The sequence below is a fragment of the Homalodisca vitripennis genome, chromosome 2 (genome assembly GCF_021130785.1).
Source record: "Homalodisca vitripennis isolate AUS2020 chromosome 2, UT_GWSS_2.1, whole genome shotgun sequence".
In the NCBI taxonomy this organism is placed as follows: domain Eukaryota; kingdom Metazoa; phylum Arthropoda; class Insecta; order Hemiptera; family Cicadellidae; genus Homalodisca; species Homalodisca vitripennis.
Window position 1 is genome coordinate 1,605,658 of NC_060208.1, and position 72,089 is coordinate 1,677,746.

General features: G+C 34.0%; 2 protein-coding genes across 2 annotated transcripts in view; both read left to right on the top strand.

Annotated features, from left to right (window-relative positions):
• Nucleotides 1-13,668: 13,668 nt before the first annotated feature.
• On the top strand, nt 13,669-59,058 carry LOC124353471 (hepatic lectin-like). The gene is made up of 4 exons (XM_046803314.1): nt 13,669-13,748; nt 50,091-50,173; nt 54,233-54,341; nt 58,708-59,058. The coding sequence occupies exons 1-4, from the start codon at nt 13,676-13,678 to the stop codon at nt 58,824-58,826; spliced, it is 384 nt and encodes a 127-aa protein (XP_046659270.1). The 5' UTR covers nt 13,669-13,675; the 3' UTR covers nt 58,827-59,058.
• Nucleotides 59,059-67,268: 8,210 nt separating this feature from the next.
• LOC124353472 (39S ribosomal protein L52, mitochondrial-like) overlaps nt 67,269-72,089 on the top strand; it is a 19,331-nt gene continuing 14,510 nt past the window's right edge. Inside the window, exons 1-2 of the mRNA XM_046803315.1 lie at nt 67,269-67,427; nt 69,893-69,977. Coding sequence (XP_046659271.1) covers nt 67,382-67,427; nt 69,893-69,977 — 131 coding nt within the window. The 5' untranslated portion in view covers nt 67,269-67,381. The remainder of the gene's footprint in view (nt 67,428-69,892; nt 69,978-72,089) is intronic.

Here is a 72,089-nt window from a genome sequence, read left to right on the forward strand (position 1 = left end):
GGTAGACTTTGTAATAAGATTGAGACAGAGTTGATTCCTGTTTGTAACTATAGCGAATCCAAATATGAAAAGTTGTGTCTGTCTTTTGTAGTGTATGTCAAAATATTGAAGTTTGAATTTTGGGGATATATTTTGAAGTGTTAAAATTCATCGTTGATGTAAGATGGTATAGGATTGTTGTATGTAAATATGTTATAAGTGTGATATGAGTAGTAATAAGAAATGTGTGACTTAGCTTCTAGTGAGGGGACGTTTCTTTCAAAAGTATTCGATCCATATGGTAACTTGTCCGCAGTTCCTCAGGGTATGTTAATGGAAAAATCATATACACAAAACACTGGTATGAATGCAAAAAAGAAGTATGAATGTGGCGCACTATATAACAAAATCACTACACTACACTTGTTCACGATTTATTCGCCTTATTAATGTCCTTATTCTTGCATCGTCCCCGCAAATTCTAAAACGCTGACAACTTGCACTGCATGGAAAATAGTTTGCTAAATTGATTTTCTATTTTTGGTCCCTAAGCGAGCAGTCATAGAAACTGCATTGGCATGCGATCTAGCGGATTTGATAGGAAACTTTTGAAAACCCGCCGCTATCGTATATGTTCATGGTGAATTTGAATTTATGTTATTATAAAGGTTGAATTTAAGTTTGTTTATTTAGAATATGTTTAAGTAAAGCGACTAATTAGGTTGCGAAATCAAAACAGGGGGGATATTCTGTACCGTAAATTTAGGTAATTAATTCATACCAATGTAATTTTGAACCTAATCAGCCAGGATAATATAAATTATTTTTACATCCAATGTTCCGGAACTAAATTATTGGGCGGAGTAACTTCCTAATTGGCCACGCGTTATGAATTTTTTCTTCTAAACCTTTGTAGCAGCCCAACTACGTAACCGATCTGACCTCGCGGCTTTGTCCGTCTAAGTAAAATTTTATCTTTTCGTATTATTAAATTAGCCCTTTGCGCCTACGTATAAAATGATTTGAAAACGTAAAAGTAAAGATGTGAATAGTAAAGTAACTTACCCTTTGAAGATCTTTCATGTGCTTGATTGAGATAGATAATGATTGTGGCGTCGTCCTTATGGCGACGAGCACGTTGTTATAAATAGAAAATTTGTATCATTAATAATGGCTAATACCGTTCGCGAATTTGTTTTAGGCGAGTTTACGTAGCTGATGTATCTCACGTGTTGTTTGAATAGATGGCTACCACATCCCTAACTTCTACCTCCTCTTCTAGGAAATAACCGTTCTTAGACTACAGCATTCAATGTCTCATTGCCAAGACGCGAGTTATCCGTGGTTGTGTAGTCTACTATTGTGAAGGTAGTGAAATATTATTTTTGGTAATAGTATAACGTCGTACGCATTTATTCAATAGAACTTTGGATATTTTAGGCCCACTAGAAGATCTACTTTTGTTATTACATTCTAATTGGCAGCAAACTGTCGGCTGTACATAACTTTCATTTTACCATCTAATGTGGTGCTTTAGTTTTCGTATTTTAACTGAACTTTTAAGTTAAAACTTTGTTTTTCTACTATTTATTACTACGACCTCAGAAAGTCACCACCCCCTGTGTTATCGTTCATACGGTATCATATTATCTGTATGTTCGTATCGACTACAGCGAACTTGTAGGATTACATAAAACTCATGAATGCAAACAAACACGCAATAAGCCGTCTATTCGGTGTTAATTACAGCGAATTGTCGTTTATGGAAAAAATTCATGACATGCAATACAAAACATAGTATTAGTCCGTTCGGAGCGACTACAGCAAACTTGTAGTATTACAAAAACTCATGACATGCAACAACACGCAATAGCGTCTATTCTGGTGTTAATACAGCGAACTTGTCGTAATGGAAACCATTCATGACATTGCAACAAAAACATATTATCTGTCTGTTCGGAGAGGACTTACTACAGCGTATTATATTGGAAATCAAAACTCATTGTCATGCAACAACATGGCAAATAGCCGTCTATTTGGTGTTTATACAGGAACTTGTCGTAATGGACTACATTCATGACATACAACAAAACCAGTATTATCTGTCTGTTCGGAGCGACTACAGCATACTTTGTAGGGATACAAAAAACTCATGACTTGCAACAATAGCAATAGCCGTCATATTTGTGTTCGTTTATACAGCGATCTTGTCGTAATGGAAAAAACATTCATGACATGCAACAAAAACATATTATCTGTCTGTTCGGAGCGACTACAGCAAACTTGTAGGATACAAAAACTCATGACATGCAACAACACGCAATAGCCGTCTATTTGGTGTTAATACAGCGAACTTGTCGTAATGGAAAACATTCATGACATGCAACAAAACATATTATCTGTCTGTTCGGAGCGACTACAGCAAACTTGTAGGATACAAAAACTCATGACATGCATCAACACGCAATAGCCGTCTATTTGGTGTTAATACAGCGAACTTGTCGTAATGGAAAACATTCATGACATGCAACAAAACATATTATCTGTCTGTTCGGAGCGACTACAGCAAACTTGTAGGATACAAAAACTCATGACATGCAACAACACGCAATAGCCGTCTATTTGGTGTTAATACAGCGAACTTGTCGTAATGGAAAACATTCATGACATGCAACAAAACATATTATCTGTCTGTTCGGAGCGACTACAGCAAACTTGTAGGATACAAAAACTCATGACATGCAACAACACGCAATAGCCGTCTATTTGGTGTTAATACAGCGAACTTGTCGTAATGGAAAACATTCATGACATGCAACAAAACATATTATCTGTCTGTTCGGAGCGACTACAGCAAACTTGTAGGATACAAAAACTCATGACATGCAACAACACGCAATAGCCGTCTATTTGGTGTTAATACAGCGAACTTGTCGTAATGGAAAACATTCATGACATGCAACAAAACATATTATCTGTCTGTTCGGAGCGACTACAGCAAACTTGTAGGATACAAAAACTCATGACATGCAACAACACGCAATAGCCGTCTATTTGGTGTTAATACAGCGAACTTGTCGTAATGGAAAACATTCATGACATGCAACAAAACATATTATCTGTCTGTTCGGAGCGACTACAGCAAACTTGTAGGATACAAAAACTCATGACATGCAACAACACGCAATAGCCGTCTATTTGGTGTTAATACAGCGAACTTGTCGTAATGGAAAACATTAATGACATGCAACAAAACATATTATCAGTCTGTTCGGAGCGACTACAGCAAACTTGTAGGATACAAAAACTCATGACATGCAACAACACGCAATAGCCGTCTATTTGGTGTTAATACAGCGAACTTGTCGTAATGGAAAACATTCATGACATGCAACAAAACATATTATCTGTCTGTTCGGAGCGACTACAGCAAACTTGTAGGATACAAAAACTCATGACATGCAACAACACGCAATAGCCGTCTATTTGGTGTTAATACAGCGAACTTGTCGTAATGGAAAACATTCATGACATGCAACAAAACATATTATCTGTCTGTTCGGAGCGACTACAGCAAACTTGTAGGATACATAAACTCATGACATGCAACAACACGCAATAGCCGTCTATTTGGTGTTAATACAGCGAACTTGTCGTAATGGAAAACATTCATGACATGCAACAAAACATATTATCTGTCTGTTCGGAGCGACTACAGCAAACTTGTAGGATACAAAAACTCATGACATGCAATAACACGCAATAGCCGTCTATTTGGTGTTAATACAGCGAACTTGTCGTAATGGAAAACATTCATGACATGCAACAAAACATATTATCTGTCTGTTCGGAGCGACTACAGCAAACTTGTAGGATACAAAAACTCATGACATGCAACAACACGCAATAGCCGTCTATTTGGTGTTAATACAGCGAACTTGTCGTAATGGAAAACATTCATGACATGCAACAAAACATATTATCTGTCTGTTCGGAGCGACTACAGCAAACTTGTAGGATACAAAAACTCATGACATGCAACAACACGCAATAGCCGTCTATTTGGTGTTAATACAGCGAACTTGTCGTAATGGAAAACATTCATGACATGCAACAAAACATATTATCTGTCTGTTCGGAGCGACTACAGCAAACTTGTAGGATACAAAAACTCATGACATGCAACAACACGCAATAGCCGTCTATTTGGTGTTAATACAGCGAACTTGTCGTAATGGAAAACATTCATGACATGCAACAAAACATATTATCTGTCTGTTCGGAGCGACTACAGCAAACTTGTAGGATACAAAAACTCATGACATGCAACAACACGCAATAGCCGTCTATTTGGTGTTAATACAGCGAACTTGTCGTAATGGAAAACATTCATGACATGCAACAAAACATATTATCTGTCTGTTCGGAGCGACTACAGCAAACTTGTAGGATACAAAAACTCATGACATGCAACAACACGCAATAGCCGTCTATTTGGTGTTAATACAGCGAACTTGTCGTAATGGAAAACATTCATGACATGCAACAAAACATATTATCTGTCTGTTCGGAGCGACTACAGCAAACTTGTAGGATACAAAAACTCATGACATGCAATAACACGCAATAGCCGTCTATTTGGTGTTAATACAGCGAACTTGTCGTAATGGAAAACATTCATGACATGCAACAAAACATATTATCTGTCTGTTCGGAGCGACTACAGCAAACTTGTAGGATACAAAAACTCATGACATGCAACAACACGCAATAGCCGTCTATTTGGTGTTAATACAGCGAACTTGTCGTAATGGAAAACATTCATGACATGCAACAAAACATATTATCTGTCTGTTCGGAGCGACTACAGCAAACTTGTAGGATACAAAAACTCATGACATGCAACAACACGCAATAGCCGTCTATTTGGTGTTAATACAGCGAACTTGTCGTAATGGAAAACATTCATGACATGCAACAAAACATATTATCTGTCTGTTCGGAGCGACTACAGCAAACTTGTAGGATACAAAAACTCATGACATGCAACAACACGCAATAGCCGTCTATTTGGTGTTAATACAGCGAACTTGTCGTAATGGAAAACATTCATGACATGCAACAAAACATATTATCTGTCTGTTCGGAGCGACTACAGCAAACTTGTAGGATACAAAAACTCATGACATGCAACAACACGCAATAGCCGTCTATTTGGTGTTAATACAGCGAACTTGTCGTAATGGAAAACATTCATGACATGCAACAAAACATATTATCTGTCTGTTCGGAGCGACTACAGCAAACTTGTAGGATACAAAAACTCATGACATGCAACAACACGCAATAGCCGTCTATTTGGTGTTAATACAGCGAACTTGTCGTAATGGAAAACATTCATGACATGCAACAAAACATATTATCTGTCTGTTCGGAGCGACTACAGCAAACTTGTAGGATACAAAAACTCATGACATGCAATAACACGCAATAGCCGTCTATTTGGTGTTAATACAGCGAACTTGTCGTAATGGAAAACATTAATGACATGCAACAAAACATATTATCTGTCTGTTCGGAGCGACTACAGCAAACTTGTAGGATACAAAAACTCATGACATGCAACAACACGCAATAGCCGTCTATTTGGTGTTAATACAGCGAACTTGTCGTAATGGAAAACATTCATGACATGCAACAAAACATATTATCTGTCTGTTCGGAGCGACTACAGCAAACTTGTAGGATACAAAAACTCATGACATGCAACAACACGCAATAGCCGTCTATTTGGTGTTAATACAGCGAACTTGTCGTAATGGAAAACATTCATGACATGCAACAAAACATATTATCTGTCTGTTCGGAGCGACTACAGCAAACTTGTAGGATACAAAAACTCATGACATGCAACAACACGCAATAGCCGTCTATTTGGTGTTAATACAGCGAACTTGTCGTAATGGAAAACATTCATGACATGCAACAAAACATATTATCTGTCTGTTCGGAGCGACTACAGCAAACTTGTAGGATACAAAAACTCATGACATGCAACAACACGCAATAGCCGTCTATTTGGTGTTAATACAGCGAACTTGTCGTAATGGAAAACATTCATGACATGCAACAAAACATATTATCTGTCTGTTCGGAGCGACTACAGCAAACTTGTAGGATACAAAAACTCATGACATGCAATAACACGCAATAGCCGTCTATTTGGTGTTAATACAGCGAACTTGTCGTAATGGAAAACATTCATGACATGCAACAAAACATATTATCTGTCTGTTCGGAGCGACTACAGCAAACTTGTAGGATACAAAAACTCATGACATGCAACAACACGCAATAGCCGTCTATTTGGTGTTAATACAGCGAACTTGTCGTAATGGAAAACATTCATGACATGCAACAAAACATATTATCTGTCTGTTCGGAGCGACTACAGCAAACTTGTAGGATACAAAAACTCATGACATGCAACAACACGCAATAGCCGTCTATTTGGTGTTAATACAGCGAACTTGTCGTAATGGAAAACATTCATGACATGCAACAAAACATATTATCTGTCTGTTCGGAGCGACTACAGCAAACTTGTAGGATACAAAAACTCATGACATGCAACAACACGCAATAGCCGTCTATTTGGTGTTAATACAGCGAACTTGTCGTAATGGAAAACATTCATGACATGCAACAAAACATATTATCTGTCTGTTCGGAGCGACTACAGCAAACTTGTAGGATACAAAAACTCATGACATGCAACAACACGCAATAGCCGTCTATTTGGTGTTAATACAGCGAACTTGTCGTAATGGAAAACATTCATGACATGCAACAAAACATATTATCTGTCTGTTCGGAGCGACTACAGCAAACTTGTAGGATACAAAAACTCATGACATGCAATAACACGCAATAGCCGTCTATTTGGTGTTAATACAGCGAACTTGTCGTAATGGAAAACATTCATGACATGCAACAAAACATATTATCTGTCTGTTCGGAGCGACTACAGCAAACTTGTAGGATACAAAAACTCATGACATGCAACAACACGCAATAGCCGTCTATTTGGTGTTAATACAGCGAACTTGTCGTAATGGAAAACATTCATGACATGCAACAAAACATATTATCTGTCTGTTCGGAGCGACTACAGCAAACTTGTAGGATACAAAAACTCATGACATGCATCAACACGCAATAGCCGTCTATTTGGTGTTAATACAGCGAACTTGTCGTAATGGAAAACATTCATGACATGCAACAAAACATATTATCTGTCTGTTCGGAGCGACTACAGCAAACTTGTAGGATACAAAAACTCATGACATGCAACAACACGCAATAGCCGTCTATTTGGTGTTAATACAGCGAACTTGTCGTAATGGAAAACATTCATGACATGCAACAAAACATATTATCTGTCTGTTCGGAGCGACTACAGCAAACTTGTAGGATACAAAAACTCATGACATGCAACAACACGCAATAGCCGTCTATTTGGTGTTAATACAGCGAACTTGTCGTAATGGAAAACATTCATGACATGCAACAAAACATATTATCTGTCTGTTCGGAGCGACTACAGCAAACTTGTAGGATACAAAAACTCATGACATGCAACAACACGCAATAGCCGTCTATTTGGTGTTAATACAGCGAACTTGTCGTAATGGAAAACATTCATGACATGCAACAAAACATATTATCTGTCTGTTCGGAGCGACTACAGCAAACTTGTAGGATACAAAAACTCATGACATGCAACAACACGCAATAGCCGTCTATTTGGTGTTAATACAGCGAACTTGTCGTAATGGAAAACATTCATGACATGCAACAAAACATATTATCTGTCTGTTCGGAGCGACTACAGCAAACTTGTAGGATACAAAAACTCATGACATGCAACAACACGCAATAGCCGTCTATTTGGTGTTAATACAGCGAACTTGTCGTAATGGAAAACATTAATGACATGCAACAAAACATATTATCTGTCTGTTCGGAGCGACTACAGCAAACTTGTAGGATACAAAAACTCATGACATGCAACAACACGCAATAGCCGTCTATTTGGTGTTAATACAGCGAACTTGTCGTAATGGAAAACATTCATGACATGCAACAAAACATATTATCTGTCTGTTCGGAGCGACTACAGCAAACTTGTAGGATACAAAAACTCATGACATGCAATAACACGCAATAGCCGTCTATTTGGTGTTAATACAGCGAACTTGTCGTAATGGAAAACATTAATGACATGCAACAAAACATATTATCAGTCTGTTCGGAGCGACTACAGCAAACTTGTAGGATACAAAAACTCATGACATGCAACAACACGCAATAGCCGTCTATTTGGTGTTAATACAGCGAACTTGTCGTAATGGAAAACATTCATGACATGCAACAAAACATATTATCTGTCTGTTCGGAGCGACTACAGCAAACTTGTAGGATACAAAAACTCATGACATGCAACAACACGCAATAGCCGTCTATTTGGTGTTAATACAGCGAACTTGTCGTAATGGAAAACATTCATGACATGCAACAAAACATATTATCTGTCTGTTCGGAGCGACTACAGCAAACTTGTAGGATACAAAAACTCATGACATGCAACAACACGCAATAGCCGTCTATTTGGTGTTAATACAGCGAACTTGTCGTAATGGAAAACATTCATGACATGCAACAAAACATATTATCTGTCTGTTCGGAGCGACTACAGCAAACTTGTAGGATACAAAAACTCATGACATGCAACAACACGCAATAGCCGTCTATTTGGTGTTAATACAGCGAACTTGTCGTAATGGAAAACATTCATGACATGCAACAAAACATATTATCTGTCTGTTCGGAGCGACTACAGCAAACTTGTAGGATACAAAAACTCATGACATGCAACAACACGCAATAGCCGTCTATTTGGTGTTAATACAGCGAACTTGTCGTAATGGAAAACATTCATGACATGCAACAAAACATATTATCTGTCTGTTCGGAGCGACTACAGCAAACTTGTAGGATACAAAAACTCATGACATGCAACAACACGCAATAGCCGTCTATTTGGTGTTAATACAGCGAACTTGTCGTAATGGAAAACATTCATGACATGCAACAAAACATATTATCTGTCTGTTCGGAGCGACTACAGCAAACTTGTAGGATACAAAAACTCATGACATGCAATAACACGCAATAGCCGTCTATTTGGTGTTAATACAGCGAACTTGTCGTAATGGAAAACATTAATGACATGCAACAAAACATATTATCTGTCTGTTCGGAGCGACTACAGCAAACTTGTAGGATACAAAAACTCATGACATGCAACAACACGCAATAGCCGTCTATTTGGTGTTAATACAGCGAACTTGTCGTAATGGAAAACATTCATGACATGCAACAAAACATATTATCTGTCTGTTCGGAGCGACTACAGCAAACTTGTAGGATACAAAAACTCATGACATGCAACAACACGCAATAGCCGTCTATTTGGTGTTAATACAGCGAACTTGTCGTAATGGAAAACATTCATGACATGCAACAAAACATATTATCTGTCTGTTCGGAGCGACTACAGCAAACTTGTAGGATACAAAAACTCATGACATGCAACAACACGCAATAGCCGTCTATTTGGTGTTAATACAGCGAACTTGTCGTAATGGAAAACATTCATGACATGCAACAAAACATATTATCTGTCTGTTCGGAGCGACTACAGCAAACTTGTAGGATACAAAAACTCATGACATGCAACAACACGCAATAGCCGTCTATTTGGTGTTAATACAGCGAACTTGTCGTAATGGAAAACATTCATGACATGCAACAAAACATATTATCTGTCTGTTCGGAGCGACTACAGCAAACTTGTAGGATACAAAAACTCATGACATGCAATAACACGCAATAGCCGTCTATTTGGTGTTAATACAGCGAACTTGTCGTAATGGAAAACATTAAGAGGAGGCGGTACCCCAGAAAAATATTTTTTTCACATTTTTTTTTTATTTTTTTAAAATGTTAAGCGGCTTTTTCTGCACACAATGATATATAATACATGTATATTTGAAAAATTGTAAACCTACAGAAAAAAAGTTTTAAAATATGCTTACATCATGTTTCAGGAAGAAATTTGTGACAGCGCTTGCGTTTATTCACACATGTACTATTATACATATGACCTTTTATTTTTGTGTGCTATAATTTGCTTTTGTTGTGTTGGCAGGCCTGAACTAACTTCTATTTCATCAGCTTTGAGTTCTGCTTCTGACTTTATACTGTTTGTTTATTGTTTTGCTTAGTGTTTTGGTGCTTTGTGAAGTGATATAGTGAGTGTTAGTTAGTAATTTATATTTATTATTGCTAACAAGATTGTTTATGTATAAATATGCCTCGTGTTAAAAGTAGTTATGCTAAACCCCGTAAAGGAGTTGGTGGTAGGAAAAGAAAACCAGCCAGTCCTAACCCTAATGAGATGTCAAAAGATGAGTCTACCCCTAGGCCTGAAATGTCAACACAATCTCAGTCAAGCTCTTCAAAGAAAATAAACATAGATAAGTATGAGATGTTTTAATTGTGATGAAAACTATGACAATGAAATTATTAACATGCAAATTTTATCAGATCAACTTTTTAGTTCATCACTTTGTAAAAATTGCAAGAAAAGTGGTTTACAAGTGCGTGCTGCTCAACATTTTGGCCTGGCTTTTGAGATGGAGATTTATTGTTGCCATTGTAAATATGTACATAAATTTTAATAGTTCTAGGAATATTAATTTAGAAAAAAAGACTCTATTTGATGTAAATATTAGACTAGTGTATGGACTGAGGTCTATCGGGAAAGGTATGGCTGCAGGCAAAATGTTATGTGGCGTAATGAATCTTCCGCAACCTCCAACAAAACCGTTTCGATATAATAATTTTTAAAAGACAAGGCTAAACAGGTAATGGATGAATCCATGAAAACTGCTGTGGATGAGGCTGTTGAGGAAAATAAAACCTTAGGTAAGAACGAACGCGACTTAAAAGTAGGTATTGATGGCACTTGGCAACGGCGTGGCTTTAGCTCTCTAAACGGAATTGTTACTTGTACAAGTGTTGACACAGGAAAAGTTATGGACATAGAAGTGTTATCTAAATTTTGTAATTGTTTGGACAAACAACAACATGAGGCTATTTGTTCGGCAAATTATCAAGGCTCGAGCGGAGGTATGGAGTCAGCTGGAGCCTTAGCTATTTTTCACCGATCAGTAAATAAGTATAATGTTAGGTACTTAGAGTATTTAGGTGATGGAGATACAAATAGTTTCAAAACTATTGCAGACAGTAAACCTTATGGTGAAGTGGAAATACAGAAACTGGAGTGTATAGGCCATATTCAAAAGAGAATGGGGTCTAGGCTAAGGAAACTAAAAAGAGACTCAAAAGGCGTAACACTTTCTGATGGCGGCAAACTAGGTGGAAAGAATAGACTAACAGATGGCATAATTGATCAATTGCAAACCTATTATGGAAATGCTATTAGGAAAAATACTGATAACCTACAGAACATGAAGGCAGCGGTTTGGGCCATATATTTTCATAAACTTTCGACGGACGACAATCCTCAGCATGGCCTTTGCCCGTCAGGAGAAAATACATGGTGTAAATACAACAAGGCAAAGCACACTAAAGAGCCATATTCTCATAAGAACAGCATTCCTTCAGCTATAATGTTAGCCTTGAAACCAATCTTTCAGGCTTTAGCAAATCCTGACCTTCTTCGAAAATGTTTACACGGTAAGACGCAGAATGTCAATGAAAGCATCAATAATGTCATCTGGTCTAGAGTGCCAAAAAAAGATTTTGTGACATTGAAACACACTTGAGTTTGGTGCTTATGATGCTATTTCTACTTTTAATGATGGCAACATAGCAAAATGCAAAATGCTTAGAGCAGTAGGCATTGAACCTTGCAAGAGGACAATTGACGCAATGAAAAGTTTTGACTACGAGCGAGTGCGACGAGCAAATTGTGCGATAAGTGACTTTCAAAGACAAGCAAGGAGACAAACCAGGAATTTAAAAAGAAGGATTGAGGAGGATTTTGAAGAGGAGCCTGCATATGATCCAGGAATGCACTAATGCTACGGTAAATAAATTGCATGTTTTTTTCTATAATTTTGTTATTGTTTACTCTATTTGTGGCTGGGTATAAGTTCTATTTCATAATTTTCTCTGTTATTTCTCTTATAAATGTATTCTAAACTCAAAAATGTTTGAAATAATATAGCCTAATTTAATTTTTTTTTGTATTATCTTTCACTCCGTTATGACTATAGGCCTAACCCGCATCGCGTTACTTTTGATATACAAATTTTCCAATATAGATTAATTCTAAATATTAAAAGCATATATAGCCTATTCTATTAATATAAAGATCACATTTAATTATAAAAACCAATTACATTATCATATATAGGTTAAAAAATATTATATATAACATAGCTAAATAGGTCATTATATTCGTTTTTTTTTGCGATTTTCCCCGCAAAATTTACTTTTTTACAGTTTTTGCACACAAAGGTACACGTTTCTCAGAAACTACTTGGACAATCAACTTGAAACTTTTACACACATTTATATAGGTATTTTGGCACCTACTGAGTTTTTTTGAGATGCCTCCTATTATAATTAGGTACCTAAAAAAAAATATTCTAAATTCCAAGTTTGATATTTCAATATGGGTTTGAAAAAAAAATCATTAAAAAATTTATTTTTTAAGATACAAGCACCAAAAAAACTCAGTAGTTGCTTAAATACCTATATATGTTGTATAAAAAAATTTCCACCCCCCCCCCCCCCCACCCCCCCCCCCCCCCACCCCCCCCCCCCCCCACCCCCCCCCCCCCCCACCCCCCCCCCCCCCCACCCCCCCCCCCCCCCAACGCCATATTGCAACCATAAATGAGATGTTGACATTTTTCACGATTGTACCTAATGATGCCCACATTATGTGGACCAAAATTAAAGCCTTGTAGCCTAAACTGTATTTTTAAATAAACAAGCATGCATAGTCAGACGGATAAAAAAGCATTTCTGAAATATTGATCATACGGCCGTCATGGATACCTGAATAAGTTGAGTAATTGTTTTGTTATTATTTGATACTTTGGTGTTTACCATCCACGTAAGAAAGTAACATATTTGCTGGTGTTTTTTTTTTGTAAGCACAATATAAAACCAATTATACTTTTTTATCATCTTTGTACATATGCTAAAACTTGATTTCTCTTACCCATTTGTGATCAGACCCTCTAGAATTTGATTATGTTGCTTGAATAGCGTGAAGGCACATCACTTGGCACTTTCTTCGGTGTTAACCGAAGGTGCTGCAAAAAAATACATATTTGAAAATACTTTCTGACCAAAACCACTGATCTACAAAAGTAATTTTCTCTCAAGGAAGGAACTTGGCAAATTCAAATAATCAATAATATAGAATGATTCATATTTACTTTACAAAGTGTAAACCATTTCTTTCTTGCAGATGATGTTGAAGGATGCACCTACAACTATGAGTGTCCTGAGGACTCCGCCTGTATCAACAGGGTATGTGAAGATTCCTTGTTTTGGGCATTTTGTCCAGGATTAACGCGCCACTTGCCAGATGTTCAACCATATCCCGTACTGTTCCTGCAAGCCTGGCTTCTCAGGCAACCCCTTCACTGGCTGTCAGAGAGGTTCGTGATATCATCTATTTGTACATTGCAATAAGTGGAAATTATGAGAGAAAGGGATGTAGGAAAGTAATTATAAGAGGGGCACTAGTATCCACAGTAGTGATAATTTTCAATTCACCCGAACTGAATCACCTTACGAACCACTAGACTGCGCACATCCTCTGCAGATTTGAAGCCCATAATCTCTCCAAATACTGGCTACCTTTTAAAGCCTAATCGTGATTTCTCCAAGAAGCCGAAATGTAAAACTCAAGTTTGCCATTAACTGTTATCATTTTACGATTGGAATTGTGCCTTTAGAATGGTGATCGAGCTTTGAGGCAAATTAATCGTGCCCCCAGCAAATTAGCCGTTCTTTTAAGGCAAGTAATTGTGCTAAGAGCCAATTAATTGTGCCCCGAACCAATTGATCGTGCTCTGAGCTAATTAAATAATAAATTAAATCAATAGAAATGTCTTTATTGGTCGAGGGTTCATCTAAGTACAAACTCTGCTTTTCATGACAACCTCCTGTCAAAGTGTACAAAATGCATTATACGTAGATCACACAATAATAAAATAACGAGTAACATTTATCAATTAAATATGCCTGGTAACACTGTTCTTAAATTTTTAAGAGGCTGAGGTTTTTTATTGCAGTGGGCAGAGCATTATATTTTTTTTGTTTTTTGTTTAAAGTGTCTAAATGCCTTTTTCCCTGTCTCCTGAACTTGTCCTTGGTAGGTTTGATAGACCATCATTCGAGTACAGCGATCGTTACTAGAATCAAGTAATCGTGTAGGTAGGAGATGTTACTGGCCCGAAGTTGTATTATTTAGACAGAACCTTAATTACCGGATATCACGATTTTGTATTTATCAGCACGCAAACCAACGACACCGGAATTCCATTGACCCTCCTGAGTTTCAATAACATGTAGTATTAACTACTTTTTAAAATTATATTTACTAACCATTTCATTTTAATATATAATTTTAATTTCAAAACCACTTATTGTCATTTACTGATAGCAGCAGCTTGGTGTCAACAACCACAATCAAATAACGTACTATCTATGTTACCCAAGTGTAATCTTGTTATTGTAACCATGTTATCGTAATAATAACAACTAATAAGTGCACTTCTTGCGAATTTTACCAATTTAGTCCGTCATCAGATGTATATATGTATGTCCTGAGCCAAGTGATCGTGCCCGGACACAAATGACCGTGTCCTGAGCCATGTGATCGTGTCCGGAGCCAAATGGCCGTTTTCTTGAGCCAAGTGATCGTGCCCGGACACAAATGACCGTGTCCTGAGCCATGTGATCGTGCCGGGAGCCAAATGGCCGTGTCCTGAGCCAAGTGATCGTGTCCGGACACAAATAAACGTGTCTTGAGCCAAGTGATCATATCCCCGAGAAAAGTACTATCAGTAGTTATAAAGTGTAGGTTCTGGGACAGGACCTTTGACCCCTGTTATCTCTCTGCGGGGGGTCCTTATCAGTGATAACCTTTGACATTTCCGCATATTTTAAGATAAGCACGTGCCAGATAACCTTGACCCCAATTAAAAAGCAATTGACCTCAATTAAATAACAATTAGATAAGCCCGCGAGATCGCTACTATTGTTTTACGTTTCGTTATCGGCACGCGCCGGTTCGTATCGCGAATTCTTCACCTCTAGGTCATTGAAGTTGATATTATTGTTTACTTTCATCCCACTTTGGCGGAGAAAAAAACATTAAAATGTCAGAAGAACAAAGAAAAGCTTACAATTTAAGAGTTTTGAGAAATAGGTATCAAATATTCTACGAGAGACGTGAAGGTGAACGAATTCAGAGCTCTTTCGTTTCATCTTCGACTTGGACGTGGGGTGATTCAAAATATTACAAAGCACAGGTTTCACGTCCAACGGATACAAACAACTGCGTACAAGACTCTCAAGTTTCAAGTAGTGGCAGCTAGCTCTAAGGATGAAGATTTGAGACCGGTTACAACTTTTCATAAAACTTATAATTGAGAGTAATAAAAATTTTGTGAAAGATTTACTAGTAAAAAAAAAAAATAATTTTATAATTTTTGTGTTAATGCCTTAATAAAGTTAGAAGAGAGTTTCAGAAGATGATTGGTACAATTCATTCGTAAACTTCAAATTGCAGAGAAAGAAAAAAAGATTGTTGAAGATTTACTAGTAAAACAATTTTATGTATATATATATATATATATATATATATATATATATATATATATATATATATATAAGTAGATAGTAATATGGGGTTCCTGGCGCACTTTCGGAGCCGACCGAAAAGCAATGTAAAATACTGTTCAATGTACCATAAAGGAAGCTGAGAAATAACACAGCAAATCTCAATGAAAAATTAACCGAATCTACAGTCGTTCGTCTCCAAAAGCGATCGGTACATTACTATCTACTCTGTGGAATGAAAAATTAACCAAATCTACAGCTGTTTGCTTCTACTTTCTTAAGCTGTGCTTTGTAAAATGTTGTCAAATCTGCTACGAATAAAGGATTTATCTTAATAAAATTTAATCAATTTAAAACATTTTTACTAAAAACATACTGTAACTTTAATAAAAAACTTTTCTACTAAATAAACAACATGAACTCACCAAGCTCTCTTCAGTTTCTAGCATTTCAAAAACTTACAAAGAAAGACAATTTTAACGAGTTCAACGAATTACCAAAACATTTTAAAGAACAGTTGATACTTTCCTTAAATGATACAGAATTCAAAGAACTTGTAAAGTCTTTTGCAGAAAAAACGTCTAATGGAGTGTTTTACTATCGGCAAAAAACTAAAAAAGTAAGGGAATTACATATTTAATATAATTACGAAAGATATTGAAAAGAAAGTAAAAAATAAACAAACAGAGAGTTTTCATCGTTTTTTTATGACATTTTTCCCATATTATACGTTCTTTCAAGATAATCAAGACTTAATTGATGAATTTCTTAGGAATTTTTGTGAGTATCAAGATTTATCAACACAATTCATTAAAGAGCATTATAGAATTTTTCTTATAGAATATAGCCACATTTTGTGTGAAACAAAAGGTATTACTGTAGATAATATTCCATGTGATTCCTATGAAGAAAGACACCAACTATGGTTATCAAAACAGTACTATGACGTGGGGAGGGACTGCAAGTTTTAGAGTTAAGACTTTATTCTACAAAGTTAATTGTTATAATTTCTTTATCTTTTATAGTCTTCTTTCCAGTAACAATCAAGTGTAATTTTTCATTTTTGTTTAATTCTTTAATCTTTTTCTCATCCAAAACAGTCAAAAATCTGTTCGGCAAGTGTACTTTACAATCTTCCAACTCGGCAATTATTGTAAACCCGAATTTATCTTTCATTTTCTCCAAATTCAAGATTCTATGTTTCTTCCTTTCTTCCAATTCATTTAACTTCTTATACTCTTTAAACTTACATTCTCCAATATCATTTAACTCCTTCAAGAACTCCATTTAAATAGAAAAAATTTAAAGACGGAAAAAATGAAATTCGCTAACCTTCACTCGAGAAGTCGGGGAGAATGTGAGTAAAACCGCATTCTTTTCAAGAGGTTCTTCGTTTAATTTCTCCAAATGTACTATAAAATCATCGAGGATTTCTGGTTCAAAATCATAAACAAATTCAACATCCAGATAATGAAAAAATACAGGTAATATCTTTTCATAATAAACGTGTGTATCGATACCTACAAACCTAATGTATTCTTTGAAAAGGAAAATAATTTTGTCAATGGTTCCAAGAGATAAGTAAAAATTTTTATTCTGTTTTCTAAATTCTGTAACAAATTTTGTTTGCTTCTTGTCTCCATATTGCAATTTTTGTAAGCAGGTTATTCAAATGTGTTAATTTATTTCGAAATTTCTTAGGTTTTAGGTCTTTCTAACAAAATTAAATTACAACCTCTACAAACTAAATATCTTTTATCGATAATTTCTCCTCTATTAGAACACTTGTAACAGTTGGCATTATACTCTTCCATTTAAACAAAAAGATTTTTTTATAAATGGAGATTATGGAACTAAGTCTGCCGAGATATAAATTTTTCAGCGCAAATGTTTTGTGTTTACATTTCTACAACAGAGATAAATAGAAATAATTTCATTCTATTGTACAACTATTTAGGATATTATGTGTACGATTATAAAGATTATTACGGGAGAAATCGGGATTTTTCAGTGGCGAAAAGAGTATATTTTTGAAATATTAGAAGGAATGAAAGAGAATAATATGAACATCATTAACTACTGAATTTCTCTAATATCGTTCTTAATCACATCATAGGCTAAAAATTTCTCAGAGACAACAACAACATAACAAATCGCGTTTGTAACAGCTTTTTGAAAATCCATATTGATAATTATATCGTTCTTTGAACCAGAAATATTTGTCAAACTCTTTGTTGTATCAATGACATAAATAGGTCTATTCGCTAAAAATTCTTTAGGATTGTAATACATTTCCTTATTATTACAGTAAACTTTCTTAAAATCTTGATACATCTGATACATGATTCTGAAAAGACCTCCGGAAATGTTTAAATTTTGTAATTCATCTGGATAATAAGAACCGTTCAATTTTACTCTGATATTTTTTACATCCAAACTATCAAACTTTGAAGGATTTTTTTCTTGATTATTCTGTCTATCTGTTTGAAAACCTATGATAACGAACTTGGGATTGAAGATATTTCTATAAATATTTGTGATATCGAACGAATAAGTTGTTCCGGAAATACCTTTTTGTTCAATACATTGCCAATCTAGAAAATTAAACATAATGTTTTGACTTTTTGTAATTTCATCAATCAACCTAATTTTACTCGTGGTTTTATAATCAATCATTGGAACTCTAATAAAAAAATCTGTAATTGTTATTTTTCCATCAACAGGCATAACATTTCCAGTTGCAGTCTTCAGAATCACATCATCGTCTTCTGCTCTTATAAAACTTAGATAAAATCCTCCTTTATAGATCGGAATAGTAACATTTTCAAAAAATCCTAATCCAAAATGAGATAAATTTCCAGCTGCTTCAAAAACACCAAATTTAAAATCTGATTCAAAGCCATTAGAAGTTTGAGAAATAACATCACTTTTTGAATACGAAATAGTTCCTTTAATCGTGCTTAATTGGCCACAGTTTTCGACTTCTTCTATCAATTTATTGTGTTTTCTTACTTCAATCTTAGAAAATAAAAACGGTATAAAATTATCGATTAATCTAACATTATCAGTTCCAAGATATGCTTGACCATCTTGTTTTGTTAAAGTTCCAGAAATATAAAACTGGAAGTTAGACGAGCAAAAGTTATCTCCAAAATCAATATTAAACTCAGTTCTTTTATTCGGTTCATTCAAATGTTGTTTACTAATTGGATAGAAATTTTTAAACTCCGCCCTTTCAATATCACTAGCATATTTTCTGTAGTCCGCCATTTAATAAGAGAAAATTTAGAAATTTTAAAACATCGTGTATCATTTTTTCATCGATCTAATGTACGTTTTTATAAGAAAAGATATAAATTTTAGTAAAATAATTAAAAAGATTAGAGTCATTTTTAATGATCTACTTCGTCATATTCAGGATTCTCTTCCTTAAATTTTGCGATCTCGGTCACATATTTCAATAAAATCTGCACAGGATAGTAACCGCTATCTATAATATTATTCCAATCAACTGTATCTTTATTTTCATCCAAAAACTTTATACTCAAGTGTTGATAGAGACAAAGAACAGACATATGATCTTTTAATTGATAATGTATATTTTCTTGAATGAACTCTGATGATAAAGTTTGATATTTAGCAATGTTATACCAATTCAATTTGTTTTACGTATAATCTCATCATATCTTCGGATAATTCATATTTTTGAGAAATGTCATCCCAATGTTCTTTTTTCAAATCTCTTTCGTGTTGCATGATAAAAAGATCGAAAGCACTGTAATGTCCCGCCATCTCTATTTATTAAGAAAAAATTTCAAAATCAAGTTTTTATAAATTGGCTCTTTTTGCGTTACATTCAGCACATTTTCCAGAAATTCTCTTAACTCCATTGATGTTTGCATAGTATTTTATATCATTTGTTGCAGTTTTCTCTTTACATCTCACACAATATATGAGCGCCATTTATATAAGGAAAATTAGTCATCATAGCCGCCTAATCCATTAAATCTGTTATCAATATTTTCAAAAGTTTTATTAACATCTTCTTTAAATTTATTAAAGTTTTCTTCTAGTTTATTTACTTTATCGAGATATAAAGAGTATCGATCTTCTATTCTTTTAAGTAATTCATTATTATGTGTTACATTCTCATTGAAACGTGTACTAAAATCTTTAAAAAAGTTTACTTTCTCATTGAAATGTGTATCAAAATCTTCCAGAATTTTGTTAATTACTTCACCAACTAATACATTAACAGTATTTTTATATATATCAAAGTTTTCTTCTAGTTTATTTACTTTATCAAGTAATTCACCAACTTCGTCTACTGATCTTCTATTTCTGGCTTCTAACTTGTCATAGACTTCTGTTGTAAAATCTTTAACATGCTGTTTTATGATTCTCATAATTTTGTTTTAGTTCATTAAACATTTTAATAGGATCTTCTAATTGAATCATTACAACAACATCAAATGGATTAATTCCTTTACTAACACCGCTAATTCTTTTTTCCTTTAAAATCTAAGGCATTTTTAACATTCGGATCATGTAAATCAACAATATCGATGTTTTCTGATAATTTTAGAGGTTTTAAAATTTGTTCTTTAACAACAACATCATGTTTGTCAATACCAGGTCGAACACCGACAATTCTTTTCTTATTAGCCAAACTAACATAATTCTTTTCAACTTTGATTGCTTCAGTAATTTCATCAGCTTTTTCGATGTGAGACATTAAATTGGTAAATAATTTTTTTACACCATCATCAACTTCTTTTTCCAATGTTTTTATTTTATCAGCAACTTCATTTGAACTCATGAAAATTTGCAAGTTTGTTATCATATTCTGCTTTAAAATCTTCAATCTCGACAGCAAACATATCTGAATCTGGAAGGTTTTGTAATAAATTTTCTAACTTGTTATCAAACTCATTTCTCAAACTATCAAAATTGAAACTATTATCTACATTTTGAATAATTTGTGTTCCAAATACGTCAAAAATATTTTGTGAATCCATATTTATTAAGTAATAATTTGTTAACAACTTCTTTAAAATCTTTACCAGTACTCAGTTCATTCAAAACAAAAACACATAAATGACCACAAATTGGGGGATCTTTATAGTCTTGAATCTGAGAATCATTGTAGTAGACGCTTGATTTTTTCAAATATTTGATCAATTCTATAGGTGGTTTGTCCTCAATTCTTCCATACGAATCAAAATAACATGCATTCTTATCATTTTTATAATAACAAATCCAATGCGTTCCACTTCCCATAATCGAGTCTAAATTCACAATTCCACATTCAAATTTCTTAACTTTTTCAGGTAATGTATCTCTCATGAAGATTCCTCTAAAATGTTTAATATTTTTGCAGATTTCTTCCAATTCCCCGAATGTTAAAGGTTTAAATTTTTTTTTCAATGTTTGATTTCACGTAATTCAAAGTTTTTTCATCTAATCCAGATCCTGTAACATCTTCCAACTCTTTATCTAACCAATTTAAAATGTTTCGAACAATAGGAATCACATCCTTTTTAACGATTGGAGCAGCTTTACGAACATAAGGAACAACATTTTTAACAACTGGAATATTTTCTCCAAAATCTAATAAATCTTTCAAAAGTCCACCATTTTTAAGTTCTTTCAACTGATTATAAGAAAAATTCTATTCTGGTTCCTTTATTGTTTTTCTTATGTTTTTCGAGTTTATTGTATTGTCTATTTGTTAAAAATATCTTATCTTCGCCATTTTTTAGTTGATCTATTTTAAATTGAATACTAACGGGTATTTTCTTCTTAAAAGCGGATTTTATTTTTTCTTTCTGATTTTTGCTGAAGTTTACGTTCACCTCCATTTATATAGTTAAAATTTCAAGTTCTCTTCGATTCCCATTCCTAGTTTTCTCTTCAAAAACATTGCTCCAGCTGTTGGAAGCGCAACAAATCTTTCACCTAAACTAGCATCTTTTGATAAAAATCTATCCATTGCCTTATCTTGCAAAACTTTATCTGCGATATGTCTGGAATTTGTGTCTCTATGTTTTGCATAAAAAATATCGTGTTCCATAGCAGCTTGATCTAATTTATTTATACCAGGATCTCCTCTTTTTAGTCTTTTTTCGAGTTTTGTGCCAGGCCCCAGATACTGATAAGTTGGTACGTGTAATTCAAAAGGTAAATTGTTGATAAAATCATTCAAAAGTCCACTACCCTCAATCATAGATGAACTTATTGCCGGCAAAACTCGTTTTAAATATTTAATTCCATCAGGTTTTTCAATCATTTCATCAAGTTTGTTCGAAATAAAATCTTTAATCGCTTTCTTTTCGTTCAAAAAAATTGTTGTTTCCAGCCTTTTCTTGAGCATAAATATAATTAATAATTCCATCGAGTTTTGTCAAATCGTCGATATATCTGTATTCAATCTTATTATCACTGTATTTTCTCACACGCCTGATCCTTCGATTCTTTTTTCCCAAATTGGTTTAATCAAATTGAGATATTTTTTACCTTTACTTGACTTTGGTTTCTTAGTTGATGGATCATTATTTTTGTAAATTGAATCAGATTTCCATAAAATTTCAGTATACTTTTTCAAGTCTTCTTCAGAATATAAACCGTCTTTTGGAAACATCAGTGCCTGTTAATAATCTCCATAAACCTTGAGTTCCTTCATATGTTTTTTCATTAATAATGATATCATTATGCTCAAAATTCACGGGCAAATTTCCAATCATAAAACTTTTCTTTTTTCTGTCCCAATACAAACCAAATTTATCATCCTTTGCTCTAGGAAGAAATTTTTTACCAATTTCACCAATTATTATATCCGTTGTTCCAGGACTTATTGGTTCAACTATGGTAGAGTCTTCAATGATTCGAGGTCTAAATGGTGTTGAAGATGGTAATTTTGGCAATTCAAACTCAGATTCTGGTATCGAAATATCAGCAAATTGTCGTACAACTGGAACCAAATTCATCAAATTTTGATTATCGCTTAAAACATTTTCAATTTTGCCCTCAACATTTTTTATTGCAGATGTTACAGGTTGATTAATTTTTTGAATAAATTCTTGTTCTTTTTCATCAATTCGAATCTGTTCTTTAAATTCTTTGATTAATTTCTTTTCTATTTGATCAAGTTTTTTTGCTTCTTCTGAAGTTACGTTCGCCATTTATTTAGGAAAATTTTGAAACTTAAACGTGGAACGTGGAAACGTGAACACGAAACGTGAACACGGAACGTAAAACGTGAACACGGAACGTAAAACGTGAACGTGGAACGTGGAAACGTGAACACGAAACATGAAAACGAGAACACGAAACGTGAACACGGAACGTAAAACGTGAACGTGGAACGTGGAAACGTGAACACGAAACGAGAACACGGAACGTAAAACGTGAACGTGGAACGTGGAAACGTGAACACGAAACGAGAACACGAAACGTGGAACGTAAAACGTGAACGTGAAAACATGAACGTGAAACATGAACGTGAAACATGAACGTGAACGTGGAACGTGAACGTAAAAACATGAAAACAACTAGATTATCACACGTTTATATTGGAAAATTTATTCAAATATTTGCCATTTTTAGGCTTCAAAGTTAGATTAATAGTTAAAAATCCGTAGTCTTCCTTCCAAATTTTATCACATAACTCAATAAAGTGGTTAAAACTCATATCAGATCCCACATAATTGTTGTAAATCTTTCTCGAATAGTGATCGTCTTGCTTAAAAACACACAACATTTTTTCTAATAACTTGTTTATCAACCTTTGAAAAGCATTGAGAAAGATAGATACAAGAGATATTTTTGTGACGAGACATTACGAAATATTCCTTGATAACGTCCTGATTTTCCAAAATACAATCATCAAAAACGATTAACGAATTGGGTTTACATTCGCTTAACGGAACTATGTCCTCAGAAGCATTATAAAAATGTGATATTTTTTTGTTTAAGTTTTTCTCAATATTTTCAAATCTTTCTTGTAATTTTTTATAGGCGTCTTGTTCTAAAGATTTACTAAAAACATACAAATTGGAATAAGGAATCAACCTATTGTAGATAAAATTCAATAATAAAGTTTGTTTTTTTTTCCACATCCACTTGAACCAACAATTAACAATCTGATTGGTTGATCTTTCTTATTTTCTTCAAACGTTTGAAGTTTTATCTGATCTTTTTGCTTTAAAAATTTCTCCATTTAAATAGAAGATTTTCATCTTGAAGCAACGCTTGCGAAAATGAAGCTGTTCAAGTTGACTTCAGAAAGCTCTAAATTAGTTTTAAACTTGGAACATCCTATACACTTAGAGGAAGAATCAAATTATTTTATCGGTTTTAAGCGGTTTTTATTCTGACAATTTTGTAATAAATATTAGTGAAAGTTCTCCTTATTGTATAGGATTTAGTGAGAAGAACATAACAAAATATTATGGTTTAAACAAAGGATATTATACTTTCGATCAAATTAAAAATTCCCTTAAAAATTATCTGAAAACATTCAAACAATCAGATAAATCTTTAAACTTTGACGAAAACAAGTTTGAAATGCAAAAAAATTATCTCTCTAATAAAATTCAAATAAAATCACCAGTAAGAATAATGTTTTCAGCAATTATTGTAGATTTGTTAGGGTTTGTTCAAGAAACTATTGAGCCAAATCAGGTATATTTAGGAAATAAAACGCCAAAATTTAGACCGTTCGATGTAATTGAAGTGCACTGCAATCTCGTTGAACCTAGTTTTGAAAATCATACCGAACATTTACACAAAGAATCTGAAATTTTGTACACTTTTTTCCCAAATGTTGCTTATGGATCAAAAATCAGTGAAAAACCGAATGAAATCGATTATATTCCAATTAGAAAAAATATTAAAAGAATTCAAAAAATCGTTCTAACTATACAAGACTCTGAGGGAAATTTATTAAATAATGAGAGTAAAACAACAATATATTTAAGATTGAAAAAGGATTAAAATGGACCCCAAAATATAAAAAAAGCTTCGAAAACATACATTCTGAAGGTAGGGGTGATTCGCCCCCGCCTTCAAACTTTCAAAAAAACACTGTTTTTCATTAATGAATCTGGGCTTTATTCTCAAAATAAAAATTACTAGTTAAATTTCTTTTCTATCTAAATGGAGACAGTTGTAGATCCAATAAATAATCAACTTATATTCAATAATAAAGACATTGTAAACGATTGTAGACGAAATCAATGTAATCTGGTTTAAGGCTAAAGATGTTTGTGAAATATTAGGTTATGAAAAAACAAAAAACGCAATTAAATTAAATGTTGATGATGATGACAAAATTCAATATTTTTACTTAAAAAACAAGGGGCTATTCGAATGGCCCCTTAACAATCTTCATCCTGACACTGTTTTTATCAATGAATCTGGACTTTATTCTTTAATTTTGAGATCACATAAAAAAGAGGCAAAAATCTTCAAAAATTGGGTTACAAAAGAAGTTTTGCCAAGTATTCGTAAATTTGGTGAGTACAAACTTGAAAACAAGATTAAATATTTAGAGGACGAAGTTAAACACTTGCAAATTAAAGATGAAATAAAAACGGAAATAATCGCAAAAACAAAGTGTAAAAATTGACTTAATGAAACCAGACCTTGTTTGTAAAGATTTTGCTAAGAAAAAACACCATGTTTTTGTATTAATTAAGAAGAATCACATGTGGGAATATCCTTATTACGTTATCAGAGCTCAAAAGAGAGAAATACCGAAAAGATTGAAAGAACTTGAAATTGATTACCCAGAAATGGAAATTTTATTAAGACAAGGAGATCCAAATAGTATAAATCTCTACAACCAAATGAAAGAATCTTTGAATATTTTATACAACGGAAATCATTTTACTACAAATATGGCAGAATCTCGACTGATTTATAGAATATCTAAATTACACGATGAAAATGTTTCTAAATTTTACTAAAAACTCTCGATTTATTATATTTTGTTTGTAAATGTTTAGCATAACTAGGTAACCATTGTAGAATTCTTTTTTCATATTCACAAGGCATTTCGTTTTTATAACTTTCGCTGAAAATGTTTTTAGCACAATCTTTGCAAAAAGCATCTTTTCTATCTTTACTATACTGCCAGTTATTAAATTCAGAAATATTTTTAATTTCTTTACAAAAGTAACACTTTTTCTCTTCTAAAGTTAATTTGTTCATTTTATCGTATAATTCCTTACAATAACAGTCTTTTCTATTCTCTTCTTGACACTTTGTACATTTCTTTTGAGACTCCATTTATATAGAAAAAATTATTACACGATGAAAATGTTAAACTCTTGAATTATGATATTTTGTTTGTAAATGTTTTTGATAATTATTTAACCATTTTATAGTTCTTCCACATTCACATTGAGTATCTTCATAATATAATCTATGGTGATTCTTCTTTACACAATCTTTACAATATGAGTCTTTCTTATCTCTACTATAGTGATCACTATTAAACTCTGAAATTTTTTTAGTTTCTTTACATTTAAGACATTCTTTATCTTCCAAAGTTAATTTTTCTATTTTATCATATAATTCTTTATGATATTCCCTTTCACAATCTTTGCAATTATAATGCATTCCATCTTTCCTATTTTTTATCTTTATAAAATTCATTTAAATCTTTAAATTCTTTGCACTTTGTACATTTCTTTTGATGCGCCATTTATGTATAGAAAATTTATATTACAGTTTTGACTTCTTCAATTCATATTCATAAAACTTTCCGGTTATTTCTTCATTATTTAAATCTTTTATACTATAAGTTACAGGATCTGTGTTATTAATTTGATAAATCACAAAGATTTCTCTTGACCAATTGTTCTTATATTTGTTCGAAAATGTTTGTTTTTTACTAACAATTCTTACATGATCATTGACTTTAAATTTAGTTTTCGTGTGAATTTCAGGTGGAACATACTTGAAAACCGACTCTAATAACTCTTTTTCTGCATCTTTATCTACGTCTTATTAGGCTTCATTTTGATTGTGCTATGAACAGTATCGTTATATTTCTTTACGATTTCTTGAAGAATATCGATCCATTTAAAGTTTTTATTAATCTCAAAAAGAACCTTCATTCTTTCATTTTGAGTTCTGTTATATCTCTCTACAATACTTGATTTCTCTTCGTTTTCAGTATGATAAATCTTAATGTTGTATTTCCTCAAAAACATCGTTAAATTCTTTATTTTTAAACTCTAAACCCTTATCTGTATGAAGTAGGTTAGGAGGTTTGTGATTGATCCTTATGGCATCTTTTACTATATCTTCGAAAGCTTTTGAAATATCCTTGCCGTTTTTTTCTTTTGATAGCTCTTGACCAAGCATATTTTGAGAAAGTATCAATAACATTTAACATATACTTAAATCCATCATTTTGATCTGAAATAGTTAGACGTTATAACTAAATCTGCTGCCCATAAATCGTCAATTCCTAATGTTATAATTTTTCTCTTTTTAAACTTTTTTCGTACTGGTGCATGAATTTCTCGAGCTTCAATCTCTATCTCATCTTTAGTCTTCAATTCTTGCTTAACAGGTTTTGGATTTGGATTCTTTATAAACTTACTCTTGTTTGTCTTACATTTTGAACATTTTTGCAGCAATTCTATACAATCCATTTTGAGTTTGAACGATTTTTGAATCTATATTTTTCGTTTTCTTTTTACACTTGTGACAGTGAATTAAATCATCTTCCATTTACATATCAAAGTTTCCAAGTTTATTTAATTCGTCTAATATATCAGATTTTGCTTCATTTTTATAGCCATACGGTACTGTATCGATCTTATTTTCTAGGACAATTCTCTTATCATCTTTAGCGTTCAGTGCCAGCTTGTTTATGGTAACAGTGTACAACTCATGTTTATAACTTTTGATGACTGTCATCTCCCTAAATTCTTCTTTATCTTCGAACAAACATCTCTTCAAGTTTTCGATATTTATTGTTTTATTTACAACGCTTTCTCTTAATTCCTTTACACCTAACTGGGTTTTTATCTAGATATTTGTACGAGTACATCTTAGACCTTAAACCACAAAATTCTTCTAAAACTTCGCTATTTAACTCATCTTTGAATTTCCCTATTACCTTCTTATTTTTAGTAGTGAAACATTCGTGATTCTTTTGGATAATCACTTGTATCAAAGTCATCTATATTTTCTTTAATAATTTTAAAAGGATCTCGTTTCAATTCTAGGAAATAACTGTCTGTATCCATGTAACACAGATTCAAATCTGGATCAAACTTCTTTAATTTGTTGTAATAAAACTCGTACATTAGCAATTTTGAGAGGTCGAGAACTGAAAATCCTATGTAAATCGGTTTGTTAAATTTTAACCTTTTGTTTGTACATGTGACTCGCTATACAGTTGTCGTCAAAGATGTTAAAGCATTTGAAATTTGTTTTCTTAGCTTGTTTCATTGAAAATTCTTCATTTCCAAGCTTAATATCACATCTGTTTCTCACATTTTCCATAGATTTTCCAAAAACTGAGTTGTTCATCAGCTTATAAAAAGTCCTTTTCAAAGTCGCTTGTAGCTTTGGTTCTCATGTTTGTGTTAAAATCAATGTATTCTTTCATAAAAGGCTTCTGATCGAATGCAATAACTCTATTCACATGTTTCAAAATCATACCTTGTTCCAAATAGAACTTCAAATTTCTCGAATGAACAACGTATTCAGTTTTATCCAGTAGAGTTGTGCAAAGTTTGTTTTTAAAATGTTCTGGAGCAAGAGGTAAATCCTTGTGATGTTCGTGTAAATTTGTTGGATATCCAAGATCGACTTCGAGAATATAGCCATAATCTTCGTCGCCAGTGAGTTCTAAAATTGTTTCTTGCCACTCTTCTTTTGTATACGTTTTAGGATCCATCCACTTGATATCACTAAACGGCAGTTTTTGCATAAGACCATACCCATAAAGGTTGTTTGCATCGAGATAGAGTAAATAGTTTTCGGGCTTTGTCTTATCAAAATCTTTTAAATATTTGTTATTTGCTTTCACATATCGTTTAATACACTGAGAAATGCCCCCGCGAATGCCTTTTTCAATCATCAAATACATATTATAATCGTTAATTAGCTGAAGCTCAATTTTCGTTAATTTTAACATTGCGTCCCATGCGAGACTGGGAGCTGTTAGATAGTGTGCCGGATCGAGTTTATAACAATTAAGGCAAATGTTTCTGAAATTTTCGAATATATCAGCAAGCAATAAAACATCTTGGATATTGTACAAATCAGAGTAATTTCCTAGATTTTTCTCTTTTAATTTGTTCCAAACATTTAAGTAGTGTTGAAAATCTTTCTCAGATATGCTCTCATCTGTCAAAAGTGAATAGAAATCTTGAATTCTCAATTCTTCTGTGTAATCAAGTTTTTCAATACTGTCGATAAATTTATAGGGAAATATTCCTTTTCCAGATAGAATTTTAAAAATCTCGTCGTCGTCATTTGGCTGTCTTTCTATTATCTCATTCAGTCCATCTTGTATAAAATGATTTGTTATGTTTGAAGTCTTCTCTCTTTAGATTTTTAGCTAACTTTTCTATAGACGAGGCCATGAATCTGAACGTGTCTACAAACGAAAACTTGATGAATTTTCTTGGCTTATCACCTTCGAATTCATAGCCATATCCAGAATTTACAGAATAATTTATATATTTTTCATCGGTGTTTGCAATCAAATCAACATTTCCATATTGTTTAGCCAATTCTTTTATGTACAAATGAGTATCGTAATTTGACATATTGTGGCAGAAAACGGGAATATTCTGAGGAAATTTCAAATTTAGATTGCAACATGCATGAGCTGCGCCTCGAAACTTGCCGGTTAAATGACAATGATCTCTCACTTTATTATAACTCTTATCTTTCCAACTATCAGGAGTAAAACCATACTGAATTGACCCAAACATCATAAGCAGACCATTCACAGATTATGACAAACGTTTGAATTTTGATACGAAATTTCTTCTTCTTCAGTCAATTTCATAGGTTTTTTGTTCTTAGAATTATATTTTGTAGCTATGTATTTCGATAATTTATTGAGTTCTTCAAACAATTTTGTCGGGACGTTTTTCAAATCTTCTTCATTTTTGGCACGATAACATATCGGTTTGTACATGCGATTGGTCACATTCGACACTAAATATAGAGTAAAACCATAAGGAATGTGCCTCTGAATCTTGGTTGTAGTCGATCTTTGTGGATTGTTCTTGCATGTCGGAATTTTTTCTAATATGCTCTCAAAGTCCATATAAATTACGTACGGATGGTTAAATTTCTTTTGATAATTAGTAAATTTAGTTGTTTGACCTGGAAATGGCATAATTGGCTTACAAACTTCATGATTTTTACAAATTTCTAAATGATCTGTTAAATCTCCAGATTTGTAAAAATGGCTTAAACATCTTCTACACAAAAATTTTCTTTCTTTATGTTTAGACAACTGCGAAGAAACAAGCTTATTTAAATCGGTTATCAAAACATAATGAGATTTATCATCTTGTTTAACATACAATAAATCAATGTTTGTTTCAGCGTCATATTTTTCAGAAATTTGTAACGGAACAATGTTAATATTTTCATCAAAACTGTAGACATTGATAGACATTGTTGGATACTTATACTTGGAATTGTAGCTTCGTTTTTCAAATATTTGTATATCTTTCAGAGACATTGGATACTCAAAACCTGAAAATATTTCGTCATTCACAAATTTTTCGTATTGCTTTACACGTTCACAGTCTCTTTCTGGTTTTTCAATAGCACATCTTATTGAGTAAATAAAGCAAAAATCATCTCTATTTTTTATATTTATACAAGCTTTTTTATCTTTGATATTCTTTGGTAAATCGATGTATGATCCTGCATTCATCATTTCGTGTTTGTTAAGGCTCAAAACTAGTTGTTTACAACTTTTAAATGTCCATCCGGAACCTTTATTTGGATTATTCGTTTGTTCTCGATGTGTTAATTTATTAAATTGCTTAGTAATAAAGTCGTTTACGTCGAAGATTTCGTCTGCTTTTATAGTAAAGTACATTGGGCAAGTTTGTCGTTCACCGTTTACTAAAGTTCGTTCGTATTCGCATTCCAAAGAGAGATAACCCTTCATATTTTTAACATTTTCTTGAAATTTCTCGATTAAACTTTTAATTTCTGACCGCATAATTGAAAGATATTTGTAAATTGACATGGAATTGTCGTTCAAGTTTGTTAAAATGTATTGCTTGAAAAGACCGTGTATTGAGGATAAAACTTCTACATCAATGATATTTTCGGATTTTACTTTAAGAGTTTTATCAATTTCTTCGATCATTTCAGACTTGGTTTTATCGTTAGTACCGATAGCCAACTTTTCAGCTATTGAATGAAGTTTTTCATCATTAAATAGGTCGAGATTTTTCTTTTCAACTTTGAAATTTCTCTTTAATTCACGTAATTTCTCAATATTAAACATGTTTTCGTGATCGGCAATTTTATTTTCTCTAGCCCACTGTCTTAAATAATTTAGTTCATTATTGTAAATTTGCTTGTTTTTTTCATGACTTTTAGAATTATAATGACGATCATAGTTTTTTCTTAAAATTTCTATTTTGCAGAACGGACATGATATTTTATCGCGCTCCATTTAGATAGAAAAATTTATTTAACTAAATGGTGCTTGTAAAACCATCGATTGCGCCTCTCACGGCGTGATATCACTACGGATATGACGCAGGCGAAGCGATTATCGTGATGGTCGGTCTGTAGTAGCACACCTCGACTGTCATTGATACACACAGCGCAATCTTTCGGAACTAAAATGTCGGTAATGCAGATTTGCTTTTAAGAATAAAAATTGTGTTCCCGTTTACTATTATAACATTTTCTTTTTCAAAATGTTAGATAATTTTACCTATTTTAAATATGCGTACATTTTGTTACTTGTAATTTTCAAATTATATTTTAAATTAATTTCTTAAATTTTTACTTCTCGATGGGCTGTTGTATTGTGTTGCTGAGTATATATGTCCGCGAATTCGGTTTTGGTCGGTCGGTTAGGAAGTTTACTTCTGAACTGTTTCAATGCGAGTGGCCATAGCGGAGAAACACCAAGTTCAGAAGTATTCAGATCGTATTCCGGAACCATTTCTCTATCCGTATCTCGCTCTTCTCTCTCTCTCTAGCCTGAATATAGATCCTAGCCTATAAACGGCAGAAGTGATCGTGTCATAGGCATAAAAAGAGAGGGAGAGAGAAAGAGACAGAGGGAGGAGAAAAGGTCGACCGAGAAATGGTTTTGCACTTTTTGACTTTGAATTTTTTCTATTTAAATGGAGTTCTTGAAGGAGTTAAATGATATTGGAGAATGTAAGTTTAAAGAGTATAAGAAGTTAAATGAATTGGAAGAAAATAAGAAATACAAAATTTTGAATTTGGAGAAAATGAAAGATAAATTCGGGGGTTTACAATAATTGCCGAGTTGGAAGATTGTAAAGTACACTTGCCGAACAGATTTTTGACTGTTTTGGATGAAAAAAAGATTAAAGAATTAAACAAAAATGATAAATTACACTTGATTGTTACTGGAAAGAAGACTATATAAAAGATAAAGAAATTATAAACAATTAACTTTGTAGAATAAAGTCTTAACTCTAAAACTTGCAGTCCCTCCCCACGTCATAGTACTGTTTTGATAACCATAGTTGGTGTCTTTCTTCATAGGAATCACATGGAATATTATCTACAGTAATACCTTTTGTTTCACACAAAATGTGGCTATATTCTATAAGAAAAATTCTATAATGCTCTTTAATGAATTGTGTTGATAAATCTTGATACTCACAAAAATTCCTAAGAAATTCATCAATTAAGTCTTGATTATCTTGAAAGAACGTATAATATGGGAAAAATGTCATAAAAAAACGATGAAAACTCTCTGTTTGTTTATTTTTTACTTTCTTTTCAATATCTTTCGTAATTATATTAAAATATGTAATCCCTTACTTTTTTAGTTTTTTGCCGATAGTAAAACACTCCATTAGACGTTTTTTTCTGCAAAAGACTTTACAAGTTCTTTGAATTCTGTATCATTTAAGGAAAGTATCAACTGTTCTTTAAAATGTTTTGGTAATTCGTTGAACTCGTTAAAATTGTCTTTCTTTGTAAGTTTTTGAAATGCTAGAAACTGAAGAGAGCTTGGTGAGTTCATGTTGTTTATTTAGTAGAAAAGTTTTTTATTAAAGTACAGTATGTTTTTAGTAAAATGTTTTAAAATTGATTAAATTTTATTAAGATAAATCCTTTATTCGTAACAGATTTGACAACATTTTACAAAGCACAGCTTAAGAAAGTAGAAGCAAACAGCTGTAGATTTGGTTAATTTTTCATTCCACAGAGTAGATAGTAATGTACCGATCGCTTTTGGAGACGAACGACTGTAGATTCGGTTAATTTTTCATTGAGATTTGCTGTGTTATTTCTCAGCTTCCTTTATGGTACATTGAACAGTATTTTACATTGCTTTTCGGTCGGCTCCGAAAGTGCGCCAGGAACCCCATATTACTATCTACTTATATATATATATATATATATATATATATATATATATATATATATATATGTTTAATATAAATATAACTTTTTACTGAGGTATTAATTTTAATTTGTGTTAACATCCCAATAAAGATAGAAGTGTGAAAGATTCAACAGCTCAGAAGATGATTGGTATAATATTCATTATACTAAGCTTTGATATCAATTGACCTGACTCTGATAAATGTTTTATCTAACAACCAATTTAATTTTAAAGTAAGCGGTATTGTTTGATCCACCGCTAACAGTGATTATGCACCGAAACATGCTTGCAACGTCTGCTCTCCTGATAATATCACATTTTTATTTGTCCTTTATTTACCCTTGTTTACTACATTTTGTCGACACGTGGTCACCTTAAACCTTTAGAATGATTAAAACTGTAAATTTCTATCAAACACGTGTTCGCCTTTAACCTCAAACGTCAGTTCTGGATGGGTATATAGCGTTCTCCTCTTCAGAGAGTTGATCAAGTTCAATTTTCGACTTCTACTCGTCCGCTTCTCACTTAACAAGTAAGTACAACTATAAAATAGTGTGATAGAAAATGGAAACCTTGCGGTGTTAACGTAAGTTCTCTGTTTAGCTAGACATACATAATTATTATCATAAACAGCTTTAATTAATGTAAAACTTTTTTTTTTAGTGTCGAAGTCTCAACTAGGGTTCGTGCGTCTAACTGAAAACGCTTTTCCTCCACATAGAAGCTCACCTTCAGCTGCTGGTTTTGATTTATGTAATGCCTATGATTATGTAGTACAGAAATTTGGCAGACAATTAATTAAGACAGATATAGCAATTAAACTACCTGAAAACTGTTATGGTAGAATAGCACCTAGATCCGGTTTGGCTCTACATCATTTCATTGATGTTGGAGCAGGTGTAGTTGACAGGGACTATACGGGGAATGTAGGTGTTGTACTATTTAATCATTCAAATCAAGACTTTGTTATTAAAAAAGGAGACAGGATAGCACAACTAATTTGTGAATTAATACTGTATCCTGAGTTATGTGAGCTTTCTGACGTGGGAGAGACCGTGAGAGGATCACATGGGTTTGGGTCTAGTGGTGTGTAGTATTAAAATAATTATAAACTTTTAAGATTTATTTAAGTTAAAATAAAATATTATATTTTTGTTAACTTTTGCAAGCGTTTAACAGGTTAAACTAATTTTCTTTTTTTCTTTTAATGCAGAAAATGGAGCAAGCCCATCATGTCGTGGAAACCGTGGATTCTGACAATGAATCCATGAGATCTGATGCCGTGGTTGACCAACCAAAGAAAAGCACTTCTTCTTCTTCAAAAGTAGAGGGTGCGTTGATCAGCTTGATAGTTTTGATTCAAAATTTGTATACGATTGGGTTAAATTCTTTGGATATGTGGGAGAAGGCAGTCAACGGACTAAAAAAATGCGAAACTTTGAAAAACAACTTTGACGCTATGGCCCTAGTGTTTGACTTAACACAACTTATGAACGTTTTTTATTCCAATGTACATATTAACCCAGTAGATCTTAGTCAAGAAAAGGTCCCGTTGCTCACTGCAGAAGTTAAAACATACGATGAAGTAATGTCTTTTTTTAAACCAATTTTAAGTAAAAAACCGTTGAAAGGGAAAAAATACACACCTGAAATAGTTAATGCTGTAATTCAATGTTTAAATTATATTCTTTCGGGCTCATCTAAAAAATTAAGAAGAAGAAAAGAAAAGTAGCAAGAGAGGTAGATCAAAACAGTTAAAACAAAAATCTGTTAAAAAACTTAAGAAATCTCGATCAGCCTCAACCTCCTCGTCTTCTTCTTCTTCATCTTCTTCTAGTTCATCGTCTTCATCAGACTCATCTTCTTGCAGTGAAGACACGGAATCTGAATCAGACTTTGATAGTCTTTTTAGAAGTAGGAAAGGGAAGGGTCCAATAGTCTTAAGTCAACAATTTCAATGTTTAAAAAATAAGAAAAGATTAAGGTTTACTTCTCCAGGAGAGCAGGGTACGCATTTAATAAAAATCGAAATTACTAAAACAAAAGACCTAAAGTATTGCAGTTCAAGTAGCATGTATTGGCAGATGGTATCAAAAAAAGGCTTGTTTTTGATTGATTCCACTAAAGGTGATAAAAAGGAAGCTCTAAAAAATCTGTCTTCTATTTTAACTATTTTTGGTAAGAAGGTTAAAAACATTGAAAATACAAAATTAACGGTGATTGATCAGAAAGTAAAGAAGTAAACATATTATGTAAATAGGGTTAGTTAAGTGATATTTCTTTCTTCTATCTTAACCACTTTAGAAATTTTTTTTTTTTTCAGATTAGTTTACATTCAAATTTTACAATGGCTAAGAGATCACACTCCAGTTTAGCCGGTGATGAACAGGCTATGGAAGTAGATGCTCTACCTACAAGATTGACTAAGCGGAGACGTCTTGAAGTTGTTACTCGTGTTGATGAGTTTATCGAGATAAAAAACCGCTTTCAAGGGAATACTTAAAACTTTTTTCCTTAAAAACAGTGATTTGAATTTATTAAATATTTGTGATTTTCTCCAACAACATGAGGATAAACTCGAACGTTTAATTAACAGGGTCATAGCTGAAAGTGATGCTATTAAGTTTAATATTGTGCTTGAGTGTACTTATGTAAAACCTCTTAGCCAAGAGGTAACACCTCGCACATTCAAAACCAGAAACAAGAAGGTTTTGGAAGAAACTTCCATTTCCAGAGTTGTACAAAAAATGTTTAGAAAAATTTGTAGAGAAGAGAGTGAACAGTTAAGCAAAGGGAGTGGGTGGACTCTTCTACATATTGATGGGATTTTAGTACGATTCAGCAGGTACAAACCGCTTAGAGGTAGTACTTTCATACCTTTACCATCAGCAATAGTGCTTAAAAAAGCAGTAATCAATCCGATGAACTTACATGATAACGAGTGCTTTAAGTGGGCAATTTTATATCATTATGTTAAAGGTGTGCACAGGGAGCGCGTAAACAACAGATACTTTGATTTACAACATAAATTTAATTTTAACGGTATTCAGTTTCCAACACCTCTAAATCAAGTCGGTAAATTTGAAAAAAACAATCCAACTGTTAGTATAAACGTATATGGACTTAACAAGAATAATGAGGTGTATCCTCTGAAAGTGGGTAAGACTGAGAAGAAAGATCACATAGATTTGTTGTTATTTTCTAACAATGTAGGAGTAAGCCACTATTGTTATATTAATAATTTTTCTAGATTAGTACGTGTACAAATGACAAAACATGAAGTAAAGGCAGCTTTTTGTAAAAGTTGTTTAAAACATTTTCAAGGCTTACGTGCTAAAAAACTGTTAAAAAAACATAGAAAAGACTGTGTTCCTAACAAACCCGTAAAGGTTGTTATGCCTCATCTTACAGATAATGAGGATGATCCTACTTATTTATCTTTTAATAACTTTCATTTTAAGTATAAAGTACCTATAGTATGTTATTGTGATTTTGAGTCTATTCTAAAAAAACCTAGCTCTGAAGAATGTAACAAACAATCTCAACATGTAACAGTAAAAGAAATACATGAACCAATGAGCTTCTGTGCATATTTTGCTATCAACGAAAATATGTTACCACTAGAAATTGTAAACAGTTTGCCTAATGAGCCCTATCTCTATCGAGGTCCTAATGCCGGTTTAAAATTTGTAGAGTACATTAAATCTATAGCAAATCTGATTGGTGATTTGTTAAATGTAAACGTACCCATGTTACCTCTTACTAGGGAAGAAAGTGATAGATTTAAGTCAGCCACCCACTGTGAATGTTGTAACACAGAATTTAGTGAGGCTCTTAATGCTCCTTGTAGAGACCATTGTCACTTAACTGGTAAATTCAGAGCTGTGTTATGCGGTTCTTGTAATTTAAAAAGACAAGATCAAAAATCTCTTCCCGTTATAATTCACGGTAGTTCTAATTATGATACTCATTTTATTATTAAACATTTAGGACTTGATCAAAATAAAGTTGATGTTGTTCCTAACACCAAAGAGAAATACATTTCTTATGTAAAACACACAGATAGTGGTATTAAATTAAGATTCATAGATAGCTTTAGGTTCATGGCAAGTAGTCTAAGTTCTTTGGTTAAAAATTTGAAAAAATGATCAATTTATTCACACAAAAATGTTTTTTCGTGATGAAGACTTGTGTCTTGTAACGAGAAAAGGAGTGTATTCATATGAGTTTACCGATAGTTGGGAGAAACTTGATGTAACTCAACTCCCTGCTAAAGCGCAATTTTATAATAGTATGGGTTTAAGCGAAATATCGGACACGGACTATGAACATGCTGAAAAAGTATGGAATACATTTAACTGTCAAACCCTCGGTGATTATAGCGATTTGTATCTGAAAACCGATGTGTTGTTACTCTGTGATGTATTTGAAAACTTTAGATTAGTTTGTATAAATAATTATGAATTAGATCCAGCACATTATTTTACCTTACCTAGTCTTACCTTTGATGCTATGCTAAAGTATACTAAAGTTGAACTTGAGCTGATTCATGATTATGATATGTATATGTTTATCGAAAAGGGAATAAGAGGAGGAATTACCCAATGTGTTAAACGCTATGCAAAAGCTAACAATAGTTATTTAGGATCATCTTTTGATGCTGGTAAAGATGTTAGTTTTCTTACTTACATTGATGCAAATAATTTGTATGGTTTTTCAATGTCTCAACCAATACCGAAAGAAAACTTTAGATGGTTAAAAAAGGGAGCGATAAAACATTTTGATGTTATGACAAAGCCTGATGAAGGAGAAAATGGTTACATTCTAGAGTGTGATCTATCTTATCCACAACATCTTCATGAGGAACATAATGATTTACCTTTTCTCCCTGAAAACAAACGTCCTCCAGGATCAAAACAGATCAAGCTGTTAACAACATTAACGGATTAAAAATATATGTTTGTCATTATTTAAACTTAAAACAAGCTTTGCAAAACGGTCTTGTGTTGAAAAAGATTCATAGAATTCTAAAGTTTTCCCAGAGTTGTTGGTAAGGGAACCGTGTAACCAAAAAATCGAAAAATTGTCAATTTTCAGGTTATAATTTAAAATAATTCTACTCTTTTTCCTGTTTAAAATGATGTATAAATTATAAAAATATGATAAGTATAAATGCTTGAAACAATTTTTTGAAGTTTGCTATACACTGAGAAATTTTCCTCATGGAGTAGTCGTGAGCAGCAAAGTTGTGTGTTTGTTATAGTAAGATATATTATAATCAAGACACATCTCTATGCCTTTAGATTTGTTAGTCTTTGGTGTAGTTTAACATAACAAAACTACTGACATTCACTATTGGTCGTCTGCACAGCTGATCACATATTGCAATTACATTATTTACATTTTAAAATAAGATAAGACCATATCTGGTCGTGGCCGCCTAACCAATGTTGCCGTTACCAAATTACAAACCTTTTATGGCCTTGCTATAATAAGGAACACTAACAAAACTTTAGAAGATATGAAGCAGGAAATATGGGCTGGCTTTTTCCATGTGATATCATCTAACGATAAACCAAGCCATGGGCTGTGTCCTAAAGGAGAATCATCATGGTGTAAATATCAGCAAAATAAAGAAAAATATGACCATACTTCACATTTTCATCTGCCTGAAGCTATCATGGAGGTTCTAAAGCCTATATACAAGGATCTAGCTGCACCTGATTTACTAAAAAAAATGCTTGCATGGAAAAAGCCAGAACCCCAATGAATCCTTCAACAATGTAGTATGGAACCGAATTCCGAAGAATACATTTGTTCAACTAAAAACACTTCAACTGGGAGCTTATGATGCAGTTAGTGCCTTCAACAAAGGAAACATCAGCAAGTGCTTCGTTCTGAATAATTTGGGCCTTCAAGTTGGAAAACACTCTGCAAAAGTATTCAAAACCTTTGATGACCAGCGCATATGGAGAGCGGATCGACTAAATGCAGAAATTCAAAAAAAAGCCAGACAGTCAAAACAACTATCTAAAAAGAAACTGGAGGAGTTGTATGCTGAGGAAGAGGGGCCAGACCAACCATCATATGCATCTGGATCGTATTAAATAAATAGGTAATATCAAAAATTCTCTTTGTTTTCTTTCTTTTGCGTTTTCCGAAAGTTTACTTTTTTATTATGTATGTACCTTTTTCTCAGCAACCATACAAGATATCAAGATACAGTATTTTTTGTTGTGTTTGTCTTATAGCCTTCTACATTTTTATAACTTTTGGTTGTTGTAAATTATACCTAAGCATTTTTTACAAAATTAAAACATATTTTCTTAAAATAATTTTGTTTACACTTACAAAAAAAATTAACAAAACTCCTACTATGAACCAATTATTACAAAAAGTTATAAATGTGTACAAAAAGGTGTATAGTACATAGGGTAAAAATTTCAAGCACACATTTTTTATAGTTTTTGAGAAAAAAGTACATAAAGTTGGCAAAATTAACATGGGAAGGATAGAGGTTACGTGGTCCCCTAACCTTACATAGATTTTAATACTAAAAAACGAAAAGAATCAAAAAACGATTTTGAGAAAAGAATTTTACAAATTACTAAACAATGCAATGTTTGGAAAAACAATTGAAAACATTAGGAAAAGAATTGATTTAGAACTAGTTACTAATAGCAAAAGAGTAGATAAGTTAGTTTCAAAGCCTAATTTTAAGAATAGAATAATATATGGTGAAAAATATTGCAGCTATTGAGCTATCCAAAGATAAGATTTGTTTTAACAAACCAATTTATGTAGGATTCACTGTCTTGGAGTTGTCCAAACTTCACATGTATAACTTTCACTACAAACATTGTAAAACCTTTTTATGGTAACAAACAAATCAACATTTTATATCTTGATACAGATTCTTTTTTGTATGAAGTATTTACTGAGGACTTGTATGAAGACTTTGAGAATCCTATTCTAAAGCAACACCTCGACTTATCCAACTATCCTTTTGATCATAAGTGTTTTGATGCATCTAACAAAAAAGCATTAGGCAAATTTAAAGACGAATGTACAGGGATTCCAATTGTAGAGTTTGTAGGTTTACGACCTAAACTTTATGCCTACCGCACAACAAATGATGATTATTTACAAGAATCCAATAATCTAAGATTGAAAAAAGCTAAAGGAATTTCAAAGACTGTCGTGGATAAGACTATAGTTTTTCAAAACTATTTAGATTGTTTGTTTAAAAATGAAAATATGAGAAGAGATGTAAGAACTTTTCAATCAAAGAAGCACAATGTAAAAACTGTAGTAATTAACAAGTTAGCTTTAAGTAATAAGGATGATAAGAGATATGTTTGTCCAAACAACATCAACACCCTAGCATATGGTCATTATAGCTTGTAAGTTCTTGACTTGTCATTTTGTGCTTGTTATTGTGAGAATAAACAGCTTTTTAATCAAAAACTTTGTTTTTAATTCACAACCTTTTCATATATGACATACGCTTGTATGTTTCTTTCAAGGTGATTAGAAAAAGGAAAGAAGAAAAAATCGAAATAGAGTAACATGTTCCTTTATTGATAAATACAGAAATCTACATAATTTTTTTTAACAATACCAGACAATGGTAAATATTGTTTTAACTAACTTTTTTTTAGAAGATGCAGAGGTTGAGTTAAACACCAAGCCCATAGTTATTTTCCTCCTTTCTCTCTAATGTGAACGCGTAAATTAATGTTTTCACCTCTGAAATTAATTAAATCTCCGTTCTGATCTTCTAGTTTTATGTTAAATTCTGATAAATTATTTTGTTTGTAAATTGGAAGATATTGTACTGATTCAGGTCTTTCAACAATTTTAAATCCAGGTCCAACCACTGGATAAAATTCATGTAATACGTGTCCTTCGATTCCGTCTCTATATGAACCTCCTACAATATTACAAGTGATTCGTATGATATCAACTTTGTTAATGGCCACTTGACTTGATGATACATGCCATTTATTTGCATCCAATATCTTGATATCTTTATCTATAAACCCAAGTAACGAACCTAAATTGTGAGGTTTCGAAACGTCTATTCTCTTAGAACACCATATTTCACTTTTAAGTGTATTGTTGTTTGCTTTTAACTTGAATGTTGTAGTCGGATCTATTTCTTTCAATTTATTGTTAATATACTTATGAATGTCTTCTATTTCATAAGATCCTGTTGGAAGAGATATTGTATTGGAGCCGATGTAAAGTACGTTATTGATATTTTCTTCAATATTGGGAATTGAATTGTAAGTCATTAAATCCAAAAAACCCATTTCCCAGTCATTATATCTTGATAAATCTAAAGGAGGAAACAACGTACACTTGAGATCAGACGATCTTCCTGTAACACAAATCATTTCTTCACGAAACAAAAAGTCTAAACACAAATGACCGCAGTTAAAAGTATTTTCCTTCTGCCTCGGAAAGTAATTGTATTTGATTGTAACGTGATGGGGTCCACTGTTAAAATAATCCTCTAACTCGGTCGGCGGTCTTAAATTACCAAAACTGTCAAAGTATTCTACGTTATATCCACGTTTCACATAACATACCCAATGTGTACCTTTTCCATTTATACTATCTAAATTAACAACTGCAGATTCATTATCGTTAATTTTAGGCGGTAACAGGTCTCTCATAAATACTCCTCTAAAGTATGGTAACTTTAGAAGCTTAGCACATTTTTAAAATGTCAAACTGTGATAGCGGTTTACTTGGAAGCTCATCTATTATTTTCGATGAATATTTTTTTTTTTTAATCCTGATCCGGAATGAACAATATTCAACTTGATAACAATATTTATTTATTTTTTCACTACAACGTTTTTTTTGACAATACAGGTTCTAATTCAAGTAGTTCTTCAATGATTGAGTTGATTTCATTTGAATGACCTGTGTTCCCTGCTTGTTGAGATGCTAATAATAACCTCAATCGATCTACAAGTTCATTTGGATCGTCAAAATAGACATAATTAGGTGCGGTGTTTGTTAAATTAATACCGCTCCCGGTAGCTTCTTTATTTACCAAATCAGAATATGTTGACATGTGATGCTCTTCAAGTGTTGGTACTCGATTAATCAGAGGAGCAATTATATTTTTATATTTACTTCCTCTGTTAGATCTAATTTTTCCTGTTGCTGAATAATTCACTCTATAAACGTTAGTTTCTCTCAAAATGTCAGCATATGCATTTAAATCCTCTTCAGTATAAATATAATCGTTTGGAATGTTCATAACTATTAATTCATAAAGACCGGGTGTACCTTTATATCTTTTTCCATCTATTAAAATATCATCAACATGAATATCTATTCGTTTGTCTCCTATCATCCAAGAATCACCATCGATTCGAATACCATAATTATGGTCTAGAGTTTTACCTCCTTGTATAAGTTTTAGAAAATAATCTCTAGCAATTTTCCCCTTAAACTCACGTTCTACAAATTCCTTTGCAAGTTTTTTTTTCCTTGGGGTGTTTTTAATAATTCCTGTCCAGTTGTTGACTCGTATACCATTTCCTCGTCAAATTGCTTTGGCGGCGGTGGTGTATTCATTTCAATATCGTTATTATCATTTGTTAATTCAGTTTCCATATAAGAATCATGACTTGCTAATCGTTTTGCAGAAGGAAGCTCTTCACTATTACCATCATCATATTCATAATCACTCTCATAATCAGGTTGAGTTGGAAGATTTAGGCGAGGCTTTCTCTTAACTCCTTGAGGATGTTGAGGTAAGTAACGTTTCGCAGGTGTTTCTTCATGGTCTTCTAAACTTTTCCTCTTAAGTTCTTTCTTAACTTCTTGTTGTTGTTGTTGAAGCTGTTCACCCTCCTCAACTAGTTTTTTGTAACGGTTCTGATATTGGTTTTAATTTGTTTTTCCACATATCTTCAGTTTCTATAAGGTCACGTTTAAGTGTTCTATGTTTTCGTTTTATATTTTTCCGGAGTTCTTTAATTTCTTTGATAATATCTTCTTTTGTTTTGTTAATTTTTTCATTCTCAATTGGTTCACATTGATCGTCCTCTGCTGCTTTACTCTCCATCTTTACTCCTTGATCGTCAAACATCGACTGAAGGAGTAAATGAAATGCAAAACGATTTGTAACCTCTCCCTTTATAGTGTTACAAACGTATCAAATCCTGATCGATAACGTCCTTTATTAACTTGACTTTCTCTATCGATAACAATAAATTTATTGTTTCCTTGATCCCATACCCTAAAGCAAATAGTTTTAAATGTATCGAAACTCATGTCAGGGTTTACATGATCATGGTAGATATGTTGCAAGTTACGATCATCTTGTTTGAAAACAACTATAAAATTAGCATTATCACGTACCAACTGTTTTGGAATGTAACTGTACGTTTGACAAATATAAAACGTATCAACATCATTATGTCTTCCCATGGAGAAGTAATTTTTTTATATTAGTTTGTTTACCACAAGCTACATCATCAAAAATCATTATGGAATTTCGGTTTCACTTCACTTGGGTGTGGGACTTCATCGTTGTCTGAAAACGAAAAGTATCCAATTTCAGGAAGTTTTTTTAACACACATTCCAAAAACTCATACATTGATTGATACAATGATTTCGAGAATATATAAATATTCTCAAAAAACAGACCTTGCGGAGAAAATAATAAATTTAACATTAAGTTCGTTTTTCCGCAGTTGAAAGGACCGCAAATTATACATCTTATAGAATTAGGTAATAATTTACCATGATGTTTTTTGTATTCTGAATTCTTCTCCTTTATTATCATATCTAAATTTATAACAGAAAAATTATTTTTTTTGTTTTTCAAACTTCATTATAGAAGATTTACTTTATCAATCCAACTGTCATGTGATTTATCAAATCCTAACCAACGCACTAAAACTTTATCACCTTTTTTCCTAACAATCTTTTCTACTAAATACGTGTCTTTGTAATTGGTTTTGCTTAGTTCCTCTTGATAGAATCCTCCTTTAATGACATTTCCTTTATCATCTCTTAATATATATGTAATAGGTTTCGTTAACTGTACTTTATATACAGTATATATTTCATTGCTCCATTGAGGAAAATAACCTTTAGTAAACACTTTAGATTTTTTGCTTACTCTAACTGGATCACCAACTTTGAATCTTTGTTTTAACTGAGGAGTTTTACGGGTTTTAACAATCCTTAATAAAATATCTCTCTCATTTAGATTTGTTACATCAACAGGTTTGACTCCTATAGTTCTGTGAACAGTATTGTTATATACGTTTACAAGCTTTGGTAATAAACCGAGCCAGCGGTAACTACCTTGTTCACTAAACGCTCTCCACATTTTACTTTTCAGTGTGCGGTTAAACCTTTCAACGATTACAGCTTTTTTATCTGAGAATGTATGATAATGATTTATGTTATACTTATTTAGTAACGATTTAACTCTAGAATTGAACCATTCAGTTCCCTGGTCAGTCTGAAAATGTTTCATAGGATATTTTAATAATATTGGTTTTAGAGCTTTCTCAATTTCAATTCCCATTTTAGTCTTCAACGGTATATCAATTGCAAATTTACTGAAACAATTAATAATTGTCATTATATATTTAAAACCCTTATTTTCTTTTTGAAATGGAATCATTTCCACTAAATCTGCTTGATATAGATCATTAATACCCTTAAGTTCAACATGACGAGTATGAAAATTCCTACGTGCTTGTTTATGCAATTCTCTTGCAATACCAGCTCTAACAGCTAATGTATTCATCATGAGTTATACTCTGGTAGTGAAAAATAAAAACAACAATATATCATGATATAGTGTTTTATTTGACAAGTTCACAGAAAGGTGATGCTCTCTTGTGTTCTTCTTGCGGATTGTCTTCCGTGCGGACTGACTCCACTGATCCAAAGTAACACCGCAGCTAACGCAGGTAGTCGAATCACCAGTTCCAATGTAGTAAAACCCGGTGCTCACCATTTCTTCTATTGCAGGATATGATTTAGGCCACATCATAAAAGTCTCTTTCATAACCTTCTCAGTTTCAGCAACAGACCTTTTGTACTTGCAATAGTTGTTATAATCCTCCTTTATAAATTTACTCAGGTCACAATCTGGATTGTTGATTTTATGAACGAAATTTAAATGTCTAATAGTTAGTCTGGTGCTGTCTGACTGCCATCCGCATCCGCAGCAAATAACATTCTCAAAATACTTTGTCCGATAAAATCCAGAGTTTGTTAAGTCCTTTTTAGTACAGTTGAAAATGTTACAACAGCCATTAACGGTATCTACTGACATTGTTGTTGTTGTTAGAACAGCGCACGTACTAAAGACTATTACAAAAGAACAATTATTAAAAATACATTTGTTATCTATGAACTTTGAACAGATAATGATGTCATAACTTTATTTAAACAGTACGTACAATGTCTTTTCTTAACGTTATGCGGGTAGTGTTCTTTACATGTCATGCTTAAGACAATGTCTATATCACATTTCAAATTGCTGGGTAGTTTATCATATATATTTTCCACATCCTCAGAATGATTTACAATGAAATGTTTTGGGATAAACTTGACCATACCAGCTGACATATGTTTGTATCCTTTTTGAAAACACTCCTTAAAGGCTAAATTGACATTTTCCATTTGTTTCTCCACAAGCTTTTGTGCATTGAACCATTGCAACAATACATGTACATTAATATAAGCACAATTGTGTGGACTGTGATTAAAACTACATTCTTTCATCGAACTCGGTTGTACAAATTGAGATCTCAAAATAGACAAATTGGGACAACCGAGATCTTTTATATTAATAACATTAACACAAAAATCTGACAGTAAACTAGTTATAAACTTTTGTTTTTCGTTTCCCTTCACATACACATTTCCGTTTATTTTAACATTTGAAAATATATCTTTCATTGAATTATACTCTGTAAAACCAGATCCCCAATACAGTCCATGGTATTGTCTCTCCAACCACAGCACCTGTTTTTGTATTTGTGGTGTGAGTTCATGAAAATTACACGGTGGCTGAAATAAATGGAGCTCATATATTTGTGCATCAGTTGAAATAAGAGCAAGTTCTTTTACTATAAATTCATTGTTACTATTTTTAAAACCCTTGAAAATCTATTATGAACTCCATCTTCTTCTTCTTCTTCTAGTGATGAGCTGTAAAATCACGTGGTTCTCTGACGTCAATAGACTGCTTCACCATTTGTCGGAATCCATTTTTCTCTAATAAAAAAAAAAGAAATAATTAATAACAAATAAGTGTTACTTACACTAAATATTATTCTAAGTAAAGTTGATTTTTAATCTTTTATACTTTTAGAAAGCGTAAGATTGTAAACAATTGTTATTTTACATCTTTAACGTTTTTTTTTTTTTTCAATATTTAAAATAAAACAACTGTTAAACAGAGAACTTACGTTAACACCGCAAGGTTTCCGTTCTATGCTCAACAGCACTAAGTATATTATTTACAGACTTGTAATTCTTTAAAGTGTAATAGAAAACTTGTGTTAACACCGCAAGGTTTCCATTTTCTATCACACTGACTATAAAGTGAATTTTTATTAATATTTTTAACATAAAACAACTGTTAAACAGAGAACTTACGTTAACACCGCAAGGTTTTCCGTTCTATGCTCAACAGCACTAAGTATATTATTTACAGACTTGTAATTCTTTAAAGTGTAATAGAAAACTTGTGTTAACACCGCAAGGTTTCCATTTTCTATCACACTGACTATAAAGTGAAAGATTACTAATTACTTGTTAAGTGAGAAGCGGACGAGTAGAAGTCGAAAATTGAACTTGATCAACTCTCTGAGGAGGAGAACGCTATATACCCATCCAGAAATGACGTTTGAGGTTAAAGGCGAACACGTGTTGATAGAAAGTTGCAGTTTTAAACATTCTAAAGGTTTAAGGTGACCACGTGTCGACAAAATGTAGTAAACAAGGGTAAATAGAGGACAAATAGCGCTTCGTTTAAAATTAAATTGGTTGTTAGATAAAACATTTATCAGAGGTCAGGTCAATTGATATCAAAGCTTAGTATAATGAATATTATACCAATCATCTTCTGTCTTTATTGGGACGTTAACACAAATAAAATTAATACCTCAGTAAAAAGTTATATTTATATAAAACATATATACATAAAATTGTTTTTCTAGTAAATCTTCTGAACTGTTGATTATTTCTGCTCTTCTAACTTTATTAAGACTTAGACACCACGTCTTAAAATTCCTTTTCTTCTCCGACAGTAACATCTTCGACTTCTATATTTGGGTGACTTCACTTCGTACAATTCCTTGTTTCTTAATTCAGCATCATATTCTAGGACACGAATTGTTGTATTCAATCTTGAGATTTCATTATTTAACTGTCCTATTCTATCGATGTATTCCTCAATGTCTTTTTGTAAAGATTCTTTAACATATGCGCAATCATCAGCTTGCAGACAACAGTCATTTGTTTCATTTAAAATTTCAAGTGTGGTCGTGTCATCACTATAGTTGTCTTCATTAAATGTAGAGTCGTTTTCGTCAAAAGAAAACGTTTCATCACCTTGTTCTGACGGGGCATCATTCATAGTCTCTTCATTAAAAAATGACAACGATTCTTCTCCATCAGATCCACTAGTTGTCTCTTGGCTACTAACATTGAAATAGTTCAAAGTGAACAACGCTTGATGGGGAGATTTAGGTGAGTAATGTAAATCTATCCTTGTTCTGTTTGATATTGCGTGAGCTACAAGTGTACTTCCATTACCCCAGTGTTGTGAAGAGAAATTTTGTTGACTGTACACAACACTCAAAACATAAAGGAAGATTACATATGGCATTGTTACCGACATGATTAACACACATAATAATAATAATAATAAATCAATAGCGAGTCAATCCATTTATATTCTTACAAAATGCATATTAAGCAGAAAAATATAACTCGAAACACTCTCGAGTCAATCGTACTATAGTTAGAAGAATTGTTTTTTTTTTTTTTTTTTTTTTTTTTTTTTTTTTTTTTTTTTTTTTTTTTTGGATATCGTTGCATTATATTATTCATCACCTAGTTTTAAAGAGAAAAAAACCTTATCGGTCTAATGGACTGGTTGGCAGACGCCTGACAGTGATATCAACTTCAATGACCTAGAGGTGAAGAATTCGCGATACGAACCGGCGCGTGCCGATAACGAAACGTAAACAATAGTAGCGACCTCGCGGGCTTATCTAATTGTTATTTAATTGAGGTCAATTGCTTTTTAATTGGGGTCAAGGTTATCTGGCACGTGCTTATCTTAAAATATGCGGAAATGTCAAAGGTTATCACTGATAAGGACCCCCCGCAGAGAGATAACAGGGGTCAAAGGTCCTGTCCCAGAACCTACACTTTATAACTACTACTATCTCATAATATTCTTATACATTTGAAGGTTAGCTTGGAAAACATATGACTTCAATCAAACTTAATTTAATTTGTAAACTACAGTAATTCTACGACTAACTCAAATCTAAAGTTAACGGGATACAATGATTGTAAGATTACACATTGTAATATCAAAACTAAATTAACAATATTTTTAAATGGAACTGATATTGCCTTAATTAAAAAATTCTTCAGCAGGGTGTAACACCTGGTGTTGGACGCGATGCTTTAAGTTATATCTGAAGTTTTTTCAATGTCCGGAAATATTTTAATTCATTGGGGAGCCTATTATACAGTCTTAATACGCATAACGACTTCCTCGTTCGTAATGAAAAATGCCGGGAACCGGATAGTAGTAGGCGAAGTATTTCATGTCTCATACCGATGTTGTACTGCGTTGAAATTAACGCAGGTTAGTCTTGTAACGACAAAATATTCAGAGAATGTAGAATACATTTGAGGGTCAGAATTCTGTTTGGAATAAAATGTGACCTAAAATTCTAAGGCCCAGCCGAAACATAACTCTAACTATTCGTTTTTGAATTTTAAATAATTTATCCGAATCACTCCAAAGAACTCCACCATACCTGTATATCAGATGCAAATAAGAATAATATACAGTTTTTAAGTAAAGTAAAGTAATTTCTTATTTTACAAGGTAAAGTTAAGGCTGAAAAGGGGACTTAACCTGGGGACCAACGGCTTAAAGGTGACTTCCGAACCACCACCAATGGCCGGGCAGGCGGGCTGCTTGCAAGGACAGGATCGCTCAGCGGCCACCCATCCAAGCAGCAGCCACGCTCGACGTTGCTTGATTCGGTTATCTTGCGATAACTGTCGTACCCGTTACACTGCACAATTGGAAGTAGGAGGGGACAGAGAAACGGACTTACAGATAAGGAAAGAACTTTCAGAGAAAAGCATGCAGAACTCAGTTTACATACTTCTCCAGTTAACACGACTGTCCACTAAGAGTCCCACACATTTTGAGGAAGAAGCCATAGTGGACTGATATTATTAATCACTCTCTTCCATTTAATTTATCCTTTGCCCTGTTGCTAGCTGTTGCAGTACTAGCAGGAGACTTACCAGGCAACAACAGCCAGCCCAGGAGAAAAAGGTTCGAAGTGGAGCGCTTCATTAAGGTAAGTCTCAACCTGTGTATTTAAAAATGTGAAATAGAAATTACGTCAGACCGTGGTTAACCAGCAAAAGGCTATTTTTAAGTCTAAAAGTAATAGGTACATTGGGTAATATCCATAAAGATTATTTAATGCCCTAAAACCCATGCCTTATATTTTATATGAACATTGTTTTTTAACTGTTTTGAAAAATCAGAGAGAACGTAGTAAAATATATTATTAAATCACGACTGTGGCAAAATGTTCATATTTTGTTTAAAATCCACTGTAAACTCAATCCACTTAAAAAGCATTAGCACTTCTTTGTTTATTCAATGTACAATGCAAGAGGTTCGGAAATGTAAGAAATCCAAATCGTTACACCAATTATTCCGGTTTAGAACGCTTTTCCAACAATGTCTATTTTACCTGCAAGGATAGGTAACATTCCAATATTATTATGTTGTATTTAAAAATGTTTAAATTTGAATAATTCATTGGGAGACAGACTGTGTGCATTAGATTGTTTACGGGTTTCCTTGTAAACCGTAAAAAAAGGCACATTATTTCTCTTCATTTGATGAACCTTACATAATCACATCGTTTAATATTGTAAATGCGAAGGTGAATTTTTCACGCTTTGACGCCTAAGCTATTCAACTGATCTGACAAATGTTACATGGAAATTTTAAGGGTCCCTGGGATTTAGGCATAATTCGATTTTAAAATCCCTTCAGGCAATACCCCACTGGTTTTTAAAGTTACAAAAATCCTCATACGAATTTATTGGTTCAATCGCATGTTATTAATTAATTGAAAGAGTCTATTACATGTAATCTACTGTTGTATGTAAACCTTGTATTTTGACAAAATTATCACGTGTTAAAATTAATTTAATTCCGATTTGAAATGTGTGTCTATTTATATTTATCAACCCATAGGGAAACTTGAAATTACCACTTGTAATTAATTCAAACTTTTCTCCAGATATGAAACTCAATTTAATGAACAAAATCTGAATTTATCATCTGATAAGACACCTCGAGAAATATTTCATATGTAGAAAAAACATTTTTACACTAAACTTAATATCTACAAAGACAAGAATCAGTTTTATAACGGCGTAAGTCCAACCATGGAATTTGGATGTGAACCACTGAAGGCTATCATTCATACACATACAATTTCTCTTTTCTTTGCCGTTTGATTGTCTGTTGTTCTATTTGTCAATAATTAAATCAGCTACATACTTGGAATTTTACATTAAAACGACTGATACACGACACGTGTTGTGGCGTACTCCTACCTTGTAACAGTTTGGTAACACTGGTGACTTCTTGATCTAACTCTTGTGCAGGTCAACTGGTATGCAGCTTACGCTCACTGCAGGTACCATGGGGATCGCCGGGCCTTATCCCTTTTAACAGTTGGTAACACTGGTGATATCTAGATCTCCTGTGCAGGTCAACTGGTATGCAGCTTACGCTCACTGCAGGTACCATGGAGGTCGCCTGGCCTTATACCTTGTAACAGTTGGTACCACTGGTGTTATCTAGATCTCCTGTGCAGGTCAACTGGTATGCAGCTTACGCTCACTGCAGGTTCCATGGAGGTCGCCTGGCCTTATACCTTGTAACAGTTGGTGACACTGGTGATATCTAGATCTCTTGTGCAGGTCAACTGGTATGCAGCTTACGCTCACTGCAGGTACCATGGGGATCGCCCGGCCTTATCCCTTTTAACAGTTGGTAACACTGGTGATGTGTAGATCTAACTCTTGTGCAGGTCAACTGGTATGCAGCTTACGCTCACTGCAGGTACCATGGAGGTCGCCTGGCCTTATACCTATGTAACAGTTGGTACCACTGGTGTTATCTAGATCTCCTGTTCAGGTCAACTGGTATGCAGCTTACGCTCACTGCAGGTACCATGGGGATCACCTGGCCTTATACCTATTAACAGTTGGTAACACTGGTGATATCTAGATCTAACTCTTGTGCAGGTCAACTGGTATGCAGCTTACGCTCACTGCAGGTACCATGGGGATCGCCTGGCCTTATCCCTATTAACAGTTGGTAACACTGGTGATATCTAGATGTAACTCTTGTGCAGGTCAACTGGTAGGTATGCAGCTTACGCAACTGCAGGTACCATGGGGATCGCCTGGCCTTTAACCTTTTAACAGTTGGTAACACTGGTGATATCTAGATCTAACTCTTGTGCAGGTCAACTGGAAGGTATGCAGCTTACGCTCACTGCAGGTACCATGGGGATCGCTTGGCCTTAAACCTTTTAACAGTTGGTAACACTGGTGATATCTAGATGTAACTCTTGTGCAGGTCAACTGGTAGGTATGCAGCTTACGCAACTGCAGGTACCATGGGGATCGCCTGGCCTTATCCCTTTTAACAGTTGGTAACACTGGTGATGTGTAGATGTAACTCTTGTGCAGGTCAACTGGTAGGTATGCAGCTTACGCAACTGCAGGTACCATGGGGATCGCCTGGCCTTATCCCTTTTAACAGTTGGTAACACTGGTGATATCTAGATGTAACTCTTGTGCAGGTCAACTGGTATGCAGCTTACGCTCACTGCAGGTACCATGGAGGTCGCCTGGCCTTATACCTTGTAAACAGTTGGTACCACTGGTGTTATCTAGATCTCCTGTGCAGGTCAACTGGTATGCAGCTTACGCTCACTGCAGGTGCCATGGAGGTCGCCTGGCCTTATACCTTGTAACAGTTGGTACCACTGGTGTTATCTAGATCTCCTGTGCAGGTCAACTGGTATGCAGCTTACGCTCACTGCAGGTACCACGGAGGTCGCCTGGCCTTATACCTTGTAACAGTTGGTACCACTGGTGTTATCTAGATCTCCTGTGCAGGTCAACTGGTATGCAGCTTACGCTCACTGCAGGTACCACGGAGGTCGCCTGGCCTTATACCTTGTAACAGTTGGTACCACTGGTGTTATCTAGATCTCTTGTGCAGGTCAACTGGTATGCAGCTTACGCTCACTGCAGGTACCACGGAGGTCGCCTGGCCTTATCCCTTGTAACAGTTGGTAACACTGGTGTGTATCTAGATCTCTCTGTGCAGGTCAACTGGTATGCAGCTTACGCTCACTGCAGGTACCACGGAGGTCGACTGGCCTTATACCTATGTAACAGTTGGTAACCACTGGTGATGTGTAGATCTAATCTCTTGTGCAGGTTAACTGGTATGCAGCTTACGCTCACTGCAGGTACCACGGAGGTCGCCTGGCCTTATCCCTTGTAACAGTTGGTAACACTGGTGATGTGTAGATCTAACTCTTGTGCAGGTCAACTGGTATGCAGCTTACGCTCACTGCAGGTACCATGGAGGTCGCCTGGCCTTATACCTTGTAACAGTTGGTACCACTGGTGTTATCTAGATCTCCTGTGCAGGTCAACTGGTATGCAGCTTACGCTCACTGCAGGTACCACGGAGGTCGCCTGGCCTTATCCCTTGTAACAGTTGGTACCACTGGTGTTATCTAGATCTCCTGTGCAGGTCAACTGGTATGCAGCTTACGCTCACTGCAGGTACCACGGAGGTCGCCTGGCCTTATCCCTTGTAACAGTTGGTAACACTGGTGATGTGTAGATCTAACTCTTGTGCAGGTCAACTGGTATGCAGCTTACGCTCACTGCAGGTACCACGGGGATCGCCTGGCCTTATCCCTTGTAACAGTTGGTAACACTGGTGATATCTAGATCTAACTCTTGTGCAGGTCAACTGGTATGCTGCTTACGCTCACTGCAGGTACCATGGAGGTCGCCTGGCCTTATCCCTTGTAACAGTTGGTAACACTGGTGATATCTAGATCTAACTCTTGTGCAGGTCAACTGGTACGCAGCTTACGCTCACTGCAGGTACCACGGAGGTCGCCTGGCCTTATCCCTTGTAACAGTTGGTAACACTGGTGATATCTAGATCTAACTCTTGTGCAGGTCAACTGGTATGCAGCTTACGCTCACTGCAGGTACCATGGGGATCGACTGGCCTTATCCCTATTAACAGTTGGTAACACTGGTGATGTGTAGATCTAACTCTTGTGCAGGTCAACTGGTACGCAGCTTACGCTCACTGCAGGTACCACGGGGGTCGCCTTGCCGTCATCGAGTCAAAGGAACAGAATGAGCAGGTCAAAGAGGCGATACTGAAGACGAGTAAGTCCTGAACTATTCTATATAGTGAAATTATCTTCTATCAATCAATCACAATAATATAATAGGTTTTAAACTGTGCACTTTTATATTTCAATACAACTGCTAGAGAGGAGGTGATTTCTGTGTTCAGAGTGCGCTATATAAAAGAAATGTCTTTTTATTACAACTGCACATGATTAATTGATTTATTGTTTACAAAGTGTTCCTGATGTTGGTAGATTTGTTGTTTTTTGTTTGTATAACTTATTAAGATACACAATTAACTAGACGACTACGTGTCTAAAATAACAGAAGGTTTTCTTCTACGTAAAGGTTAACGTTAGTTCAACCTCTAGTTCTGACAGGTGTATTGTGTAGATGAAAGCGCGCAAAGACATACATTGTCATGTCATCACTTCTTGTTCTTACAATACATGATAGGCTAACTTCAACATAACCGATTCAAGTTTAGGTACATCAGGATGGGCGATTTTCACCTATAACCTTTCAAATTTCTCGCCGACATAATTATTAAAAAAGCATTGTCCACAAATTGACAATATTGACAGTTGAGAGTGACCCACCAGTGAAATTGACTTGAACACAGAACAGTTCTATTCCGACTATATTTGTTAACATTTCGCCGAGTAGAAACTGTCTGCTTTTCAATGATAACTGAAAATTTGAAAATTTTCCCTCAGTAGATTTCTCATTTATGTATGCAAGTAGAAGAAATTACGTTATCAAATTAAAAACCGTAGCACTAAATATTCAGTGGAATATTAATGTATATTTTGTATACTTAACCATAAACAGAAAATGTCACGATGTAATTTTCAAATGGCTGGAAAACATTTATGTGATCTGTTCTCTAGATAAGTCTGCCTTCTAACGTGTATTATGGAATCTCTTTAATCCGTAGAAAGTTTGCCATGCTTTTAAAACATTCAAATCGTCATTGTTTTTGTCTATTTACTACTATTCACACTAAACACACAAGCGCCTGCCATTTGCAACTTTTTAGATTTCACAAATCTAAAAATCTACATCGAATATTACGTATTTAGATCGTAAGTAGAATCCAGATTTTGAAGACCGTATCGAGGCGCATACCTCGTGGTTCATTCATCAATGACGAAACCCATTCTCCCAAAAACTAATTATGCTGACTTCGTTGTACAAATATTTCACTCCAGTATCGTCCAACCGTTACATCGATTGCTATGTAGCGAGCTTGATTCAATATATAAAAAGCAGGAGTACACCAGACTAAAGTAGTCGCTTTACAGGCTTCGATAAGGTTGCCTGCAAAATTCCGAGTCTACAGCTCATTTCATCAGGTTGCACGTATTATACTACGTCACATGTTATCTATATATATATATATATATATATATATATATATATATATATATATATATATATATATATATATATATATAAATGCGAATGTTTGTTTGTATGTTCCGTTATAACTCTGGAACCAATGCACGAAACATCGTGCAATTTTGTACAGTCATTCTACATGTTCCTGGAAGTAACATAGGCATACTTTTAGAGAGGTGGCTGTTTCAAACCTCTTTTCTAAACTTATTTCCTGGAAGTAACATAGGCATATTTTTAGGGAGGTGGCTGCTTCACTGTTGCTGCCAGCTCCATTTCCTCCACACACGCACGCACGCACGCGCGCGCACACACACAAACGCGCGCGCGCGCACACACACACACACACACACACAATTATTAAAATCTGTCATTGTTACATAGTTCCACGACTTGATTCATTGTAAAGATGAAAGGTATAGAATACACAATTATAATTATGAAATTGATAAAAATCTATTTTCAAATTATCAAGCAGTAAAGATATTAATTTTGCAAAAAATTATTGAAATGCGTAGCGAAGCGCGCCGGGTCCGCTAATAATGTTATATTATTGAACTCAGTTTTTTTCCAAATTTATCACTTTAGCGATTTTTTAGTGTTGTCATCGTAGTTACTCAAAAGACCAATACAAAACATTTTGCATTCGCTCACCCAAATCTCATTTAGCCACCATCGTCGTTGGTGCCTATATATAAATTAAGCTTCACGCGAACTATCGAGATAATGTGAGGACAGAAGGACAGAAATGGGATTTTTCCAGTCCCTTTAGTGGTAGGCTTCACTAACGCTCGGCCAATACAACAGTTTTTCCAATACTGGTGGTAGGTTAGAGAAGTACGGACGTGGGCTACAGTAACTATAACTAATGTTTTAAATCTGTTTAAGCAACTGATAGTTTGGAATTAAGAGTACAAATTTTACGTTAAACAAAGACGAAGTCTGAACAAAACAAGAAGGAATAAACTTCGTACGGCCACGTTGTACCCAATGTCAAAGACTCTAAGAACCTAGCTTGACCTTCAGCCAGTGAAAAACGGTCAGGCATAGTCAAGAATTTATTTATTACGCATCACATTTACAATGGTGATAGAAAAATGTAGTATTTGCTAGACGTTTATTGCAAATATTGTTTATATTACGGATATCCTCTATGGGAAATTAAAATTCTTTCTAAATTGTTATCAATATAATCAGAATACAATAAAGACAAAATTAGGTTTAAAACTGAACATGTTATTACATATAATTACTGAACTTGCTTTAGTGCATTATTTTATAGGTAAACCTACTCATCCTCTGAATCGACCCGAATCCCACCCTTCTTTGAAAAGAAGTAAATGACGATTAGGGATAATACTCATAACAATACTCTACTTTTAAAATCCGAAATTCAAGATGTTTCCGGTATATTCACTGAAATGTAAATAATAATAATAATAACTTTTACACGGTGCTAATACCAAATGTTACTTGCTACTACCAAACTATACTTGCTACTATCAAACTATACTTGCTACTATCAAACTATACTTGCCACTACCAAACGATACTTGTTACTATCAAACGATACTTGACGCTATTTTATTTTATTTTACATTTCAACGGACATCTCCATTTTTACAGTTTTGAACAATAATTAAACAATGAAAGTAAACAACTACAGTGACAAATAGAGCAATAACGATTAATAAACTATTTAAGTGACGAAACGGATATAAACTATGAATGACAATAACGTAATTAATTATTAGTGTACCGTGATTTGAACTATGGAAAACAACGAACAATAACAGCAATAAATTAGCACGAAACAATGAGAATAAAACCATGAATAAACAAGAATAGACAAGAATTAACAAGACACAATATATAAATAACAGCAATGAGAGACGTACAGGTAAAGTACAAGAACAAGTGTCTTCCCTCAATATGCAACTACTAGGCAGATAACTCATGCAGACCGGCGATCCTCCTCTTGAGCACTGGTATACTGTCCACAAAAAAGTCAACGATGTCGGCGACGCTATTACCAGAAGTCGGTACATCGTATTGTTTGCTGCGTGGTTGGTGCGATGTTGCTGCTGCCTAGCGAACTATACTTGTTACTATCATGCGAAACTTGCTACTACCACTACAAAACTTGATAGTATCAAAAGACACTTGCTGCTATCAAACTATACTTATTACTATCAAACTATACTTGCTACTTTCAAACTATATCGCTACTATCAAACGATACTTGCTACTACCAAACGATACTTGCTACTACCACTACCAAACGATACTTGCTACTATCAAACGATACTTGCTACTACCAAACTATACTGGCTACTACCACTACCAAACTATATCGCTACTATCAAACTATACTTGCTACTACCACTACCAAACTATACTTGCTACTACCACTACCAAACTATACTTGCTACTATCAAACGATACTTGCTACTACCAAACGATACTTGCTACTACCAAACTATACTTGCTACTATCAAACGATACTTGCTACTACCAAACGATACTTGCTACTACCACTACCAAACTATATCGCTACTATCAAATGATACTTGCTACTACCACTACCAAACTATATCGCTACTACCAAACGGATACTTGCTACTACCAAACTATACTGGCTACTACCACTACCAAACTATACTCGCTACTACCAAACGATACTTGCTACTACCAAACGATACTGGCTACTACCACTACCAAACTATATTTGCTAATACCAAACGGATACTTGCTACTACCAAACGATACTTGTTACTATCAAACTATACTTGCTACTACCAAACGATACTTGCTACTAACAAACTATACGTTTCACATCATTAATTTTATGAATCCACTATTCAAAAACTCGACTTGTGAGTTTATAAAGTTTGTTTGCTAAAATTTGCTTCCTTCTATTATTGTTTCTCTTCCTTCAAGTACACATCTGGAATATTAACAAAAGTTTTGTTTACTTTGTCTATTTCATCTTCAAACTTTCCAGACCTACGGAACGAACAGTTTTGGACATCCGGGACGGACTTTCCTCAGGGACAATGGGTCTGGATGACCTCCGGGAAGCCGTTTTCTGGATTCTCGGACTGGGAGCCTGGAGAACCCTAACAATGCTGGAGACGAGCACTGCCTCCAGTTCTTCGAGAAGGAGAGGAAAGGCTACATGTGGAACGACAAGAACTGTATGGAGCAGATCTTCCCGATTTGCGAATACTTAGAATAATTTTGATATCAATAATGCTTTGTTTTCGTAATAAAATAATCCACAGAAAAACTTTGTTGTTAATAACTATTATGTAGTTTTAAAATATAAACCATAGATTAAATGTGTTGGAATTAATTATATTTCCTTATTAAAATAATCAAAAATGTGTTTTCTACCAAGTTTTAATACAAATTCTCAATCACTTAACAAAAACTATGAGAATCGTTTAATGGTATAATAATTATGAATTCTGCCCAAAACGAGACACGCGAATTGGCCATAATAATTGAAAAAGCGAAAATAATGTTTGAAATCTTTACCAGCAAAGTTCAACTTGATTTCATAGCCAATATTTATATTCTAGTCAAATTAACAATGACATATATGTAGGCTACCCCACATATACGCCTTTAAAGGAAAGCTGTTTCATCAAACAGATCAAAGTATACAGTATGTACTGTATATCCACTAAAAGCAAGAAATTTTAATTTTGTATTATACATTTTGAACGCGCTAATTTAACAGATACTCACCGAGCTGAGACTATAAGATACCGTACATTCTTATTGCAAATTTGGGACTTTATTAACTTAGTAAATCTGAATACACTTAGCTCATTCCACTTCCCACTAATATTATAAATGCGAAAGTTTGAATGTTTGGATATTTGGATGTTTGGAGGTTTGTCCTCGAATCACGCTGAAACTGCTATAGCCTACGGATTGTGCTGAAATTTGGAACAGGTATAGCTTTTGGTCTGAATTAACATTTAGATTGCTTTTTACCACCCATAACACATTCATTTCACCAAATAATGTCGAATTCAAATTGAAACATTAGTTTATTTACATTCGAATTTTATGATAAGAACGAAACGTATTTTGACAGCTGTTCACAGCTATATTTCGACAAACTTTCTGAAACATCTGTTTACATTTGAATGTTATCAATAATAAGTAAAAAGTGCTTGATCGGTAGTGTAATGCATATAGTAAATAAAACATTAATATATAAATTTTACTCCAGTTTGCGCCAGTGACGAATTAAAATCATCTAATGCATTAAATACTGTTATAAAACTAACCTTAATGAACACAGTTACGAATGTTTTCACTTAAGTTACTTTATACTGGCGGGCTTCCTTGACATTATGATATTACAACTAAAACACTATGGCTAATGGAAAAACAGAGAAATGAATACTAACATGCCTCAACGATTCATTATTTCCCTGGCTACAGTCCAAAATACAAGTGTAACGCAAAACTTTAATAACGATTATTTTAGAAAGTTGCAAAACCTTAATAAGAATTTCCCTCTTATACCGAAAGTACATAGTAAGTAGGTAGGACTCTCCCCTAGGTCGTAATATGATTTTCAGTCCTACTTACGTGTGTATTTTCTTCATCAGGACAAGGTAAACTCAACTGTATTCAACACGATTTTGACCAAAGTAGACTTCCGAGAACTAGATAATCGAACGTATATATAAAATTTGATCGAGGCAATATGGCAAGCTAAACTGTGACATAGTAGGTAAGTGAATTTAAATGGTCTTAAGTAGGCACTATTTAAACGAAGTAGGCATCTCGGTCCTATATATATATATATATATATATATTTATATATATATATATATATATATATATATATATATATATATATATATATATACTTATATATTTCTTCTTCGTCAGAACAACAAGGTAAACTCTACTATAGTACTGGAAATATCTTAGACCTGAAATATATTACAAGGACTGGAAATATACGCTTTTTGACCGAAGTAAGTTTCCGAGACCTATGTGATCTGAGATTTGTGTTTTCTTGATCGGGATAACAAGGCAGATTCAGCTGTGACGTTATGTATATAATTAATTAGAACCAGAAATGCTCCTACACGTGCCAAACATGATATAATAATTAAGTTAAACTCTGATACTATTTACCACGAACTTAAATAATATCTACCTGATGTATGCCTACCTACGTTTAAAATTTTCATAGGACTCTCATCACATTACATCATAATTGCTCTAAGATTGCGTGCGAAGCCGCGGGGTAACAGCTAGTTGATTATTAAGATTCAAACGCTCTCAGTGCCTAACAAATTATTGAACTTCATGGTATGTCTATTGTAGTTGTGTATTTTATACTATTATGTTTCAAGTACTTCAGGTATTTATATAGGTCAACAGACTAAGGAATATGTTTCAAAAATGTTTACCATTAATTTTATTACTAGTGTAAATTTTCAAAAATACTATTATGTACCGTATGACGATAACACATGGGGGTGGTGACTTCTGAGGTCGTAGTAATAAATACTCGAATTGCAAAGTTTACTTATAAGTTCAGTTTAATTATGAATACTTACAAGCACCACTTTTAGATGGTAAAGGAAAAGTATGTAATGCCACGTTGCTGCCAATTAGGTAGTTACTCCGCCCAATAATTTAGTTCCGGAACATTGGATGTAAAATAATATTATATTATAATGGCTGCCTAGGTTGCGAAATTTACATTATATGAAATTTAATTAACTAATTTACGGTACAATTATATTTCGCTTCTTGGGATCGCGGTGTTCCCGCAACCCTGGAAGTGGATGAATAAACTATCACCTGCAATAGCAGGTTTTTATAAATTATTTATATTTTAATTTTATTAAATAGTTACTTTTTAGATAACAAATAGCAAAAACAGTATCCTTAAAGGTGCTCTATTTATTATGAACGTAGGTATTATAAGGGAGAGTGTACTTCTAAAATAAAATTTGAATACATTTTTTAAGTCAAATTATTTGTTTAAGTCAACAGCCTTTTAAGTCTTGATTTTGTACTTATTGGTATTACTTATCAATTAAACTATTTATTTTGACATCCATCACACTTTTGCATAAAAACAAACCACAACATATATATATATATATATATATATATATATATATATATATTGTACGTCATTGATTTGTTACAATGTTAGTGTACAACTTTTCCACATAGATCATTATATTTGTGAGTACGGTAAAATGATCATGTGCTCCAATGTTTAATGTTTATAAACAAACCTTGACTATCTTTGACTATCTTTATTGTATCGTATGTCAGAGCGAGATCATTTTAGATTATTGGAACACTTGTAGATCATGTCACATCCAAAAAAATCATTCAAGTCTGTTGTCAAAAGACTGACCAGCCCTCGAGGGTCGAAGGCGGTAGAAGAGCCTCACACACCCGACAGGTCCCATGCTGTGAACATCGATGAACCCTTCTCAGAAGCCACAACCTCCTCCCCGCAGCCAGTCAACTATAGGCAACCGACACAGGAGAGCAGTCAAAGGAAGGGTTCCCTGGACAGAAGGTCCAGTAAAAAAGATAAACGTCCAAAAGTGCCGAACGTGATGCGATCCTCTGTGGTCGCCCCTAACATGGAAGTCCTTCCACCATTTTCTGCTCTAGCCCCTGGAGAAAGTACCCATGCGAAACTGTCCCGAGTTCTCGAAAAGTTCAACAGCATTGTTCTGACTGAAGAACTTACACCACCGCCAGAAAGGAAGGCTGACACGTAATATGAGCTTCTGGTATGATCGTCACAACACTTTTTTGTCCAACTAGATTCATGTTTCAGTTTTAATAGTTAAAAATATATGTTCTAAATATATGAAGTTACGTACTTATTACAAAATGTTATTCAGCTATCGGTCTATAAAAATAATGGTACTCCGGATATATAAAAATCCGGAGGTGCCAATAAGTGCCAGATCGTCCTACGTGATCTGTTGTCGAAAAAGTTGGACGATCTGGGACGAGATCTGAGGTCGGGAAAGTTCCGATCGGATATGCCCCTTACCATTAGTACGAACTTCGGTGGCCGAAGTCTTTTTCTGGCGAAGGAAGAAGAACATCCCTCGAGATAATACTCAAATTCAAGCTTAGATCACTTGAGTGCTCGTAAAGATTATCTTCAACTTTGGTATTATTATTAGTAACACAGTTATGATAACCAAATCTAATCCTACTTATATCACGTGATAACAAGAAGTAGTCAGAAACAGAATGGCCATCTTCTTGCCGACATCGCTTCCTTTTGGGAGTCAGAAATCAAGAACCTGTCGTCATAATGACATTTAATCTTCATAGTAAGTTGACACATTTTGTTATTTATAATAATATAATTTTCTTAAGCCCCCGTTAAGAAATACTCTTCCAAAAATAGTGGCCTCTGGAAAATACTAAAGTATTAATATTATTTACTAAGTGAACAAACAGTACTTTACGCTATTTCCTTTGACAGAATCACTCAGTGTTACTTATCTCAAAGTGACTTATCTTAAGGAGATTGTATGGGTTTGTAAGAATCCGTGATCTTGTTTTCTGAGCCCTCGTGGGTAAGAGATGAAAAAGTTGAGTACTTGCGTCGTGCGCCGTCACAGCATTGTTTACCAATTGCGTCCCCCCCCCCCTCCACCAGCTGTTCATACTCACCCAACTTCGCTTGTAAAGGTTACAACAGTCGTACTCTAGAAATCCATTTGGTATTCCAAGATGTTTAAAACATTCCAAAATAGAAGCTCACGTTTGTGGAATTTCCTGTCGTTGTTAGTTTTCTATTAACAAACTATCTCCCAATAGTTTTGTAACTTTGAACGCAACAAGCAAAAACAAACTCTACCTTTTCATTTGTTGTTCCTTCTGTAAAAATAGCTGGAAATCGAAGGTTTTCAAATTAATGAAATTAATGAAGAAATGTGTCAAACACCCCCCTACTTTTTACAATGGACGTAAAGAATATAGACTTGTAAGCTACAGTCCCGATCCTGTGAGTTGAGAAAAGATGCTGACTCCAAATTTTACGCTGCACTGAACATAAAGCCAGCTAATCTCCTTACTTTAGTGTCAAATAAGGTTGTACAACAGTGTAAAGACGTTAAAAACTCCACAGTCGTTCAAAAATTTGAGCTAATGATAGGAGTTCCAGGTTAAGGAAAAACTACTTTTATCATCAAACAATTTTAAGAGGGATACCTTGTAATATTTCCCTTGCGTGAAGCAGCTATTAACTTCCGCAAGCGAATAAGCTCTACATTCTCTCATACTGATAAAAAAATAATAAATAAATCTTGAAGGAAACAGGAACCTTCAAACCTTCAAACAAAGAAATAAATCTTGTCGTACTAGTTACTCGTTCTTAATTAGCTTAAAAAGTCATCTGAAAAAAGAAAGCAGGTACTACAGAGTAATTATAGACGAAGCACTGATGCTTCATGCAGGTGAAATTTTACTTGCTTGTCCCATTGCTGGAGCATCAGAGAGGCACTTCTAGTTGGAGACAAGCTCCAAATACGTTATATCAACAGAACAACTTATAATGTGGTACATAATGATATCCCTACACTAACATAAACTGCTCAAGTTTTGACATTACATAGATGAACGACGAGTGCTGCAACTCTAGCAAAACTAGCTCCTGTTGGTACTAGTAAGATCAGCATGAACTGAAATTAAATTCAATTGTTCTCCAAATAAACATAATACCTCTGTAGACCTCAGACCATCTGCAATAATCGTTCAGTTCGAATCCAAGCTAAAATCCCATATGTAACAGCTAGTTGGAATGACACCTACCATAACCAAATGCCATCAGAATCAGCCTTACAAACTCTCTCCACCACCTCATAAACCACTAACAGAGAATTATTTGCCGAGTGGATATTTTTAGGACAGTTCCTGTTAGAAAAGAGAGATAAGACATTTATTTATCAAACACACATTTTATGGAACTCAAACCTCAAAAACAATAAAAAGCAAAAATATACAAACTCAAAAACATTGATATTTCATCAAAATATTAACATCAGTAATAAGATAGAAATGCTTAACCATTTATGTGCATCACATCCTGACATAGCCTAACATATTCTATTAGGATAACAATGTTTAAAACCACATAATTAAAAACGTTAGATTTCCAGGTTAATGTTTTGTAACTGCATTTGCTAAAGAAAATCACCAAAAATGAGGCATTGTAATTTATAAGAGTGACAAGCAAAAGCTTATAGAGTTTTATATTGGATAATATAGCGAAAAGTTGATTTTTGAAGTGGCTGGAAATCAGGTTTTATCTGGCAGCGACCTTCCTATCTACATTCTCGAGATCTAAAAGGCACCTAAAGCTCCTTTAGATGATGCCTTGACTGCTTTGTTCAACTTAGGATTCCTTAAAAAAATAAGCACGTCAAACTTTAAACAACAGACAACTTAGGTCCCAAAACTTGCATGCTAAAATATATTTGAGCTGTTAACCTCCTGGGATAATATCCTCTAATGCCCAGATTGCATATTCAAACGTTTTGTATTCTTGCCGGCCGCTCTAAATTATTCTTGCCCCTTCAGAATTTCCTGCAGCTGCGAAGAAGTTTCACTAAAGCCCAAGAAAAATATCTTTCAAGTGGCAGAGCAGACGACTACCTTGTAACAGTCACGAGAAAGAAATAGTATGACTTAAAGCTTCGCGTAATTTAAGGAAGACAGTGAATAACGCTCATATTGCTGAAGTAACCAAACAAAGCAAGGCTGTATGGGACATTAGGAACAGCGAAAGATCTGCTCGCAGCGAAGTTAAGGAAGTCAAATGGCAGCTATCAAACTCTGGAGAGAACATAGGTTGGCGACAATTGCAGAGTAACTGAACTATTCAATTTCCACTTTTCCAACATTGTTGAAGAAACATTAAAAGCCAATACACCACATTGAACACTCAGTGCTATCATAATCCCATTTAGGCCTCATTTACATATTTCTTCTTTTCAGCCAGTCTCTTGTGAAGAGATTATATAGTTAATTAAATGAAGACGAGTTCCTCTACAGCAGTTGACGGCATTTTCTCCAGTGTGATATAAAAATATCGTTTGGACGAACTGTGCTTTCCTTTGACTGATATTGTTAGGTACTTCAAGATGTTTTCCCACTGAACTAAACAATTCCAGCGTATACATACTTCACAAACAAGGTAAACATTATATAAAAAACTATCTAATAGGTTCCTACAGTCTCTACAATAGTAGAAAAGACAGTTCTATCAAGGCATAAATGTCCCACCTTCATAAACAACCTCCCTCCTTCAGGGCAATATTACTTCCTTCGGGGAAATCAACTACAACAGAACTTATTGAATACATTATCGACCGCCTAGAATCAGGAAGTACAGTTAAGTAGTGTGTTTCTGAACCTAAGAAAAGCCTCTGACTGTCTCTATCACGAACTAATATTGGCTAAACTATAAGACTTGGGGATTAAAGAACTTTATGAATAATGAAAATGTGCCAGTCTATGGTATTGGCTATTAAAATGCATCGTTAGGAATTTATGAGAATAAAGAGCTCGTAGATAATATTTCGAAAGAAAGTTTAAATAATAGCGCCAATAAATAAATCATATAAAGGTGTCCAGGACGTGCGGGAATAGCTGAAAATGAAAAAAATAGGCTCATTAGCTAAATCATCTACTCTAGGAAATATAACGATTAGGGAAGTTTAAATAACATAATGAGGATTTTAAAGCATTCCAATACAAAACAAATATAACAAAAATATGAATCATTGTACCACCATAAACAATGTTCAATAGTATAGAAATGTCAATAAAGAGGACATTACTCAAAGTACATTAAGTAAGTTTGATGGTTTAAGACATCAAATTTTGATAGAGGCAAAATTGTTCAGATTTACAGAATACGACTGGGACATGCCAATATAAACACTTACCTCCATAGAATTAAATACTATTTTACTCCTTCGTGTCTGAATTGTTAAAAGAAGGAAATGAAACATTGGGCCATTTTTTCATCGATTGTCCTAGATATTCTTATAAATTAGATAAATGTCTCGAGAACGTAAAATAAATCATCAATAATCGTAATCAAACCAGCAGACAACTACAAGGTTCATTACATTAATTACATAAATGTTTACCCAGCCTTGGATTCTTTCATTCGTGGCCTTTCTTTTTCGGGTTAGAACATTGTTTGTTCGGCCCCTGGCAAAAAAGAAGTACCAATACCTCACCTTCTAAAATGTCTATGTTCTATTTTCTCCTTGTTCTTGAATTTTCTTTCTTTTAATAACTATATAACTTACACTAAATAGAACACAAAAGAAACTTGAATATTTGTAATTAACACCACATTGTTTTTGGTAAAACTTTGTTTTCAGACTCTTAAAATCACCAGATATCCATACCCAACGCTGATACTAGCCAGAATCTCATACTTAGAGAAAAAAATGAAGGACAACTACAAAACAAGTGAACTTCGGAGGTTCATGGATAAAATCCAAGCTGCCAAACTGTTGGCTAGTGAAAATTAAAAAAAGTCTGCAAACTTCAGGCCCGTCAACAACAAAATGTGAATTGAATTAGTGTGTTTAACCTTAGTAATTGTAGGGTACTGTATTTCTACCATGAATATAGTTACACTCTTAAATAAAAGCAAGACCTTATTACAACGTAAGTGTTTTAAAAGTTTTTTTTACAATGTTCATATTATAAACATAATATTTGATGCGGCACTATCTAAATAAAACTGCATTGAGAAAACTAACCAAACAAGCATTGAAAGGCTTTGTTTTTATTGGGTTTAATGTATTTTTTAGTTGTAATGGATTCTCTAAAGTCCATTTTACTAATCACCTATTCTATTTTTGTTTGTTTGAAGGTTCCTTTATTATTTACGAAGTAATTTTAATATTGATTTCATTATTTAATTCCAAACACATGATTTAGGCCTATCTTGTATTTTGGCTGCAGTATAATAATTCATCGTTACTATCAATCATTAAAATTCATGAGTAAAGAATCGTCGGTACTTTCTGATTAAATGAAGGCCACCAATAATAAACGGGATTTAGCAACTTTGGGGGGGCAGTTACACAATAAACACTAAAGGTTAGGTAGGTTAGTAAACCTAAATACTAACCACATCAGCCGCAGTGTGCTATGAATAGGTGGCCTCCGTTTAATCAGAATGTACCAAATCCTCTATATAACTACTTAAACCAAATTACGTTATAAGCATTTCAAATTCTATTATAAAAAGTAATGATGTTATGGCAAATACAAAAGAATCTAGGCTATGTGTATTTATAAAAATAACAAACAAACAGTAGGCTATAACATTTAATTACGTTTTACTATTTTGAAGGATGAACGTATGTGATATAAATAAAATTTGTATATAATCATTGTGCTTGCGCCCATTACAGATGGGTAGTCTTAGTGTCAGTAACAGGTAATTTAGTGGTAACCTACTATCAGGATACTATTAATTCAGTAACAGTTCAGCTGAATAATTCATTGTTCTCATGACGATTTTCTGGTTTAAGTTACTCGGTCACCAGTAACAACCGAAGTCATTTCGTGACAGTAATGAAGCTATGAATGCAAATATTTCATGATGGAATGTTATTATGTGATATTTATAAGTAGGTTTAGATTAGGTTATCATAAATAAGTTACTACTAGGAAAGTTAGATAACCTTTAGAAGCGCTCACGTGATCTGAGCTTGAATTTGGGTACTATCTCTGTATGGATGTTTGGTATCAATTTACAAAATCGTGACCATGGAAAGGTATGTTCATTTTTTTTTCCTGAAAACTACAATTTTTTCCTGAAAACAATAGTGAAGAAAAAATTCGTCGGCAACGAAAATCAAAGGAGTTACGACTTTTTGAAATTCTCTGAAAACTCTGTTTTTGACAGTACCTCTGGCAATTTTACTGAAATGATGACGTTAATCCTGTCAACGATGCCTGCCCGCTGCGCAGTGCTGCGCACTGCTTGCTCTTTTAGAAAAAAAATTAACTCGAGCTTGCAAAAGTCGAATCCCAGATCACGTGATGCCCCTGATCCTTAACCCTCCAAGTGTTGTTCGACAAAATTTTGTCGGTTATTTTCCATCTTTAATGCAATAATGCCCGAAAGGCATCAATATAATACAATGATATACTTTCCCCCCCAGTTTATATTGCACCTGTGATAATAACACTTGGCTATAAATGCCCAACCCATGAAAAAAAGTCCATTTTTCATGGTCACGGTATTGTAAATAAATACCGGATGTTTTCCTTATTTTGCCATTAACGGCCGCACTGATGACCAGGCGCATTTCTTATCAGTATTTTTCTAACCTCAAATCACGTTCTAAATCATTCAATGTAATCTGACACCTGAGAAGTTAAGACGATCTGGGGTGTGATCTGAGGTCGGGGAAATACAGATCAGAAATGCCCCTAGCCAACAGTGCAGGCTTCGATGGTGCCTTAGGAACTACCTCGCAATCCTGATGAAATAATTAAACATATCCCTCGAGATAGTACCCAAATTCAAGTTCAGATCACATGAGCACTTGTAAAGGTTACCTTTAACTTTTTATATTTATACTTTACCATAGCTTTCAGTTAGTTATTAGTTTATCAGTCTGTATTACATATAGTGAGTTAGTTAAATTTTTTTATACTAACAGGTTACTGGAACATAACACCTTAACACGTTATTTTGTAATAGGTTATTGATAAAAAACAGTATTTCCTGTTTCTAGCAGCCATTACTCAAGTGTTATACACATTACGTTGTAAACTTTTAAGATTTTATTATTGTGAAGCTATATTTTTTTATGTTAAAGAAATATACTCATTTTAGATTATAGAAAATAATACAACTTGGTTTATAATAAGTTTGAGTAGCGTAGTACTAACAGTTACTTAAAAGGGTAAACATCTCTGACAGCATTTAAATTGTTCTAATAATGATTCGACATTATCGATCATTCGAGTGTTGGACGCTTATCATACTGCAGCCTGTATTTTGTTACTGTAAAGACGTACAAGTACTGTTTTAATTTGTGTTGATTGAATACTTTAGACGTCAAAGTTGATATCAATATACTGTAATGTTAAACTATTCATTTGTGTAGGAGCATCAGTTTGTCACGTATCCAAAGCAGAGTTAAATACAAGAAGAAAAACACTGAGGACGCGTTTCTGCTTGGAACCAAGAAGGTACGTATAGAAGGTAATATTTTCAATAATAGCATCAAGAAACCATTTAACCCTTCCAGGGTCAACTTACTGTAGCCTTAGATTGCCTATTATTCATGTGTTGGAGTAAAAAACTTTTTTTTGACCAAAACTGCTCAATTTGATTTTAAATTGCTTACCTGTCATGGAAAAGTGGAAATCTATCCATAAATAATTTTACCCACCTTTTTTTTGTAATAGACCAGTATGTGTATATAAGCGTCATTGACCCTTCCACGAATTGACATGCATATATAAATAAAGGGTGATTTTTTTTATTGGTGTGGTTTTTAAAACTAAATAAAGAAATGAAAAACAACCTGCATTGACATAAAAATGCATTTATTTGAATTACAATGTCATGACATTAACGTTTAAAAATGATTTCTGGCATATGGGCTCCATTTCGTTCGCATATAAAGCCCAATCGAGAAGTCCAATTTTCGAATTTCAGCAGCTGTGGTTGAATTCCGCCAATAACTCGATGAATGTTAGCTTCCAAGTCATTTAAAGTTTGTGGCTTGTCAGCGTATACTTGAGACTTAACATATCCCCACAGAAAGTAGTCTGTTGGCGTGATATCACACGACCGTGGGGGCCAGTTGACACTACCTCTAAATGAGATGATACGTTCACCAGATGTTTCTGCCAAGAGGCCAATTGTGTCGTTTGCCGTGTGGCACGTCCCGCCGTCTTGTTGGAACCAGACATTTTCTAAATCCACTTCAAGTTCGTTTAGCTGAGGAAAGAAAAAGTCCCGTAACATTGCCCGATAGCGTTGACCATTTACCGTAACAGTCTGGCCAGCATTGTCTTTAAAAAAATAAGGGCCTAATAACACCACCTGCCCAAATGGCGCACCAAACGGTAAATTTTTGTGGATGAAGGGGCATACCAACAAATTCTTTTGGGTTTTCATCACTCCAAATCCGACAATTCTGTTTGTTAACAAAGCCGCATAACCAGAAATGAGCCTCATCACTGAAAAAAATCTTGCCTGCGAAAGCTGGGTCACGTGTTATCTTATGTTGAGCCCATTCAACGAAATCAAGACGCTTGCGATAGTCTAATCGTTTCAGTTCTTGCACCAACTGAATCTTGTATGGATATAGGCGTAGATCCTTCCGTAAAATATTCCATAGAGTTGAGTAGCAGATCGCTAATTGCTGCGCACGATGACGAATCGACACACTTGGATCCTCTTCAACACTATGAGCAACAGCATCAACAGCCTCTTCGGTCCTTACTGTGCGGCGTCTCTGCCGATGCTTGTCAACAAGAGTGTGGGTATTACGAAAACGATTAACCAAAGCTCAAATACCTGACTCTGATGGACGATTATGAGGTCCGTAAATCGGACGAAGAGCTCGGTAAGTTGCCCGAACTGAACTGCGGTTTTCAAAATAAATTTGCACTATTCGCAAACGCTCTTCTTTTGTATGTCTGTTCATAGTTACTATACAATAATACGCACTAGACAATACAAATATCGAAATGACATAAGATAATAAACAAAGATCAGCTGTTTTATTCAAATTTAATTGTTGTGTTTAATAGTGGTGCCAACTTAAAAAACCACACCAATAAAAAAATCACCCTTTTATTGATGTTTAGGTTTAGCATAATAAAAACATTTTATGATAAAAATAAGTAGGTATTACATGATTAGGGTTAACATACAAAACAAATAAAGTAAAAACTAATCATATAACAAAGGAGATTGATCACTGTCCATTCACATAGTCCTCCATGTTATGATAAGCTTCGAAACAGCTATCTGGGTGAAGGAACGGTTTGTTGACACACGTTTTAAAAAAATAGATCGTTTCTTTTCGCAGATATTTTTTGTAGCAGACATGGCATCGATGACCCTTTGCGTCTCTTCCCATGAGATGAAGTTTTCCGTCTAGCTGTGGTACGAGGGGTGCAGAGCAACTGAGAAAGAAAGAGGCAGGCAGCCGACAATGACCTTGACTTGTCGCTAAAACCCCTCCCCCCACCAAGCAGCCCGAGCCATTCCGGCACACCCCCCTTCTCCCACCTTACTGCCACCAAACTACTTCACTCAATAACTACAGAACTGATTGCAAATTT

Bases quoted from the DNA above. Each gene is read 5' to 3' on its own strand.
- LOC124353471 (XM_046803314.1), top strand. From the start codon at position 13,676: ATGTTCAACCATATCCCGTACTGTTCCTGCAAGCCTGGCTTCTCAGGC. The intron at 13,749-50,090 runs GTTCGTGATATC...CCCTGTTGCTAG, and splicing joins CTTCACTGGCTGTCAGAGAG to CTGTTGCAGTACTAGCAGGA. The intron at 50,174-54,232 runs GTAAGTCTCAAC...ACTCTTGTGCAG, and splicing joins AAGTGGAGCGCTTCATTAAG to GTCAACTGGTACGCAGCTTA.